The sequence below is a fragment of the Micromys minutus genome (genome assembly GCF_963924665.1).
Source record: "Micromys minutus genome assembly, chromosome: 4".
Taxonomy (NCBI): Eukaryota; Metazoa; Chordata; class Mammalia; order Rodentia; family Muridae; genus Micromys; species Micromys minutus.
In genome coordinates, this window is record NC_137973.1 from 9,861,767 (window position 1) to 9,933,855 (window position 72,089).

Consider the following 72,089-nt stretch of genomic DNA (forward strand, 5'->3'; position numbering starts at 1 on the left):
ACTATAAAATATAACAGATACAAGAACATTGAAATAATCTATGTATTCTAGCAGATCAACATGTACTAAGGCTGGTCTTCAATAAAACAAAAACAACAAAAAGCCCATATATACATGGAAGCTGAACAATGCTCTACTAATGATAGCTTAGTCAAGGTAGGATAAATACAGAAATTAGAGACTTTCAGAATTTAACAAAAATCAAGCCACAGCATACCCAAACTTAGGTGATACAACGAAAGCAGTGCTAAGAAGAAAACTCAGCTCTGAGCACATCCAAAAGGTAACTGAAGAAAGCATACAGTAACAACTTGACAGAACACCTGAAATCTCAAGAACAAAAAGAAACAGACACACCCAAGAGGATTAGATGGCAGGAAATAATCAAACTCAGAACTGAAATCAACCAAATGGACACAAAAAGTTCTATACAAAGAAGCAACAAAACCAGGAGTTGGTTCTATGAGAAAATCAACTAGATTAGTAAACACTTAGTCAGACTAACAGGAAGGCACACAGGGAGTATACAAATTAAGAAAATCAGAAATGAGAGGGGAGACAAATCTGAAACAGAAGTAATTCAGGAAGACATCAGATCCTACTACAAAAACCTATACTCAACAAAACTGGAAAACATAGATGAAGTAGACACTTCTCTAGACAGATATCAAGTACCAAATTTAAATCAGGATCAGATGAACCACCTAAATAGCCCCAAAATTCCTAAAAAAAATAGAAGCAGTCATCAAAACCCTCCCAGGCATAACAAGCCCAGCACCAGAAGGGATAGTGCAGAATTCCATCATAACTTCATGGAAGACTTGATACCAATACTCTCCAAACTGTTCCACAAAATAGAGACAGGAAACACTTTGCCACTCATTTTTCAAAGCCAAAATTATGCTAGTTGCTAAAGTACACAAAGACCCTACAAAGAAAGAAAACTTCAGACTGATTTCCCTCATGAACATTGATGTAAAATACTCAATGAAATTTTTTCAGACTGAATTCAAGTCTATATCAAAATGATCATTCACCATTATCAAGTAAGCTTCATTCCACGGATGCAAGGATGGTTCAATATACAGAAATCTGTCAAAATAATCTATTCTATAAACAAACTCATGCATAAAAACAACACGGTCATCTCTTAAGATGCTGGAAAAACATTTGACAAAATTCAACACCCCTTTATGTTAAATGTTGTGGAAAAATCAGAAACTCATTGCCTATGCTTAAACATAGTAAAAGAAATATACGGCAAACCAATACCCATTATTAAACTAAATGATGATAAACTAGAAGCAAACCACTAAATTTAGGAACTAGATGATGCTTCCCACTCTCCCTATCAATTCAATATAGTACAGGAAATACCAGTCAGAGCAGTAAGACAATGGCTTCATAAAATTGTGAGCTAAATGGCTGAAATTTGTAGGCATCATGCTGAGTGAGTTAATCCAGTCACAAAAGAACACTCATGGTGTGTATTCACTTATAAGAGGATACTAGCCCTAAAGCCTCAGAATACCCATGAAGCAATTCACAGAAATTACAAAGCTCAAAGTGAAGAAATGCCAGAATGTGGATGCCGCAGTCTCTCTTAAAAGGAAGAACAAAACACTCATCGGAGGAAATAGGAAATAGTGGGACAAATAGAGGAGCAGAGATTGGAGAAAAGATCATTCAGAGACTGCCTCATCTGGGAATCTGTCCCATATGCAGCCACTAAAGCCACACACTATTGCTGATGTCAAGTAGTGCTTACTGGCAAAAATCTAATTTTTGATGCCTCCTCAGAGGCCCTGCCAGAACTATACTGGTACAGAGATGGATGCTTTCAGATAGCCATTGGAATGAACATAGGGACAACAATGAAGGAGCTAGAGGAAGGACTGAAAGAGCTGAACAGTCTGAAACCCCCATGGAAAGAACAAAATTATCAACTAACCAAGCCCACCACAGCTCCCAGGGAGTAAAACACTAACCAATGAGTTTGCATGGAGAGACACATGTCTGCAGGTATATATAAAGCACAAGATAGCATTCTCTGGCATTGGTGGGAGGAGAGGACTTTGGTCCAGTGAAGTCCTGTTTCCCCAGTGGAGGATAATACCAAGGAATTGAGAGGGGAGAGAGTGGTTAGGAGATAGAGAACCTTCATGGGGGTAATGGGAGGGAATAGGAGAAGGAATTGAGGAAAGGGGATAACATCTGAAATGTGAATACTGAGAATATCCAATAAAAATTCTTTCAGTTTACAAAACTTTTTCAATTGTTATTACCCAATATTAACTCTCACAAACATGTTTGTGAAAGTTAGAGTACACCCCAAACATCACTGGCCAAGATTTTCAAACAAACTCAATCTAAAGAGATTTACGGATATAAAAATTTAAAGTTATGTAACTATCTCTTTATAGCTGGAAGTTATGATAAATACTAGTAAATTATATTGTAACAGTTACCCTAGCATTGTGGAAACTCAAAAAAAAAATTGTAAATTAGAAATCAGCATCATCTTTAGTGAGCTCTTATTTGAAACACAAAAAGGCAAATCCACAGAATAAAATCATTATTTTTGGTAAAACTCATTATAACAAACAATAAACTTTTGAGCCACATGCCAGATCTATTATGAATGAATTACTGATTTCTTGGTTATAAATAACCACCTTCATTCAGGTAGATGGCTATGTATATTGTGTTAATCATTTTGAACTACTGCTTGGCACACACTGAAAGAGGCATTAAACAATTCCATTGCTTAGGCCAATATTCTGTACTTTTATTTATGACAACTTTATTCTATATTTTCATAAATATTGTTGCATTTCTCATATTTCTTATATCTCTCTTTAAACTCATTGTATTTTACTGTGTGCAGAAAGATTAATTTGTTGTTCTTAGAGGATTTTTTTAAATTTTTCCCCAAACACAGTAATACTTATGAACTCACCACAATTTTTATGGCTTAGCTAAGTTACTTCAAATTGTTTCCTATTAATAGCTTCTAAGTGATTTAAATTTTTGTTTTTATTACTAGAATGACAATTTTGTTTCTTAGCAGCTTCAATTTCTGGGCTACTTTTTATTCTCTTCTCTTGCATCCCCTACATTTATTGAGTTTCTACATTTTACTCATTAAATTTATATTTTATTTCCTTTCTATGTTTACCATAATTTCATTTCACCCTTCTAGTTTATAGCTCATAACTACATTTAGATAGACAACATGTTTATCTTCTCTGCTCTCTGCATCAATTATTTATGACTACCAGATTATCAGATTAATATTTCAACAAGAAATTTAGCTACAATGGTCCCAGTCTCACCCAAGACCTAGAACAAAGCAAATGTATTCTGAATGAGAGGATTGTATAGAAATATTTTTATTTTCTAATGTTTAATGTTTTAACATGTTGTTAATGAAGCAAAGAATATGCCCATCTTAAGTTGTGTAGTCTTGTGTTCCTGAAAAAGACTCAGCCCAAAATATACTAGGGTGAAGTAAAACTATAACATAAAAGTTGGGCATGTGGACTCAACAGAAGGAAATGATTGTTAATAGGCTAATAAGCATAGGCTAAGGAGACAGTGACCCATTTATTCTGCAAATAAACAGTCCCTGAAATACTAAACTACTAGCTATAATGTATATGCAGAGGACTTGGTGTAGAGCCATGTGTGCCCTATGTCTGATGCTTCAATCCTTATGTGTGTGTGGCTTGTGCCTTATTCCCCTGGTATCTTTCACTTCTTCTGGTTCCTAAAATCTTTTCATCTCCTCTTACAAGCTATTCCCTGAGCACTGAGAGGGGCGATTTGATGGAGACCTCCTATTTATACACTCTTTCCCTGTAATATCTGGCGTGGGTTTATGTGTCTGTTTTTATGTGCTGCAGGAGGAAGCCTCTCTGATGAGGATGGAATAAGCACTGATCTCCAAACTCCAAATATAAAAGAATATCATTAGGAGTCATTTTATAGTTGTTGTTGTTGTTGTTTTTCTTTTTGGCTGGTGGCTTTTGTGGTTCTTGTTGTTTATTATTTTATAGACAACTAGTGTTTTGTTTTACCTTAGGATATCTGGGCTTACTAGAGTCTGGTTATTGGTTGCAAAAACAGTGTTAAATGTGTGTTTTGATTTGTTTTGTTTCTCTGTTTTGTTTTGTTCTGTGTTGACTTGGCCTTAAATCAAATCAGACATTTAATTGACTATAAACGTAAGTTCTGTACCACTATTGCCCTAACATATTTTACAACCAGGACAGATTGCAGATTTAAGGTTTTGATGGTGGATTAGCTTTTATATTTCTCTTTCATTAGCTGCACAGTACCATATCTCACCAAAGAGAATAGGATGTAGTTGTAAAGGCTCCACGTAAGCATCAGGTCAACTTCTTCATATTTAAAGGCTTGTTTGGGTGTGGTTGGATTTTGTCTTAATTTGATGTTTATTTCATTACAGCTTTTGCTTTATAGTAGACGTAATTCGTGATATGCTACATGATTCTCTCCAATCAGAGTTTTTATATGGTACTATATCACCCCAGTATATATGCTAGGTTATAAGGGCTAAGACTACTCTAGTTTATGTACACATGTAGGCTTTTACACCACTAACTTTAAATTAAATTATGAGTAGATAATACAAAGCTAATTTGCTGTTTTACTAGTTTTATGTCCAAATCAATTTTCTGAATGTTGAATGTCCTGAAAAATTATTATTTTATGTCCTATAACATAAAAATATTCTAAAATATTGATCAAAGCCACATTTTATAATCATTCCTTATATAGAATGGGTCTATATTGAAGCTTTACATCACCACCAGGGCAGAGAGAATATATGATAAAGAGCAAAAACAAGTGAGAGGGGAGAGGAAAGGGAGGAAAAGGGGGGTAGGAGGAAGAGCAGGAGGAGAAGAAGAAGAAGAAGAAGAAGAAGAAGAAGAAGAAGAAGAAGAAGAAGAAGAAGAAGAAGAAGAAGAAGAAGAAGAAGAGGAAGAAGAAGAAGAAGAAGAAGAAGAAGAAGAAGAAGAAGAAGAAGAAGAAGAAGAAGAAGAAGAAGAAGAAGAAGAAGAAGAAGAAGAAGAACCATTAGGATCATTGGTAGGTTTGAAATATCAAATAGTGAATTGGGCTGTAACAGGTGTTATTTAAGATGTAGCAAAGGAGTGCCAAGACTGTCAAAAAAATGAGGATATCTGAGAGTTATAAGGATACCAAATTACTTATTATTTAATATGGACATATATCTATTTGTATATAATTTTTTATTTATAAGTTTCTCACCTATCATTTAACTCTATATCTAATAATCATGTATTCATCTAGATATGTAGAGAGATATATTTTTCTGTTCTTCTAAACCTTTCGTCATTGATATATCTATATATCATATATATATGTATAGATATAGATATTTATTAAGCTATTGCTATATCTGCATACACACAAACAGAGACACACATAGATACACATTTAGAAAGACAGAGAATCTCATATAGTTAAGTGTGGGTTTTATTTCACTCTATGTATGATATTGAATTGAACTTCTGACCTTCATGTTCCTACCTCTAAAGTTTTACAATTGTAGAATTTCCCACTATGTTGGGATTCCTTTTAAGACTGAATTTTGCTACTGAAAATAATGCTTTTTTTATACTAATAAAAAAACACTGACTTGGGGCTTTTAAAGGATTAAAACAATAAAAGAAATTTTTATTAAATAATGAATTATTATATTAGACAAGTATGGAAGGTCAAGGTAATATGGTACCTAAAGAAAAGAGCAATAAGACAAAAATTTCAAGGAATTGAATGAGTCAGCAACTGGAGAGATGATATTATTCTAAAGCGTTCTTACATATTGCACATTCTCATTTGCTTTATACAAATGGGGTTGGGGAATAGAAAGTACATGGCTGTCCTGTATTATCTCAAAATCAGCAAAAAGATTTGTCATTTCTTACTCCAATTACAGGAACTGCATAAAATGCATAAAATGCCCATAACTGAAGCACATTTTCCCTCTCTGAGTCACATTTATCATTATCTCTTCTTTCTACATTAGAACAAAAAGAAATACAGACTTTTGTAAGGGAAACACACATCACAAAAATATCTTCCCATACCTCTGTTTCCTGAAAATGAAGTGAAGGGAAGCCAGTGGTTGCTTTCATAAATAATGTGTACATTTGTATCTACCTTAATGTTAGTCATAGTCTGATACAGTGAATCAAAGAGGTAGTGAAGAAATTTCCATTTATTTTTTCCTATGACTTTTAAATTTTGAATCAAAATTATACAATCTTGTGTTTGCTACAGGACTGCTTTTATACTTTTTATTTTTGTTTTCCAAATTTATTATTTTTATTTTATTTTATTTTATTTTATTTTTTAACAACTTTATTTTACAAAACAAAGATAAATGTACAGATATTAAGCATTTTTGCATAAAATTATACAATACATTTTTGTCAGTACTTTTTATTTTAAAAGATTGATGGTATGATAAAGATTCCACCAGTAACAATGAACATAAAGTACATGTAAAACAGGATGCAACCTGAAAATTGTCAAAGTTTTCTCGGTGTGTAAAGATTTTTTTTTTTTTTTTTTTTTTTTACAATGAGCAGACAGTACATGTAATACAGGGTACAACCAGGAATTTTTCAATGTGTTCTTGGTGGGTAAGAATTGAGCATGACTATTTTGTTTTGTTTTGTTTTCTTTATTTCTTGGACTTTATAGAGTCTGTGAGTTGTTTCTGGGGCAGTGTGAGTCTCTGGGGTTAGCATCCCACTATCAGTGACTGCATATTATGTCTGTTCTTTTGTGACTGGGTTATCTCACTCAGAATGATATTCTCTAAATGCAGCCATTTTCTTAAGAATTTGGTCAAGTCATTGTTTCTGGTGGCTGAGTAGTATTCCATTGTGTAAATGTACCGCAATTTTTGTATCCATTCATCTTCTGAAGGACATCTCGGTTCTTTCCAGCTTCTGGCTATTATAAATAGAGCTGCTATGAACATTGTGGTGCATATATCTTTGTTGTGTACTAAAGTGTCTTTGGGGTATATGCTCAGAAGTGGAATAGCTGGGTCTTCAGGTAGTATTATGTCCAATTTTCTGAGATATTGTCAGACTGATTTCCAGAGTGGTTGTATTAGTTTGCAACCCCACCAACAGTGGAGAAGTGTTCCTCTTTCTCCACAACCTCACCAGCATGTGTTGTCATCTGAGTTTTGGATCTTGGCCAATCTGACTGGTGTGAGGTGGAATCTCAGGGTTGTTTTGATTTGCATTTCCCTGATGGCTAAGGATGTTGAGCACTTCCTCAGATATTTCTCAGCCATTCAATATTCCTCAACTGAGAACGTTTTGTATAGCTCTGTACCCCATTTTTAATAGGGTTATTTGATTCTCTGGTGTGTAGCTTTTTGAGTTCATTGTATAGCTTGGATATTAGGCCTCTATCTTATGTGGAGTTGGTAAAGATCTTTTCCCATTCTGTTGGTTGCTGTTTTGTTTTCCTGACAATGTCCTTAGCCTTACAGAAACTTTGAAATCTCATTAAGTACCATTTGTTAATCTTTGAAATTAGAGATTGAGCCATTGGTGTTTTGTTCAGAAATTTTCTCCTGTACCTATGTGTTCTATGGTTTTCCTTATTTCTCATCTAATAGTTTTAGTGTACCTGGTTTAATGTGGAGATTTTTGATTCACTTGCACTTGAGCTTTGTACAAGGAGATAATAAAGGGTCTAGTTTCATTCTTCTGCATGCTGAGTGCCAGTTGGACCAGCACCATTTGTTGAATAGGCTGTCCTTTTTCCATTGAATGTTTACAGCTCCTTTGTCAAATATCAGGTGACCATATACATGAGGGCTCATTTCTGGATCTTCTATTCTATTCCATTGATCCACATGCCTATTTTTGTACCAGTACCAAGCAGTTTTCAGCACAATTGCCTTGTAATATAGCTTGAGGACAGGGATAGTGACTCCCGCAGAATTTTTTTTGTTGTTGAGGATGGATTTCGCTATTCTAGGTCTTTTGTTATTCCATATGAAATTGCACATTGATCTTTCCAATTCCATGAAGAACTGGGTTGGAATTTTGATGGGGATTGCATTGAATCTGTAGATTGCTTTTGGTAAGATGGCCATTTTTAAAATGTTGATCTTTACAATCCATGAGCATGGGAGATCTTTCCATTTTCCGAGATCCTCATCAATTTCCTTCTTTAGAGGTTTGAAGTTCTTGTCGTGTAGGTCCTTCACTTGCTTAGTTAGAGTCACACCAAGGTATTTCATAGTTTTTGTGATGATTGTGATGGGTACCTTTTCCCTAATTTCTTTCTCCACATGTTTGTCCTTTGAGTATAGGAAGGCTACTGATTTGTTAGAGTTAATTTTGTATCCAGCCACTTTGCTGAACTTGTTTATCAGCTGTAGGAGTTCTCTGGTGGAATTTTTGGGGTTACTTAATTACACTATCATGTCATCGGAAAAGAGTGATGTTTTTATCTCTTCCTTTCTGATTTGTATCCCCTTGATCTCCTTTTGCTGTGTAATTGCTCCAACCAGGACTTCCAGTACTATGTTGAATAGGTAGGGGCAGAGTGGGCAGCCTTGTGGAGTCCCTGATTTTAGTGGGATTGCTTCAAGTTTCTCGCCATTAAGTTTGATGTTGGCTCTTGGTTTGCTGTATAATGCTTTTATTATGTTTAAGTATGGACCTTGAATTTCTGTTCTTTCCAGGACTTTTAACATGAAAGGGTGTTGAATGTTATCAAATGCTTTCTCAGCATCTAGTGAGATGACCATGTGATTTTGGTCTTTGAGTTTGTTTATATGGTGGATTACGTTGATGGATTTCCTTATATTAAACCATCCCTGCATCCCAGAGATGAAGCCTACTTGGTCATGATGAATGATCTGCTCTTATACTCTTTACTGAAAGGTTGTAGCATGCCTTGCCAAGTTTCGGTGTATAAGGCTGAGAGGTTCCTCAGACTCCATTAATTTTTGGGTGAAATGGAGTGAATTAGAAATGGTTTCTAAATTTTGATTGCATTAAATATGTCAAATAGCACATGTTAATATCAGTGAAGAGATAATTGGATGGAAATAATTTATGCAGAACATATAGAAATCCAGTCCTCTCTATTCTTGTGATAAGGTAGGTGAGAATATCTAAATTTTCTTTTTTAAATACAATTGTATATGTAAACTATACCTAAAGTTTCACTGTGGCATTTTTGTTTATGTACATTTTTATTGTATTTATCAACCTTTTATGTCTTACTTCCAGTGACTCATTTTGATCATTTCTTCTTTTTTTTTTTTTTTTTTTTGAACAATGTTATTTTAAAAAACAAAGATAAATGCACAAATTTTAAGCCCTTTTGCATTAAAGTATACGAATATATTTTTTTCAGTTCTTGGGTTTTTTTTAAAGGTTTGATAGTGCGCATTAAGGTCTTACTAGTTACAATGTGCATAAAGTATATGTAAAACATGATCATTTCAATGTCTATCTCTTCTGCTTCCTGTTCTTTTGCTCATTTGGGGAAGTGTTACTGGTTAATAGGACAGTTATTTACCTGATTATAAGTGAAATATTATAACTGAAGATGAAGATCTATTAGTGATTATAGCACTGAAGTAAACAAACTTCGTAAAACTATGACCTGCACTGCTACCTGGGAAGCATTTGAAATAAAATATTCAATGAATTTCTTTCAAAAAAATTCTATGAATTTTTTTCAAGCAAAATGTGGCCATAGTTAGGCCAAAATTTGGAATATTTATTCTTAATTTTATTTTGATATTCATGATCATCAATATTTTAGTGAAATGGAAGAGTGCTTTTCTAATGTGTATCAAGCTTTGAACTTGATATTTGGGTATTCTCTAATATTATCACCAAAAATGTTATATATATTTTCAAGTCACTGAGATTATTTCTCTCATGTAGTGATCTTGTTTCTGTCTCTGAGCTTTTGCAGTGTGAAGAAATGACGGCACATAAGTTCAGCACATAAACTGGACTGCCCTGGAATGAAGCTTCAAGAGTTTCTTGTTTCTGTCTCCCCAATACTATGAGATTACAAAATTATACCTTTATGTCCAGATATTTATCCCTGAGTTCTATGTCCTTATACTTGTAAGGGAAACACACTAATAATTATTTTGTTGTCCCTCTAATTATTAATTTGGGTGGAGAATATACAATTTATTTTCCCATTCTCATTATTTTTAAGACAGACCTTCATTTCCCATTAAATATCAAAACTCATCACTGGTTTTTGTTTCATTTCACTTTTTATTGTGTTATCTTTTCTGGTCCCCTGTACTGCTTTCTCCTTCAGAATGTTCAGATTCTGCTGCACACCAATGTAAAAGAATGAATTGGAGCCTGTAATGGGTGCGGTCTGGAACAGTTTGGGAGTGTGGGTGCAGGCAAGGATGGATTTCTCAGAGAACTTTAGTGTTACATCTCCTTTAGACAGTACTCAGTGAAACAGCTCTCTTAGATTAGCTTCAGTAAAAGAGCTTGTGTGCATACACATTATTGCAGTGATGAAGGGCTATAGATGAACTTTGGAGAATGGAAGGCATTTTCAGAGAAAGTAAATTATTGGTTGGAGATTACAGTACTGGGCATTCGTAATTTGCATGTAGAAGTATTCCAGGACACCAAGTACTTGCTTTGCAGCTTCTTATCAGAATAAAGGAAAATGAGATTTAAGGTTCGCAAAGACTATGCGACCTTCCTTGAGTACCTTGGTATGGTGGTCAGGCTCCCCTAGATAAGGTCAGTTAGAGAAGAAGCTCTGCTAGAACAGGGAGTCCAACATTTTGCACAGAGCTCAGAGAAGCTATCTGGACCTAACAGACTGTGACCTTAAATAGGTGAGTTCTTCCAGAGTCTTCATGTTTGATTTAAGGAAATCCATTTTCTTCTTATGATTCTCCTTCCTACCTAGGTTCTCTGATGACCTGTAATTCGCTACTCTTGCTTTATATCTCTGTTCCATATTTAGATCCTGCGGAATGCATTAAGATTTCTTAGATATTATGTTAGTAAGATTTGCATTAATGTAACCATGCTAACAGAGGAAACATTAATGGCAGAGAATGCACAACAAGGCTGCCAAGCACCTGGTAGGGTCTGGTCATGCCATGCAAAAACAAGAATCAGAAAACAAAAAAAAACTACTAGTACTGGGTTGTCCCTTTCTAAAGACTATTTTGTGAGAACTTCTGCTGGACCAATTCTGCCTTCTAAAGGTCCCATATCTTACCCCTCCACATGTCTCCAGGAAGGTATATGCTCTTCCAATCACCCTCTCCACCTCACTGCCTAGGCATTCCCCTACATTGGGGAAACCTCTCTCACTGGACCAATGTCCTCTTCTCACGTGGATACTAGACATTGCTATCTTCTGCTAAATATGCAACTGAAGCCAGGGTTCTCTTCATGTGTGCTCAATGATTGGTGTTTTAGCCCATGGGAGTTGTGGAGGGGTTGATTAGTTGATAATCTTGTTCTTCCCATGAGGTTGCAAAGTCATTGGGCACTTTCAGTCCTTTCTTTAGCATGTTCATCAGGGTCCCCATGTTCAGTCTGATAGTTAGCCGCAACCATCCTCAACTGTATCTGTATGACTCTGGCAGAACTCCTGAGGAGGCATCCATATATGATTCCTGACAGTTAGTTCTTGGTATCAGCAATATTGGAGTTTTCTAAATTTTTTTTTTATTATTCTTGGAATTAAGAAAAGTCCAAATTTATTTTTCTACAGTGTTCAAACATAAGATTTATTTTATCTGTTCTTACAAAGGTTTTAAAACAAAAAAAACATAAAACTTCATTTTACATACTGTTAAAAATCTTCTATAAATTTACAATATTTTTGCTTTAAATGTTCTGAAAAGATTTCTGGTATCCCCATAAATCTTCTTCTCAGTTATCATCTTGGAATCCCATTGTGAGTTGAATATCAGGCATTAATATCCCCTAATAGTTTCTTCATGTTTTCATATATTACTTATCATAAAAACTTCTAATTTTACGTTTATTTTGCCAACAAAATTTCCATCTTTAAGAATTTTCAATGATTGTTACTAGACCAGTTTGAGACTCATACCATTGGGAAACACCAATCCCATACACTATTAATGATACTCTATTATGCTTTTGACAGAAGCATGCTGTCCTCTGAGAGGCTGCATGTATCAGTTGAATATGACATATACAGTCACCCACAGGCAACCAGCACCAAGATATTAGCCCCTTTTATGCAATATAATGGAGGATTATAGGCCCCAAAGGGAATAGGAACTCCACTGAAGACCAACAGAATCACCTAACATGGACCCTTAGGGCTCTCAGAGTCTGATCCATCAACCAAAGAACATATATGGGTTGGATCTAGACCTTTCTAGAGGTCTGTACGTATGTAGCAGATGTGCAGCTTGGTCTTCATGTGGTTCCAGAACAATTGGAATTGGAGCTATCCCCAAAGCTGTTGCTTATTCATGGCATGCTCTTCTAGCTGGGCTGCCTATTCTGGCCTTAGTAGAAGAAAAAAATTCCTATCCTTACAAATATTGGTGTGCCAGAATCGGGAATACCCAGTGGGGCCCCACCCTCTCAGAGGAGAAGGGGATGGGGGAATGAGGGAAGGATTATGGGGTGGGAAGATGACTGGGAAAAGAGCAGTGAGCAGAATGTAAAGTGAATAAGTGAAAAATTAAGTTAAGATGCTTCTGTGATTAGTGATTTTATTTTTTATTTCAATTGTCCCATTCTAATATTCTCCTTTTTTCTGTTCATGTTCCACAGAACAATTATAAACCACACAAACGTGATCCACAGGTTTCAGTAAGTGAGGCAAAGGCTACCAGAAGTCTTGATGTTCAAAACTTAGTAGGGAAGAAGAAATCACTGGCACTTGGATTAAATATTTTAACATAGAGTATATGATATAAAATTGTATCTATTCTTCCCCTCTTCTCTTTTTCCTCTTTCTATAACCCTGGCAGCTCTTACTAGCCCCAATCAACATTTTTTCTATAGCTTTATAGATCTATTGTAATGATACCATGAATTCATATACTTTTCTATTCCTAAAATTCCTGTAGGGATGATATATAATTAAGCACATTTTAATGAGATATTATGTATTTTTTGCTCTTTAATAAGATTTGTAACTACTGTTGGCTGCAACAAATTTGAGTTGCTAGTGAAGAATTTTATAGATTTGAATAGGACAGAAACCGCTGGCTCCTGTGGTTGAATTAGTTAAAAGATGGAAGAAACTGAGGAAGAGGGGCACACTGTAGGATGACCATCATTCTCACATAACCTGGATCCCCAAGATCTCTCAGCACAGGACCACCAACCAGGCAGCATACACTAGCTGACATGAGTCGACCTACACATATACAGGAGAGGACTGCAAGGGGGCTGGGTTTAGTTGGAGAAGATACATCTAAACCAAGAGACTGGAGGCCCCAGGGAATGGAGAGTTCTGGTGGAAGCTGGGGGATTCTAATTACTAGTGGAAAAGGGGTCAGGAAGAGAAGAAACAGGATATGGAACAGTCCAAAAGTGGACCAGGACCAGAAGAGGGATAAAATCTGAAATATATATATATATATGATTAACTAAAAAAATACTTTGAATTGTTTTTTTTTTTTTTTTTTAATACACAGCCTTTTGGGATGTAAACAAATGGTAGGTGTACCCTTTACAAGAGTCAAGTGACATACAAGGCAGCATGATAGTTCACAGAAATTCACTAATGTGTGACTGTTAATTAATTCAGCTCATTGTCTAGATTCCAGAAACTAATTAACTCCACCATGAGGGAGTGTTTAGGAAAATGTGTCAAGTCCCATTTCTCAATGCTCAGAAACCCACCAATAAATACACTGAAATTTATTTTGTAAGACTGTCATTTAGTTGGAGAAGAAAAAGATTCTTCTCTGCAATTTACAACTTACTTTTAAGTTGTGAATGCACTGCAAGTCTCGAACCAAAAATTAAGATGTTCCACTAAGAAAATTTCTGTTTTCCATTGTAAAACATTATGAGTTATATTAACTTTTCAAAGATAATGAAGAAAACATTTCTGTGCTTCATTTAAATTAAGTTAATATATTATAATATAATCCTGATAGGTTATTTCTCTGCTGATGGTGAAATGAGCAAATTGAAGCCATATTATATTATGTTAAAGGCAGGTTTATTGGGAAACTGCTCAATGGCAAGTTGACCGATCCCAAGGATGGAGGCCCGGAGATTCCCCATAGTATTGTGGAGAAAGAAGAGGAAAAGAGAAGTGGCAGCCTCACAGAGAGAAGAGGAAAAGATGGAGAGATCAAAATTTCTGGATTATATAGGGAAGAAGTTCTGGGGAAAGGGTAGCTTAGTCCTTGAGCTGGAAAGTTCAAGGGTGAAGAGAGAATAAGACAAGTAGGTACTGAAAGAGGGTGTGAGAACCAGGAGGACAGTTCTGCTTTGAATATGTAAAATATCCGTCTCAACACTTGCCTTCATCCAAAACCAAACATATCCTATCATTTATAGGGTAAGTTAAATACTCCTGAAAAATAAAATATGTTGTAATCGCTCTGACAAAATGCATAACCAAAGCAATGAATGGATGGGATTTTGTCGTGGCTTTTGGCTGGGTAATGCATCATGAGCAGGAAACACAGCTGTGAGACTGGCTGTCTGTCTCAGCAATAACAAAGGAGAGGACTGCACTGTGTCTATAGTCAAGGAGCAGGGGGTGGTGGAGGGTGCTCAGCCTTCTTCTTTCCTTTCTCATTTAGTTAGGAGCTCTAATCTTTTGGGTGATAACATAAAAATTGATCGTTCTAAAATCTGTAGGTTAACCTTATAGGAAATGATCTCAAGGAGTATTCCAGAGGCATAACTCCTGGACAATCTAAATCTAGTTAAAGGGCAGTAATAATAATTCATTATATTAATTATAACAGACTATGAAAAAAAGTCATAGAATACTTCTATGTTTTTGATATGAAATTCTATAAGAGGTAGTTACAAAATTCTTGTACTTTAAGTAATTGCTATATTTTAGAGAAAATAAGTTTGCTTTATTAGTTAGTAACCAACAATATAATTACTATATTAAACTTTCATATAAGAGAAGTATATATTTATCAGCTTGTATATTCCCTGTTTCCTTTTATTGAATATTTTCTGCATTGACTTTTCAAATGTTATCCCCTTTCCCTCCACACCCATCTCCTCTCCCCCTCCAATTACTTCCATGAAGTTGTGTGTCCTCTCCCAAACACCCTCTCCACCTCATTGCTTTGGCATTCTCATACACTGAGAAAACACATCTTCACTGTACCAAAAGCCCATTCTCCTACTGATGGTAGACAATGCTATTTTCTGCTACAAATGCAACTGGAGCCATAGATCTCTCCATGTGTACTCTTGGTTGGTGTTATAGTCCCTGGGAGCTCTGGAGGGTTTGGTTGGTTGATCATGTTGTTCTTCCCATCCGGTTGAAAACCACTTAGAGCTCCTTCAGTCCTTTCTCTAGCTCTTTCACTGGAGTTTCCCATTCAGTCTGATGGTTAGCTGCAAGCATCCTCAACTGTATCTGTATAAATATGACAGATCCTCTGCAGGGGCATGTAGGTTGTCTTGCAGCTTGTATTTTGATATTAATTCTACTTCCCTAAGAAGAGCTGCCTAGTCACATACTCAGGTGACTTCATCAAAGCCTTCCCATTTTAATTAGTAGAATAAATGTGACAACCAGTGATTGGGTAAGAGAAGGGAAGAGAGAATCAGAGTTGCAATTACTCCATTTCTATTGTGAGGTCCCACTTTTCATTTTTTATTTTGTTAATTTGGATACACTCTATTCACTCTAGTTAGTGTGGCTAAGGGCTTACCAAACTTGTGGATTTTCTCAAAGAATCAGCTCCTGGTTATGTTGATACTTTGTAGAGATTTTTTTTTTCCTGTTTCTACTTGGTTGCTTTCAGCTCTGTGTTTGATTATTTCCTACAGTCTACCCCTTTTGGGTATATTTGCTCATTTAAGTTCTAGAGTGTTCAGGTATGCTATGAAGCTATTAAGTATGCTAGCTCCAGTTTTCTACTGGAAGCAATCAGACCTATGAACTTTTCTCTTAGTACTGCTTACATTGTATCCCATAAGTTTGAGTATGTTGTTCTTTCACTTTTGGTAAATTCTATAAATTCTCTAATGTATTTATTTATTTGTTTCTTGACCAAGTTATCATTGAATATAGCATTGTTTATCTTCCATGTTTATGGGGGCTTATTGTTGTTTTTGTTTTTATTAAAGAACAGCCTTAGTGCATGGTGATTTGATGTGATGCATGGGACTACTTTGATGTTCTTATATCTTTTGTGGCCTGTTTTGTGACCAACTATATAATCAATTATAAAAAAGGTGCCATGAGTTGCTGAGAAGATGGTATAATCTATTGGGTTTTTGGATAAATATTCTATAGAGGTTTATTAAATCCATTTAGTGCAAAACTTGTGTTAGTTCCCTGTGTCTCTGCACAGTTTCTACTTCCATGATGAGAGTGGACTGTAGAATTCTCCCATTTTTATTGTGTATGGTGCAATATATTCTTTTATTTTTTACACTTTCTTTTAGGAATGTGGTTGCCCTTGTATTTGGAGCATAGATGTTCAGAGTTGAGAGTTTATCTTGATATTTTTTTTCTTTGATGAGTAAAAAGTGTCCTTGCTTATTTTTGATAACTTTTAGTTAAAATTTAATTTTATTCGAGATTAGAATGGCTACTCCCACTTATTTCTGAGGACCATTTACTAAAATCAATTTTCCAGCCTTTTACTCCGAGTTAGCATCTGTCATTGTCACTGAGATGTGTCTCCTGTATGCAGCAAAAATCTAGATCCTGTTTACATATCCAGTCTGATATTTTATTTGTTTTTATGGGAGAAATTGAGTCCATTAATGTTTAAAAATATTAGGGAATAATGATTGTTGTGTCCTATTATTTTTGTAGTGAGAAGTGTAATTGTGTTTGTGTGCCTTTCTTCTTCTAGTTTTGATGGAAAATAATTATTCTCTTGTTTCTCTTAGGGTATACTTTACCTCCTGGTATTGGAGTTCTCCATATGTTATCCTTTGTATGATTGGGTTTGTGGACAAATATTCTGTAAATTTAGATTGTACTGGAATATCTTGGATTCTCTATCTATGGTAATTGAGCATTTTTGCTGGAAATAGTAACCTGGCTGGCATTTGTTTTCCATTGGGTTCTATATAATGTCTGTCTACTATTTTCGAGCTTTCATAGTCTCTGTTGAGAAGTCTGTCTGATCATTCTGCCTTTATATGTTACTTGTCCTTTTCCCCTTACTGCTTTTAGTATATATTTTATTTTGAACATTTGGTCTTTTGACTAATAAGTTTCGGGAAGAATTTCTCTTTTCCTGTCCAATTTATTTCTAATTCTATAGGTTTCTTGTATGTTTATCGCCATTTCTTTCTTAAGGTTATAGAAGGTTTTGCTTATAATTTTGTTGAAGATATTTACTGGGCCTTTTATTTGGGAGTCTTCACTCTCTTCTACACCTATTATCCTTATGTTTGGTCTTTTGTATTGAGTTCTGGATGTTTTGGCTTAGAAATTTTTTTACTTTTTTTCATTTTCTCTAACTGTTGGGTCAATGTTTTCTATTGTATCTCTTCCCTGATATTTTTTCTTCTACCTCTTACATTTTGTTGCTTATGCTTACATCTATAAATCCTAATCTTTTCCTTAAGTTTTCTATCTCCAGGGTTGTCTCTCTTTAAGTGTTTCTACTAGTTTATGTCTCTTTTGTTATATTTTCAAGTTAATTATTCATGTGATTCTCAAGGTCCTCTACCATCAACACAAAGTATGATTTTAAATCCAAATCTTATTTTTCTCTGACGTTAGGATATCCACTACTTGCTCTGGTGGGAGAACTAAATTTGATGTTGCCAGGTTTTGTTTTTTTCTTTCTTTCTTTCTTTCTTTCTTTCTTTCTTTCTTTCTTTCTTTCTTTTTCTTTTCTTTTTTTTTTTTTTTTTTTTTTTTTTTTTTTTTTTTTTTTTTTTTTTTTTTTGAGTATCTTGCTCCTGCCTTTTGCTAACTTGTAATCTCTAATGCTCCATGATCTTGTTGTTTCTGACTGGAGCTTGTCTCTCCTGTGGGTCTGTGAGCCTATGGGCTCAGCAGGCTGTTTGCTACTAGGTGTTTATCTCTCTATTTGCTGGATGTAATTTCTGAGGGCATTGCTCTGGCTCTGGTTCTAGCTCTACCTCTGGCTCTGGCTCTGGCTCTGGCCACAGATGTTGTCCAGGCATCCCATTGTCATGCAGCACTGTGCTACCTGTGGTCTGAGAGTTTCTAGTGGTCTCTCCCTGGACATTCAGTAGAGAGAAAGTGAGGCCTCACCCATGGGCTCAGGAGGGAAATCTCTCCTGTGGATTCTCTGGGTGTTCAGCAACCTGCAGGCAGGCTGTGAGTCCTGATAGCAGTGGGCCAGCTTTTGGACTATTTTTCTGAGAGGATCACTTTTACAAAAACATGATTTTTTATGCTTGCCATAATATATTCATGTAAAATTTGATTTCATATTAGTCACTGAAAATACCACTGTGTCTCACACTTGGTAAAATGTTTATGTAATTGATTAATTGTCACTATAATAAAAACAAAATACTTGTAGAGTTCATGATAGTTATTAAAATAATAAAACCTATTTTACCTTTTAAAGCCATTGTAACATATAGACGTTAAGGGATAGATCAGTAAGATTTAGAATTTAAAATCTGGCAGACGAATACAAATATAAACTGAAACAAATGAGTATATATTGTCCATGGAGGTATAAAATGTGGGTGACATAATAATTAAACATTTAGAATTTCTGTAAAATATCTTCTTGAAGATTGTATAAATAACTCATATTGAAAATTAAACCAATAGAAGCTTAAATATTTCCCGATTCATTAAGATACTTACTTGTTAAGGGATTTTTTTTTAATCAGAGAAATTATAATGAGGTGCTTTGGGCTAAAGTACATTTCTAGGTATGTAGGCTCTGGTTTGACATCATATGTGTTCTATCAATGCCCCTTCTTTACAAATTTATCCTACAAACATTCAGTGGAAAAAGGAGAGCCACTTCAACAAATGTTGTTGGTTCAAATGGAAGTCAGTATGTGGAGGAATGCAAATCAATTCTTTGTTATCTCCTGTTACAAAGATCAAGTCCAAGTGGATCGAAGATTTTCACATAAAACCAGGTATGCTGAAACTAATAGAACAAAAGGTGGAGAAGAGCTTAGAACACATATGCACAGGGGAAATTTTCTGAATAGAACACCAGTGTCTTATACTCTAAAATCAAGAATCTACAAATGGGACCTCATGAAATTTCAAAGCTTCTGTGAGGCAAAGGACACTGTCAAAAGGACAAAATGGTAACCAAAATATTGGGAAAAGATACTTAAATTCTACATCTGATAGAGGACTAATATCTAATACATACAAAGAACTCAAGTAGTTAGACTCCAGAGATCAAATAATAATATTAAAATATGGGATAAGAGCTAAACAAAGAATTCTCATCTGATAAATATCAAATGGCTTAGAAACACCTAAAAAAATATTCAACATCCTTAGCCATTAGAGAAATGTAAATCAAAACAACCCTAAGAGTCCACTTCACACAAATCAGAATGGCTAAGATAAAAAAATCTCAGGTGAAATGAGATGCTGGCAAGAATGCAGAGAAAGAGGAACACTCCTCCATTGTTGGTGGGACTGTAAACTGTTACAACCACTCTGGAAATCAGTCTGGTGGTTCCTCAGAAAATTAGACATAGTACTACTCGAGGACCCAGATATACCACTCCTGGGCGTATACCCTAGACGAACTCCAACATCTAACAAAAACACATGTATAACCATGTTCATGGCAGCTTTATTTATAATAGCCAGGAGCTGGAAAGAAGCCAGATGTCCTTCAATAGAGAAATGGATATAGAAATTGTGGTACATATGTGCAATGGTGTACTACTCAGCTATCAAAAACAATGCCTTCCTGAAATTTCTAAGTAAATAGATAGAACTTCACGGTATCATCCTGAGTGAGGTAACCCAGTCACAAAAAACACTCATGGCATGCACTCACTTATTAGTGGATAGAAGCCCAAAAAGCTCGGTATGCATAGGAAACCATTCACAGAAATTATGAAGCTCGAACAGAAGGAAGGCCAGAAAGTAGATGCCTCAGTCTTTCTTAGAAGAAACTTTCATGGGAGGAAATAAAAAGATAAGAAGAGGAACAGGGATTGGAGAAAAAATCATCTAGAGGCTCCCTTACTTGGAGATCCATCTCATATGCAGTCACTAAACTCACGCACTATTGCTGATGCCATGTAGTGTTTACTGGCAGGAATCTGTTATGGATGACTGTGAGTAGCCTGTGCCAGAATCATACTGATACAGAGGAGGATGCTTGCAGCTAACCATGGAACTGAACACAGCAACCCCAGTGAAGGCACTAGAAAAAGGACCAAAGGAGTTTTGAAAAGTCTGCAACCTTATGGTAAGAATAAATTTTTCAACCAAGCAAACACACCACAGCTTCCAAGGATTAAAACACCAAATAATGAGTTCACATGGAAAAACCCATGGGTCCAGGTGCATAAGCAGCAGAGGACTGCATTTCCTCACATCAATGTGAGGAGAGGCCTTTGGTCCAGCAAAGGCTCATTTTCCCAGCGTAGGGCAATGCCAAGGAGCTGAGGTGCCAGAGGGTGGTTGGAATAGGGAGAACCTCAATGGATTCAATGTGAGGGGGAGAGGAGATGGAATTGTGGGAAAGGAATAACATCTGAAATATAAATGCAGAGAATTTCCAAAAAAAAAAAAAAATGGGGAGAAGATACAGTGTAAATTAGGACAGATATATTGCTCAAAATTTTCTAAGTATTGGGAGTCAGTAGGAAAAACTGGCAAAAACAGTTGTAGAAAAGTATAAGCTTCAACTAGGGCATTTGTTCTTGAAATGAAGACAATATCTGAGTGCTAGAGAGACTGGTTGTAAGACCACATCCTTCAAACAGAGGAGTGCATGGAGGTAGTCCAATGTATTTTGAGGTCTTAGGAATGCAGTTGTGTTTTGTTTTCTTTCTTTGTTCTGAAAATCCTGCTCCATTTCTAGTGGAGTATACTCAAGAGTATTTTGATTTTGATCTGTTCAATGAAGATTGATATTTATCAAATAGAGTTTGAATATGTAGAACTCTTTCATGGATTGTGTCAGCAAAGATATCTTCTTATGGCATACATATGCTATATATAAACTTAATGAAAAGAAGAAAAATGTACCTTCATGTTTGAGATTTTTTTTAAAGAATTATCTGATAAAAGGTATACTAGAAAGCATGACAATACATTCAGATGAAGGTTGGCAGAGCACCATAGTGTCCTTGCTTTAGGTCACCAGAGGAACTCTCTTAATAAAAGTAAAACAGAAAAAAAGTATTGTCACTGTAGAAAATTGTGTCTATTTGTATTATGAAACAGCTCAGAAGGAAACAAAGATTACAGCATCACGACAATTGTCAATTTTAGTAGAAAAAACAAGCTGAAAGATAAAATTCTGTTAGTGGTATCTAATGTCTAGTCTTCACTAAACAAAGAATAAATGCTTTAGATAGGAATACAGAACTCCAATTATCTATGCACCAATAAAAGCAAGCATATATTGTATCGCTGGAAGACTTCAGTAGGTTTTTATAGTCAGATGCACAGGTCATCCGACAGTGACTGTTTTTTGTTTACTTTGTTCTTCCCACTGTTTAGATCAGACTTTGAATGCTCTAAAGGATAACTAATTTGACATCCACTTACAGGAAAGCTAGAGAACTATGTGCTTTGACCGCAATACCTATAAGTTGATTGAATTTGAGCTGAAGCTAATATCAAAAGAGAGGACAAATATGCATTGCTAGGTACTTCTTATGATCTGAACTGGCCCTTTATAAAGACTGAATTATGACATGGTTGTCAAATCTTTGGATATTTGTTACCTGCTACACATTTTTATATGGCTCACAGGATATTGACTATGGAATACAAGCAGAATACCACAGATTGTTTGACTCCTGTTTTGTTAATGTTATTTTATTTGAAAATTATGTGTGCATGTTATGTTCATTATTCATAGAAGAAAACATGCCTTTTCCCCATTGTTCTCACATAGATGCCAGTGGTTTTTACAATAAGTATATCAACAATGAAGCAATTTCTAAATTAAAGCAGGGAAGAGACATCCACCACCAGGAAAGGTGGAGAACCAGACAACACATGACTGGCGAGAACTGGGTGAGAACAGATACGGACTAGCCAGGGGGCAGAGAGATCCCAGCAGAGCACAGGGAAAGTGTGTGCCTGCCCACCCAGCTTGATCCTGGGATCCAGGAACCCAGCATTATCAGGCCCTCAGTTCCCAGCCAGCGGCTTCCAGGGTGCACAAAAGGCACTCAGAACATCTGCCACCAGGAACAGCAGAGATCCAGGGACACATGCCAGGTACAAGGGAAAGGTGAGAACCAATCACTGACAACAAGATGGCAAAAGAAAAGCAAAAGAACGTACCTCAGGGAAACCAAGACAACCTAGTAACACTAGAACCCAGCTTTACTTTCACAAAAAAAAAAAAAAAAAAAAAAAAAAAAAAAAAAAAAAAAACAGCAGAATGCCAAACACTCCAGAAAAAGAAGACTCAGAAACAAAATTCTACCTCAAGAGGATGACAGAGATCCTGAAACAAGAACTGGAGGAAAGAATAAAGAATTAGAAGCTTTTAAAGAAGAAACAAGAAAAACACTCAAAGAACTAGAAGAAAACAGAATCAAAGAGATGAAGGAATGGAAGAAGGAATTTAAAATGGAAATAGACACAATAAAGAAAACACGAAAAGAGACAAACCTAGAGGTAGAAATCTTACAAAAGAAATCAGGACTCAAAGATGCAAGCATTTCCAACAGACTACAAGAGATGGAAAGACAATCTAGGGGGCCGAAGACAACATTGAAAACATAGACAAAACAGTAAGAGAAGATGCAAAAACCAAAATGCTCCTAACCCAAAATGTGCAGGAGATCCAGGACACAATGAGAAGACCAAACCTAAGGATAATAGGAATAGAAGAGGGTGAAGAATATAAACTAAGAGGTACAGTAAATATCTTCAACAAAATCGTAGAAGAAAACTTTCCTATCCTTAAAAATGAGATGACCTCGAGCATAAAAGGAGCCTACAAAACTCCAAATAGGTTGGACCAGAAAAGAAATTTCTCCTGACACATAATAGTCAAAACACCAAGTGCCCAAAGCAAAGAAAGAATACTAAAAGTAGTAAGGAAAAAAGGTCTTGTAACATATAAAGGCAGACCAATCAGAATCACACCAGATTTCTCAACAGAGTCTATTAAAGCTAGAAGAGCCAGGACAGACATCACGCAGACCCTGAGAGAGCGAAAGTGCTAACCCAAGCTGCGATACCCAGCAAAACTATGAATCACCATAGATGGCAAGACGAAGATATTCTAAGACAAAACTAAATTCACACAATATATGACCACCAAACCAGCACTACAACGAACTATAGGTGAAAAACCCAATACAATGAGGTGAACCACCTCATAATAAAAACAAGAAAATATATAAGCAAGAAAACCAAAAGAAGAAAGACACACAGGCCCAATTCAACCTACCAGAGCAACAATAGCAGGAAACAGCAACAACTATTCCTTGATATCTATTAACATAAGTGTACTCAACTCCCCATAAAAAGATATAGGTTATCAGACTGGATTCATAAAGAAAATCCAGCATTTTGCTGCATAGAGGAAACTTATCTCAGAGACAAAGACAAACACTATCTCAGAATAAAAGGTAGGGAACAAAACCTTCCAAGCAAATAGCCCCAAGAAGCAAGCTGGAGTGGCGATTCTAATATTTAATAAAGTAGATTTTCAACCAAAAGTTATCAGAAAAGATAAGGAAGGACACTTTTTACTCATTAGAGGGGAAATCTCTCAGGAGGAACTCTCAATACTTAACATATATGCTCCAAATAAAAAAGCACCCACATTCATAAAAGAAACCCTACTAAAGCTCAAAAAATACATTTTACCCCACACAATAATAGTGGGAGACTTTAATACCCCACTCTCACCAATGGACAGATCATGGAAAAAGAAACTGAACAAGGACACCGTAAAACTAACAGAGACTATGAACCAACTGAAATTAACGGATATCTATAGAACATATAATCCTAAAACTAAAGAAAACACCTTCTTATCAGCATCTCATGGCACCTTCTTGAAAATTTTCCACATAATTGGACACAGAATGAGCCTCAATAGATAGTAGAAGATTAAAATACTCCCATGCATCTTTTCAGATCAACATTGTGTAAATCTGGTTTTTAATAACAACAAAGAAAACAAAAAACCCAAATATAAATAGAAACTAAAGAATGCTCTATTAAACCATAGCGGGGTCAAAGAAGAAAGAAAGAAAGAAATAAGTGATTTTCTAGAATTCAATAAAAATTAAAACACAACATACCAAAACCTAAGGGATGCAATTAAAGAAGTACTGAGAGAAAAACTCATAGCTCTGATTGCTTCCAAAAGAAATTGAAGAGAGCATACACTAGCATTCTGACAGCACAGTTGAAAGCTCTAGAACAAAAGGACGAAGATACATCCAAAAGGAGTAGAAAGCAAGAAATAATCAAAATTAGGGCAGAAATAGACCAAATAGAAACAGAAAGAACCATTGAAAGAATAAACAAAACCAACAGATGGGTTTTTGAAAAAATACACAAGACAGATAAACACTTAGCCAGACTAACTGGAGGGCAAAAAGAGATTATCCAAATTAACAAAATCAGAAAGGAAAGTGGAGAAATAATGACTGAAACTGAGGAAATTTAAGAAATCATCAGATCCTACTACAAATGCCTATACTCAACAATGCTGGAAAATCTGGAGGAAATGGATGAATTCATAGGCAGATAGAAGATACAAAAATTAAACCAGGACCAAGTGAACCATCTAAATAATCCCATAGCACCTAAAGAAATAGAAGCAGTCATCAAAAGCCTCCCAACCAAAAAAAGCCCAGGTACAGATCGGTTCAATGCTGAGTTTTATCAGACATTTATTGATGACATAATAGCAATACTCTCCAAACTATTCCACAAAATATTACCCAAAGGAACACTACCTAACTCATTTTTTGAAGCATCAATAACCCTTGTTACTAAACCATATAAAGACCCTACAAGGATAATGAATTTCAGACCAATCTCACTTATGAACATTGATGCAAAAATACTCAACAAAATCATGGCAAACCAAATAAAAGAACACATCAAAATGATCATTCTCAATGATCAAGTAGGCTTCATTCCTGCAATGCAGGTATGGTTTAATATAAAGACATCCATCAATGTAAACCACCATATAAAAACTCAAAGAGAAAAAAAAAACAAAAACACATGGTTATCTCACTAGTGCTGAGAAAGTATTTGACAAATCCAACACCACTTCATGTTAAAAGACTAGGAAAGAACAGGAATGCAACTCCATACCTAAACATAATAAAAGCAATATACAGCAAACTAACAGCCAACATCAAAATTAACAATGGGAAACATGAAGCAATCCCATTAAAATCAGGGACTGAACAAGGCTGCCCACTGTCCCCCTACCTATTCAGCATAGTGCTGAAAATCCTGGCTGGAGCAATTATAAAACAAGTGGAAATCAAAGGGATACAAATTGGAAAAGAAGTAGTAAAAACATCACTATTTGCAGATGATATGATAGTGTACTTAAGCGACCCCAAAAATTCCACCAGAAAACTGGTACACCTGATAAACAAGTTCAGCAATGTGGTTGGATATAAAATTAACTCAATCAAATCAGTAGCCTTCCTATATTCAAAAGCCAAACATGTAGAGAAAAAATTAGGGAAAAGATACCCTTCACAATAGTCACAAAATCTATGAAATATCTTGGTGTGTCGCTAACTAAGCAAGTGAAGTACCTCTATGACAAGAACTTTAAACGTCTAAAGAAGGAAATGGTGGAAGATCTTAGAAAATGGAAAGATCTCCCATGCTCATGAATTGGAAGCATCAACATCTAAAAATGGCCATCTAATCAAAGCAATCTACAGATTCAATGCAATCCCCATCAAAATTCCAACCCAATTTTTCATTGAGTTGGAAAGAGCAATGTGCAATATCATCTGGAATAATAAAAGACCTAGAATAGTGAAATCAATCCTCAACAACAAGAAAACATCTGAGGGAATCACTATCCCTGACCTCAAGCTATATTATAAGGCAATTGTGCTGAAAACTGCATGGAACTGGTACAGAAATAGGCACGTTGGTCTATGGAATAGAATAGAAGATCCAGAAATGAGCCCTCCTGTATATGGTCACCTGATATTTGACAAAGGAGCCGTAAACATTCAATGGAAAGAGGACAGCCTATTCAACAAATGGTGTTAGTCCACCTGGCACTCAGCATGAAGAAGAATGAAAATAGACCCTTTCTTATCTCCTTATACAAAGCTGAAGTGTAGTGGATCAAAGATCTCCACATTAAACCAGGTACACTGATACTATTAGATGAGAATGTAGGGAAAACCTTAGATCTCATCAGCACAGTAGAAAATTTCCTGAACAGAACACCAATGGCTTGACCTCTAAGGTCAAAGATTAACAAATGGGACTTAATGAGATTGAAAAGTTTCTGTTAGGCTAAAGACACTGTCAAAAAAACAAAATGTCAGCCAACAGAGTGGGAAAAGATCTTTACCAACCACACATCAGATAGAGGCCTAATATCCAAGGTGTACAAAGAACTCAAAAAGCTATACACCAGAGAATTAAACCCTATTAAAATGTGATACAGAGTTAAACAAAAATTTCTCAATCGAGGAATATTGAATGGCTGAGAAACATCTAAGGATGTGCTCAACATCCTTAGCCAACAGGGAAATGCAAATCAAAACAACCCTGAGATTCTACCTCACACCAGTAAAATTGGCCACGATCCAAAACTCAGATGAAAACTGATGCTGGCAAGAATGTGGAGAAAGAGAAACACTTCTCCACTGCTATTGGGGTTCTAAACTGATATAACCACTCTGGAAATCAGTCTGGCAGTTCTTCAGATAAATGGACAAAGTACTACCTTAAGACCAGTTATTCCACTTCTGGGCATTTACCCCAGAGATATTCCAACATACAACAAAGATACATGCACCACAATGTTCATTACAGCTTTATTTATAATAGCCAGAAGCTGGAAAGAACCCAGATGTCCTTCAGTAGATTAATGGATACAAAACTTGTGGTACATTTACACAATCGAGTACTACTCAGCTATCAGAAACAATGGTTTTATGAAATTATTAAGAAAATGGTTGCATCTAGAGAATATCATCCTGAGTGAGATAACCCAGTCACAAAAGAACAGACATAATATGCAGTCACTGACAATTGAATACTAACCCCTAAAAGCTCTGAACACCCCAGAAACAATTCACATACTGTGTGAAGTTAAACAAAAAAAGAATATATTTTAATTAAAATTGAACTGTATCACATCCCCCTTTCTTCCCTTCTTCCCCTCCTAGTCTCTCTTCTATCCCCTCAAATTAATAGCCTTTTTCTCCTATATTATTGTTACATATATACATATGTGTATGTATGTGTACCTACAAATACTTAATCACAACCTTTAAAAATGTATTCGATAAAATAAATAAATAAATAAATAAATAAATAAATAAATAAATAAGATGCAGGAAAGAAATTTGCTCTTCAAATAACAATATGTGCAGCAGATAGTCTGGTGTGTAATAATGAAAGAGCTCTACCAAAGTAACATTTAGTTGTGGATACATTTTATCTGAAAAGCAATTATTATTATGTTATTATTAAAAAGACTAGTGTTCCTTTCCAAGTATTTCAGATTTATTTGCTTAGCAAATAATAGTAAAACTGAGTAATAATTCATGAACAAATTTAACAAAAAAACAATAATTTTGTAAATTATATCATAAAATTTACTATAATGGTTGGAAAACATGCACTTTCAATGATAAGAGTTAAATAAATATTCAGGTATGTGAATAAAATATTGAAGCACTAAAAGTACCTAAAGGAATTAAAAGAGTTTATTTCAGGAACATTGGATTTACAAAAGCATTCTGTAGAATCACTGTTTTATTGTTAATAATTTTTCCAATCTAGCCATAAAATAATGTCAAATCACAGGCACGCTGCAAAGTAGATAAAAATGTTAACTAAATATTATTGTTATATTTTAATAATTAAACTGCTGCAAACTAAGCTTGAAACTCCATGTAATAAAATATATTAATGTTATTAGAGTTTTGACTGACTTTCTTATGTTTATAAGGATGTGGCATACTATTTCAGTTGTTTAAAGTCTAGATTGTGTTTAAAACAAAGTAACAGGTTGTGCTGTATAAATGAACTATTTTTAGCAAAGGTAACCTACAAGAAACGTGAAAAACATTATGCTATATAATGTATTATATTTTCTGTAATATGAGTTAGAAATGAAAGAAATTTTATGAGAGACAATTCCCTCTTCTTATATTAAATTACTTAGCAGACTTTTAAATTTGTTTCGTGTAATCTTATCATTTGTATGTGTGTTTGCATGAGAAGGGTCAAGGGTTTTTTGTAATATTTTTGTTACATTTTCATTATTGTAATTGTGTTACATATTTAAATTTAATGTTATATCCACACCCATTATTATAGGCCTCAGTATTGTATTAAATATATTTAACACTGTATAAACAAACAATGTAGGTTCAAGTGATGGTCCCTACAATTAATATTTAAATATTTATTTCAACTGCAATATAGAAAATGAATAAAATTTTGCTGTCCAATGTTAAAATGAAAAAAAAAAACACATGAAAAACTAGAAATGCATTGTGTTAAAAATTCAGAAACCTGATGGTACAATGAAAATACATTGTTTGATATTCTTTGTTTGAAATTGAATCATTGAAGTTATATGAATATGGGCAGAGCTACAGCCAGTGAAGGCACAGTGCCATTAGGACTCACAGCTTGTCCACAGAGAAATGAGCATCCAGAGGAGACACAGTAGTGCTCTTCCTATTGAGCCCACACTCTTTCTCCACTGATTATCAGAGAAGAGAACTCCAGGAATGTTCAGGGCACAGGGATCGCAGTGCCATCTGGGATCAGACTGATCCAGCATCTACCTCTGCCAAGAGCCAAGGGCAGAGCAGGCACACTGCCATCAGGACTCACGGTCTGCCCTCAGAAAACTGAGCACCCTAAGCATAATAGGTGTAGAAGAGGGCAAAGAATCCCAAATGAAAAGTTCAATAAATAACTTCAACAAAATTTTAGAAAAAAAAAAAAAAGAACTTTCCCAAACTAAAGAATGAGGTAACCATGAACATACAAGAAGCATACAAAACTCCAAATAGGAGGGAACAAAAAATAAATTTCTCCCAACACATAATAGTCAAAACACCAAATGTTCAAAACAAAATGTATACTAAAAGCAGTAAAGGAAAAAGGAAAGTTAACATATGAAGGCAGACCGATCAGAATTACACCAGACTTTTCAACAGAAACTATGAAAGCTAGAAGATCCTGAACAGATGTCATACAGATGCTAAGAGAACACAAATGCCAGTTCAGGTTACTATATCCAGCAAAAATCTTAGGTATTATAGATGGAGAAACCAAGATATTCCAGGACAAGACCAAATTTACACAATATCTGCCCACAAGTCCAGCCCTAGAAAGAATAAGAGGTGGAAAACTCCAATACAAGAAAAAAAGTCACTCTAAGAAAAGCAAGAAAATAATACCCTTGCAATATAACCAAAACAAGAAAGGCACACAAACATATTTCTACCTCTAACAACAAAAATAACAGAAAACAACAATCATTATTCTTCAATATCTCATAACATCAATTCTACAAAAAAAAAAAAAAAAAAAAAAAAAAAAAGACATAGACTATCAGACTGACTATGTAAACAGGACCAAGCATTTTACTGCATACAGGAAACTCATCTCAGCAACAAAGACAGGCACTACCTCAGAGTAAAAGGTTGGGAAAAAAAAAAAAAAAAACATTTCAAGCAAATGGCCCGAAGAAACAAGCTGGTGTAGGGAAACTAATATTGAATAACAAGGATTTTCAACCAAAACTAACCAGAAAAGTATTTTTACTCATCAAAGAAAAAAAATCTATTCAGATGAACTCTCAATCTTGAAAATCCATGCTCCAAATACATGGGCACACTCATTCATAAAAGCAAATCAACAAAAACTCAAAGCATATATTGAATCATAAACAATAATACTAGGAGACTTCAACACCATAGTCTATCAATGGAAAGAACATGGAAGCAGAAACTGAATGGAGACACAGTGAAACTAACAGAAGTTATGAACCAAATGGATGTAACAGACATTTATTGAATATTTCTTCATTAAACAAAAGAATATACATTCTTCTCTGCACATCACAATACCTTCTCCAAGACTGAACATATATTTAGCATTCATATGTGTGATTGCATGTGAAGGGTCAAGTGTTTTTTGTAATATTATTTATCGTTGTTATATTTACTTTCTTTATGAGACTGATAACAAAACAGGTCTCAACAGAAACAAAAGTATCCAAATAATCCCATGATTCTCATCAGATTACCAGGGACTAAAGCTGGTCTTCCATGACAGCAACAACAACAACAACAAATCCCAAAACACACATGGAAGATAAACAATGTTCCACTCAACAATAACTCAGTGAAGAAAGAAATAAAAAAAGAAATAAAATACTTTTTAGATTTTAATGAAAATAAAGGCAGAGCATACCCAAAATTATAGGATGCAAATGAAAGCAGTACTGAGAGGAAAACTCATAGGTCTGAGTGCTTCTAAAAAGAAACTGGAGAGAGCATACAAAAACAGCTTGACCAAAAACCTGAAAGCTCTAGAACAAAAAGAAGCGGATACACCTAAGAAGAGTAATCAGAACTCAAATCAACCAAATAGAAATAACAAGAACCTAGATGTCCTTCAGTAGATGAATGGATACAAAAATTGTGGTATATTTACACTAGTGGAGTACTACTCAGCTATCAGAAACAATGGCTTTATAAAATTCTTAAGAAAATGGATGCATCTAGAGAATATCATCCTGAGTGAGATAACCCAGTCACAAAAGAACAGACATGATATGCAGTTACTGGTAATTAGATACTAACCCCAGAAAGCTCTGAACACTCCAGAAACAACTCACAGACTATATGAAGTTCAAGAAAAAGCAAAGGCCAAAAAAAGAGAAAATTAAAAACCATTATGCTTAATCTTTACACACAAAGAAAACCTTGACTAATTCCAGGTTACATCTTGTTTTACATGTACTTTATGCTCATTGTAACTAGTAAGATTTTAATGCACACTAACAAACCCTTAAATAAAACCAAGTACTGACAAAAATATATTCTTATACTTTTATGCAAAAATTCTTAAAATCTGTATATTTATCTTTGTCTTTTAAAATTAAGTTGTTCAATTAAAAAAATTAACAAAACCCAAATAACCCAAAAAATAACAACAAAAAAAGAAATAACTATATTTAAAAAAGAAAGCACTATACAAAGAATAAACACAACCAAGAGCAGGTTCTTTGAGAAACACAAGATTGAGAAACCCTTAGACAGTGTAAGGTGAGGGCACAGAGAGAGTATACAAATTAACAAAATCAGAATTTAAACGGAAGACATAACAACAGCAACTGAAGAAATTCAAAAATTCCTCAGATCCTACTACAAAAGTTTATACTCAACAAAACTTGAAAATCTAGAGGAAATGAATAAATTTCTAGAGTACCAGGTGCCAAAGTTAACTCAGGATCAGATAAACAATCTAAAAAGCCTCATAACCCCTAAAGATACAGAAACCGTCATCAAAAGCTTCCCTACCAAAAAAAAAAAAAAAAAAAAAAAAAAAAAAAAAAAAAAAAAAAAAAAGCCCAGGACCAGAGGATTTAAGGCAGAATTCTATCCGACCTTCATAGAAGACCTGATACCAATACTATACAAACTATTCCACAAAGTAGAAACAGCTGGAACTCTACAGAACTCATTCTTCAAAGCCATAATTATGGTCATTCCTAAACAATACAAACATCCTACAAAAACAAGAACTTCAGTCTAATATTCTTTATGATGTTGATGCAAAAATAATCAATAAAATTCTTGCAAAAATAATCCAAAAACACATCAAAATGATAATTCATCATGATCAAGTAAGCTCCAATGTTGGAATACAAAGATGGTTCAATATATTAAAATCTATCACGTGACCCACTATAAAAACAAACTCAAATAATAAAACAGCACAATCATCTCTTTAGATGCTTAGAAAGCATTTGACAAAGTTCCATACCCCACATGTTAAAAGTCTCAGAAATATCAGGAATTCAAGTCCAATACTTAAACCTAGTTAAAGCAACATATAGCAAAACAGTAGCCAACATCAAACTAAATGGTGAAAAAATTGAAACAATCCCAATAAATGAGGGAATAGACAAGGCTTCCCACTCTCTCCCTACCCACGCAGTATAGTAGTGGGAGTACTAGACAAAGCAATCAGGCAGCAAAAAGAGGTAAACCAATATGAATTGGGAAGGAAGAAGTCAAAATATCAAGATTTGAAGAAGATATAATAGTATACTTAAGTGACCCCAAAAATTCCACCAGAAAAGTTTTACAGCTGATAAATAACTTCAGAAAAGTGGGTAGATATACAATTAATTTTAAAAACATCAGTAACTTTCCTCAACTCAAAGGATAAAAGGCAGAGACTAAAATTAGAGAATCTACACCCTTCACAATAGTCACAAAGAATGTAAAATACCTTCAAGGAAAGAAAACTATTTTGGGAATCAGCATTTCTGACCTCAAGGTCTATTACAGAACAATTGTGATAAATTCTGCATGGTATTTGTACTGAGACAGGTATGTGGATCAATGGAGCAGAATTGAACATCTGAAAATGAACCCATACACCTATGGTCACTTGATCTTTGACAAAGGAGAAAAAAACATTCAATGGGAAAAGGACAACCTCTTCAACCAATCATGCTGGTTCAACTGGCAGTCAGCATCCAGAAAAATATAAATTAATCCTTTCTTATATGCTTGTACAAAGCTCAAGTCTAAGTGGATCAATGATTGCCACATAAAGCCAGGTACAGTAAAACTATTAGAAGAGAAAATGGAGAAGAGCTTAGAGCACATAGGCACAAGAATGAATATTCTGACTAAAACACCAATGGCTTATGCTCTACAAATGGGACATCATGAAATTTCAAAGCTTCTGTAAGAGAGATAACACTGCCAAAAGGACAAAATACCAACCAACAGATTGTGAAAAGATATTTTCTAATTCTACAACTGATAGAGGGCTAATATCTTATATATACAAAGAACTCAAGGAGTTAGATTCTAGAAATAAAATGATCCTACAAAAAATGGGGTACAAAGCTAAGGAAAGAATTCTCAACTGAGGAATATTGAATGACTGAGAAGCACCTAAAGAAATGCTTACCATTTATAGTCATTAAGGAAATACAATTCAAAATAATCCTGAGATTTGCCTCACACCAGTCAGAATGGTTAAGATCAAGAACTCAGGTCACAGCTGATGCTGGCAAGGATGTGAAGAAAGAGGAACATTCCACACTGTTGGTAGGTTTCTAATCTGGTTCAACCAGTCTGGAAATTAATATGGTGTTTCCTCAGAAAATTGGATGTAGTACTACCTGAGAACACAGTATTACCACTGGTGGGCTTATACCCAAAAGAAACTCCAACATCTAACAAGGACACAAGTTTCCCCCATGTTCATAGCAGCCTTATTTATAATAGCCAGAAGCTGAAAAGTACCCAGATGTTTCAACAGAGGAATGGATACAGAAATTGTAGTACATTTACACAATAAAGTACTATTTACCTATTAAAAACAATGATATCATGAAATTCATAGGCAAATGGATGGAACTTGAAGCTATCATGCTGGATGAGCTAACTCAGTCACAAAAGAACACTCATGGTAGGTACTTACTGATAAGCAGATACTAGTCCCAAAAGCTTGGAATACTCAAGAAATCAATTCCCACAAATTATGAAACTCAAAGTAAAGGAAGGCCAGAAAGTGGATATATCAGTTCTTAGAAGAGAGAACAAAACACACATGGGGCAAAGAAATGGAATAAATAAATGTTCAGGAACTGAAGGATAGATCATCCAGAGACTGCCTTACCTGGAGATCCATTCCATATAGTGCCATTAATCCCATGCAGAGTTGCTGATGCCAAGTAGTGGCAGGAACCAGACAGGGATGCCTTCTCAGAGGCTTTGCCAGATCCATACTGATACAGAGAAGGATGCTTGCAGCTCACCATCGGAGTGAACATGTGGACCCCAATGAAGTAAGTACATTAGGATTGAAGGAGCTGAAAGTGTCTGAAACCTTATGGAAAGAAAAACTTTTCAACTAATCAAACCCACCACAGCTTCCAGTGACTAAAACACCAACTAATGAGTTTGCTTGGAAAGATCCATGGCTCCAGGTACATATGCAGCAGAGGATATCATCCCTTGGCATCAGTGATAGGAGAGGACTTTGGTCCAGTGAAGGCTCGTTTTCCTAGTGTGGGCGAAAGCCAAATTGTTGAGGTGAGAGAGGAAGTTTTGGAGAGAGCACCTTCATTGAGGCAATGTAAGGGTGAGGGGGGGATAGGAGAAGGGGATAGGGGATAACACATGAAAAACAAATACAGAGATTATCCCATTAAAAAAAAAGCAAAACAGAATAGGAATATGCAGCCTACAATATTTTGACATACAAACTAATCCTAATATTTGAGAATTTGATGTACAAATATTAGAAGTATAATCATTATACAGGGTGTTCAAGCCCAGTCAGGCTACATAAGGAACTACTGCTTTTTAATTTTTTTAAATATAAGATTAATGTCCACTTAGTTTTCTTTTCTGATAATTAGCATAGCATAATTTCCTGTAGTAGCATAACATGAATGTATAGCACTAACTTTTTAATGGGTAAGTAACTGATTAAGGCAATGAAGGCCAGGCAGATAGAGAGTTAAATCAGTACAGTCCGGCTGCCTAAGAATAGGCACATGAGTTATGATCGCTAACACTCCCTTAGGAAAAAAATTACAAACAAGAAACAAAAGCAAATATAAAAACACCAAACAAATAATAACAGCAAAAACAAAAAAGCTCAGCACCTCACTTATAAAGCTAGAACTGAAAAGAAAGAGCTAGAAGAACCCCTGGTCTTACTGCTCAGCCAGTCAGTTCAACTTCTAAATTCATTGGGATAAACTGTCTCACAAAATACAGCAAAAAGTCAATGGATGAAACACAGAATGTAGGGCTTTGGTTTACACACACACACACACACACACACACAGAGAGAAGAGAGAGAGAGAGAGAGAGAGAGAGAGAGAGAGAGAGAGAGAGAGAGAGAGAGAGAGCATGAATCTGTCTAAATATGCGTACCAAAAACACAGGCATGTAAATAATATTAACTAGTTAAATATATATACTTCTTTTAACCATATTATTTTATCTATTTATTTTCTTTTCTTTATTCATTTACTTTCAAAAGATTCTCTTTCTTAGATCGTCAAAAAGACAGAAAAATCATTATAAAATTAAAAATGATAAAAAGATTATTCTCTTCTTTGTAACCATAAATGGAAGCATTTGATGTTATTTTTCCTGTAAAAATCAGATGTAAATTATGTTTTTTTTTCATAGTGGATATACACACCCTTTTTTTACTATCATCCTTCAAAATGTGTAATTGAATGTCTTCATTCAGGATGATTGATCTCAATGCAATTACTTGTACAATTAAATATACATTTGTTTGATAGAACACATTCAATTATATAATAGCACTAATATGTTCCTTAATTTTAAGTTTAATTTAAATATGGATGATTTGTTTCCTAAGGCATTAAGGCTTGTATTCCAAGTGTGGTTAAATCAATATGAATTATTTTTTCTATGTTTAAGCACATTGATACCAAATATGATTTATTAAAAAAATTGTATTATAATATACTATAACACGTGTATATCCCTTACCTTGATGATACTTGTAAGTATAAATAATAATATTTCATAAATTAGTATTTTTACATGAACATGTTATATATTGAGTATTCTTTACTGATATGTATTTTTGTATTCTTCATGAGAGCAAGCAGAAAGACTAAGTTGTTATACCTCATGTGACTATTTTAAATAATACCTGACAATTTATATATTTCCTTATATTTCCTAATAAATTGATAATTAAAAGAAATCATGCCATGGTCAATTATAATTTCATTTTTTAAATTTAATTTATTACTGGATATTCTCTGTATTTACATTTTAAATGTTAACCCATTTTCCAAAATTTCCTTCCTCCCTTCTTCTCCACTGGCTTCCATGAAGATGGTCCCTCTCCCAACCACCCCCTCCACCTCAGTCCCTTGGCATTCTCCAACACTGGGAAAAATACACCTTCACTGGACCAAAGGCCTCTTCTCCCACTGATGTCAGAAAATGCTATCCTCTGCTACAAATTCAACTGGAACCATGTGTGATCGATGCTTCTGGAGGGTTTGGTTCATTGATAAGATTCCTCTTTTCATAAGGTTGCAAACCATTTCATCTCTTTCAGTCCTTTCACTAGCTCTTTCATTGGGGTCCTCCTTTTCAGTTCAATGGTTAGCTGCAAGCATCCTCAGTTGTATCTGTACGACTCTGGCAGAGCCTCTGAGGAAGCATCCATATCTCATTCCTGCCAGTAAGCAGTTCTTGGCATCAGCAATAGTGCTTGGCTTAGGTGGCTGCATATGGGGTAGATCCCCAGGTGAGGCAATCTCTGAGTGATCTTTTTTAAATTACCTATTCCTCGATTTTTCCCTGTATTTTCTAATAGCAGAGTTGTGCTCCATTGTTTAATTGTATCACAATTTCTGTATTCATTCCTCTGTTGAAGGACATCTGGGTTCTTTTCAATTTCTGGCTATTATAAATAAGGTGGCTATGAACATTGTGAAACATGTGTTTTTATTACACGTTGGAGCGTCTTTTGGGTATATGCCCAGGAATAGTATAACTGGGTCTTTAGGTAGTAATTTTAATTTTTAACTTGATTGGATTGAGAATCACTTTAACCCAAAATTCTGGGCTATTAATGGGGTTTCTATATAGGAAGATCCACCATAATTGTGCATAGGAACATTCAAATGGCTAGAGTCTTGCTGTGAATAACAAGGAAAGGAACTTCACACCAGGATTCATTTCTAACTGCACTTTAACCTCAAATTCAATGTGCTAAGGTGCCTTTAAGGTCCTTTAAGAATGACTTCTCTGCCATAGTGGATTGTTTCATCAAAGTATATGCCAAAAGATTTTGAACAAGTGTTTCTACTGTGTTTTAGAAACAAATGTCTTCTGTAGGCTCACCCATTTGAACACCTTGTCCTTACAAGGTGGTATTCTATTGTCATTCGACTCCATGAAGTTCAGCCAGTGTTGCATGTAAGTTCTAAAACATAAAATACCCTTTGGGTTCTGGAGTTGGAAATTGTCTCAATATACATTTGTGTTTCCATAGTACACCTATTGGTCACTGTGAATAATGTAGTAATTCCCACTGAGTCAAAGCATTCTATTTTAGAATAAATTTCTTAAGACACAGGATGTTCTAAAAAGAGAATATTCCATCCTTCAGAGAAGCTCTCTGATACTTAGGGAAGAAAACAACTCAAAGCTTCAGAAAGTTCCTCACACTAATAAGATAGACATTAGAGTTCTCTCTCCTGAAGCTGGTATAAGCAGGAAGGTCTGCTGAGAGATACTTTCAAATACATTGTGAAGTCTGTAAACTGTGCAATAGGCACAGAGTTTTCAGGATTCATGAGCTATCACCCATGACAGGGTGGATATTTGATGATCTGGGAGTCTTTAAATATTTTTGGGTCTATAATTAATCCCTCAGTGGCAGTCCAGTAAGTAACCCAAATAAAACTTACTTATTCACCACAATGTGTTTTGGTGAAATCCCTGCTTTTCTCCGTTATTGTTTTCATATTTTGGATGAATCAGTATTTATTCATGTCTCTTGTATATGTTTTTCACATCATACAACAAACAGTAAGAGGTAAATAAACCTTGCTTCACTGGCTTTTATAATGATAACATTATGTGTATTACCTGTAAAAAACAAGTTATGTCAAAAGAAACTCATCTACTAAGAAACCTGTTTATATAATGCCTTGAATATTGCACATTTTTGACAATAAGAACAAAAAATGCAGAGATGTGATTATGATAAACAAATGTAGGACAAAGACTGAATGGTATCAATTCTTCTATGTTTATTTATGTGCAACTATTTAAAAGGAATGGACTGATGCATATCATTAATATGTGTCAAAATGTTATTAGATAACTGGTATTCTTATTTAGAAACAAATACATGCATTCATACATACATACATACATATGCATGCATACAAACACACACACACACACGTGTGTGTGTGTGTGTGTGTGTGTGTGTGTGTGTGTGTGTGTACTCAGCCCAGCACAAAAAGATTCTGTCCATGTATTTTTTTTTACCTTCAAATCACATATCAGAAATTAAACATAAATTTTTTTCTGGGTTAATAACTAGATTTGAGTGGAAACTATTAAATTAGTGAAATTACTGCAATTTATTCTGTGCGTTTTTAAAGACTTAAAAACTAGTAGCTATGTTTGAAACAATACTCTAATCTTGTGCATGCTGCCCCATTTTCTGTGAGTTTTTCCATGTAATCCTTCTGTGTCTAAAAATAATTTTCACTCCAGACAGGTACCCCTCATTGTGATTATATTATTCCATTCACTCTTCTAGTTTAATCCTTGAGCCTTGTTGAGCAGGGTCTGTGTCACGGATGTTCTGTTTTTGCCAATGTACTACACGGTCCCTCATTTGTTTCACACTGACCAGAACGGGTGTCTGTAATGATCACTTTCTACTGGAAAACATAAAATATTTTTTCTGCTGAAGGTTATGATATGCACTCATTTAACTGTATAAAGATAAGAATAGGACAAAATGTTAGCCCACAATGGAAAGCAACCTCACCAACACAATACAGGGGGTAATATCCAAAATCTATAAAGGACTCAAGAAATTAGACACCACCAATTGAAACAACCCAATTTAAAAAATAGGGTACAGAGCTAAACAAAGAATTCTCAACAGAGGGATCTCAAATGGCCAAAAACCATATAAAGAAATGTTTAACATCCTTAGTCATCAGAGAAATACAAATTAAAAGAACCTTGAAATTCCATCTTATCCCCATCAGTGTGGCTGAGACCAAATCTCACATGATAGCAAATGCTGTTGAGGATGGAAATTGTGTGGAGAGCAACTTTGTTGACTAGCTCAAGGAGGCCTGGGATGGCAGAGAATATGGTGGAGACTCTAGATTACCTTACTACCAGAAAGGGATGTAGAGACTGAAGTGGTTACCTCCTTTATCCAACCAAGACTTTGAGAGTAGGGAAGGGGACATCAAACTACACACAAAACCTTCAATACATAATTTGTCTTGCCTACAATATGTGGAGGAATAAACATGGAGTGGAAACTAAGGAAACAGCCATACAATGACTGCTCCAACTTAAGAACCATGCCATGTACCAGAGTCAAATCCTGACACTCTTACTGGTACTATGCTACACTTGCAAACAAAAACCTACATCTCTCCAAAAAGATTTCCTCCAGCAGTTGATGCAGGCAGATTCTAAATATCCAGCTCATCTCAGGGAATCTTGTGGAGAGGGGGAAAAGAAGTGAGAGAGTTGGAGGTGTCCCAAGGATACCACAAAAAGAACCAAAGTCAACTAACCTGGGCCCTTGTGGTCTCACAGAGCCTAGCCACTCACAAGGGAGCATGTTAGAGCTGGATGTAGACCATCTACAAATTTGTAGCAAAAATTCAACTTGGTTTTCATGTGGATCCTCCTAACAAGTAGAGCAGGTTCTGTTTCAGTCTCTCTTCCCTCCCATTGGATGAACTTTCTCACTTCTTGGACTGCCTGGTTGGGTCTCAGTGGAAGAGCAGGTGCCTAGACCTGCTAGGACCAGATGCACTAGGGTGGGTGATACACAAAGAGGCTTCTCCAATTCTAATGAGAAGAGTGTGTTCAATGGGAAAATGGCTTTGTAAGGGTGGGACTGGCAGGGGAGGAGATGGTTGTGATTTATATGTGAAGAGAATAAAAATAAATGTAAAAACATTCCAGAATAATGCCAAATTGACATTTTAAAACAATGATACTGAAACACTTATACACAATATATATATATATATATATATATATATATATATATATGTACACATAAATATATACATATATATATACATATATATGCATCAATTTATATATAATATACTGCAAACATTAATGAATCTTTACTATACAGAACTTTCAGTAACCCTTTGTGGAATTGAAACATTAATTTAGTTTTACTTCATCTCTGTTTGGTTCTATGTTTTTATACCATGGCTATGAAATATGATTGTATGTACATGCATGTGTATAAGGATATCATTCCAAAACTCCTGATGTTAAAATTGCTATCATCTGTTTTCCCTTCTGGATCCCAATCTAATTTGCATAAACACTGTGTTATGTAGGTGTGTGTATATCTCTCTATCTATCTATCTAGCTAGCTATCTAGATATCTAGATATCTAGATAGAGAGATATACATGATATCCAGGCTGAAGGAGGCAAAAAAGGAAGAAGTATAATAATTGTATTTTGGTTTAACATTTAAAGAACAATTTTGCTTTCCTATATTGAATATTATAATTGCCACATTTTCCTAGTGAATCATTAAGTGTGTGCATTTTAATTTAACATTAATTGAAAAATAAACTGGTCTTTTGCCAGTAATACCAAATGTCTGGATTTAATGTATATGAGCTTGACATTTGACAGTGTAGCTTTGGGATGGGAATTAGGGCAGCTGTTTCCATATGGTGTTTCAGTGAAGCCACTGTAAACTCTAAAATCTGGCAAGATGTATTTGACTAAGGGCATCAAATTGATGAAATTAGTTTTGAAAAGCGGGGCAGCTCTCTCACAAGACAAGAAGAGTATACTCCTATTCACAAACTCTGATATAGTGAAACAGTATCAGACTGTATTATATATTTCATGGTCTAGGTCAAATTAACTTATATAAAATGTACTTACAATAATATTCAGAGATATAACAAGGTTTATTATTATAATGTTATTTAAAGTATGTATTTTCAATTTTGTGAAAACAAAGTTACATATAACTTTGATATTAATATCTGAGTGTGTGTATGCCTGTATTTACTTTTCCAGCTGTGAGTGATCATATGAGGATTATCACACAGGAAAGGAACACATATACTTTTCTATTGAAACCATTAACTGTTACTGAAGCCCTAAAAGTTTAATGACATAGTATGATGGATGAAGCATTATAAAAATGTGATGACTTCAGTACTCCTAATTGATGTTCAAAATTTGTTTCAGCTGTTGTCTATATGTGAGATAGGTAAATGTTTATTTTAGTTTAGTGTACATATGCTTGTGTGTATGTGTGTGGATGTGCTCCCAGAGACATAAATTTGTTACTGTTTCTAGTACTTAGACCTAATATGTTGGAATCTGTTCTCCACCCACGTGAACCTCCAAGATGAAACTTACATCCTCAGGGCTGAGGTACTGAAACTTTATCCAAAAGACAGCTCACTTGCACCATGTTTTATTTAACCAATATATTTTATACTATCTAATAATGGCTAATCAGTGTATCTAGAAACCTTGATTTTTAATGACTTGAAGATAATGCATAGTATTTACCAGACCCAACTTTAACACTCTTTATTTTTAAATAAATTCTCATCATTTTTTGTCTTTCTATTAATCTTACTTCATTAGTAGTTTCTTAAAAATAAATTACGCCATTCTTTGATCAGTTTCTGTTTAATTTCTTCTCATTATGTGTCTTGTTTTTGCCTTTTTGTATTGTAACTTTTTTAATCTTGCAAATTATAGAAGTTATTTCAAAGCTGTTTTAGGTGAATTTTAAAATATTGTTGGTTTTCTCTTTTCTTTCTTTGCTTTTAACTTTTTCCTGATATCTCTTTTCACTTGGATATAATTTGGCCCCTTCTGTGCTTCTTTCAGTCTGAAGTCTTTTCAAACTGGAGCTCTGACCACTGAGAACACTGGTGAGTAGCTACCTTGTATGCTCTCTGGTCTCCAGTCATTGCTATCTCTTCCTTTCCATTGATGCTTCTCTTGCCTTGATATGGTGTCTCATAAGAATGTGCAGAACCTGCTGAAGACATGGGTGGGTATAATCTTGAGATCTGTAGGGTCTTCCCTTTAAGATATATCTACATGTAATTTCCTTATTACCCCTTCTCATTTGTTCATGATCTCTGTATTCCAAGTGCTCAAATCAGGAAACTTAGTGAGCTCTAAGTTCTCATCATGTGCCTGAGTCGCTGAACAACATTTTCTCCAAGACTTGGACCAACACTGTCTTTTCTGTTACCTCATTTGTCTTGCTTCTCACAAGGCTCAGTGATCACATATACACATGAGCCATAAAAAAACTAAATCTTATTAACATTTTATTAATTTTCAGTTGCTTTCAGGTAAACTCAGTATAATTCATTTTATGACACCTAAAATCATTTATTTATATATTTATATATAATCGACATTTTTTTCATTTCAAACTCATAATCTTGAATTTTAGCGTATTTCTGGATTTAGAGTCCTTATAAAGAAAATAAGCAAATTTTAATTTTGTTTTCATCAGTGTTAGTATTAATTTTTATCTATTAGTGCTTTCCTCTCCTTTGTGAGCTTCTTCCCTGGATTTGTAATTGGATGACTAGTTAATAGGATTTTCTATTTCATCTTCTCTAAGATTAATAATGGTTCCTTCATCTCAATAGACTTCAGAGAAACATCCAGCTTAGCTGTTTGGATTCCTTTCTCATGACTGAATTGCATTTAATCCTCACACTAGTACAGTGATTGGCACTTCCTATTCCCTCATGCATTGCTTATTGAGATTCTTTTTTCCCCTTTGCTAAGACTTGGAATTCTGGGTTGGCAATGAAATGTTTGGACATCTATGGAAGCAAAGTGAAGCAATGATAGTTATCTTGCTTTAGAAACTTCAAAATCTTTGAAAACTATATTAAAATGGATTGAGTACCAAACTTAATATAATCCAATAAATGGAGTCATTCATCTTTCAGAGTCACACCTGTGAATGTTTCACAATTGCGTCCCATAACGAGGTTTTCTTAACTAACAAGATCTGTGTTATCAAAGCTTAATTTTCTGTTCCTACTGTTGGTATCAGATGTGGACTGCACCCTCCAAATCCAGTGATGATGTCACCCCCAGGCAACGAAGACCTATGAATCTATTGGATGGCAACTACCACACGATCCCAGAGTTCCCTTCACCTGCCTGCCGCCTTACCTATGATCTGTAATACATGTGATTATGTCTCAGCCCAAATAAAAGGCTGAGACCCCGACCCCTCGCCCCTTCTCTATCTTCATCACTCCCTTTAGTCTCCACTTCTCTGCACCCCTGAATAAACACTCTCCTCATGTTGCTGTGCTAGCCTGGTGTGATCTGTCCAGATAGAAGCTGCCTTCTAACCTAACACCTACAGTGCAAAACTGCAGCCACTTCAGTTTGATTCCTTTTAATTATCAAGGACAATAAGAACTTCCAAGACACTCATTGTATCCAGTAAGATTTCTGCTATAAGTTTACCACACATGGATTTGTCCTTTGTCACAATCTTGCTTTGCCCTACCTCCACAGATGTCTGAAAAAAAGTAAGGTTTATATTTCTGCATCTGTAATTCAATTGGATTGTCTTTATATGTTTTTCCAAATGAAGCTGTTACTTATATTTTATACCAAATAAGTCATGCACAAAATTTCTCACTAGTAGTTCTTGCACATATTAATCAGCCTAGTGATATAGCCATTACTTTTGATTTAAAGTGATATCTGTTATTTTAAAAATTTATTTTAATAATATCTTTATTTTTAATTAATATAATCTGAAACCAGACATTTGTGCCAAGGTTCCCAAAGAATGTAAGCGAATTATCTCTCAGTTACCTTAACTTTTTATGTGCTTTCACATGAGCACTTTTTGAAAACCTCCTCATTGTTTTTGTTACCATTTTAGGCCATTTATTCCTTTCACAGTCAAACTTGTCAAAAAGTAATTTGCACGTCGATTTCCCGCAATTTAATTTTCACACACACCTATCACTCAAATGATCAGTCAAAGCAATTGGCAAGAAACTGTTTGCTAAAATTACTATTTTAAGTATGTACTATGTATAAGTTATTTATGGCCAAAATAGTGCACATTTCCCTGATCTTGGGAATTCTTTTCTCCTGTGATTCCTATGACATTTTTACTCGTTGATCGCTGTATCACAAGATTCTTAATGGGTTTTTCCATTCCAAATCTATAAATACTAGGAACCATTCCAAAGTATTTTAAGAACGGAGCATTACCTTGAATCTTAAAGCTTATGAATGTGTCTTACAAGGTCTTCTCATCTTATTTGCCTGCTTCTTCACCTCCTGGGACCATAGCCAGACAGTTATAATCACAGCTCGGGTTCCAGTCTTTGAGCTGTTAGATTATGGAAAAAAGGGAAGTTCACAGGTCAGTGGTTGGATATTTCAAGTCATCATGAAGTCTTTCGTAGAGAATGACCCATAATGTAGAGATTACCATATTTGTCCTAAGATGGGCTATTTCCCTATGACCCTGACAGAGCCAAACTGTTCTTTCTGAGGAGGTCAGAAGAATTTGGAAGCCATTAAGCAAACATTGAGTGTATGCTTCAGGCCATTATCACCACTGCTCATCTTGAAGTCACAATTATTTTGTGCCAAAAGGTACTTTTCTTCCATCCAGGTCACTTCCTAGAAAAAGTAGTGATTTTTTTTTTCTTTCAACACTCTTATATCTGCTTTGTGTTCACTTTTTTTTTCTGTATAGAACACTGTATCTAGTCAATGTAAGCAAAATATTCAGTTCCAGTGAATACACCTATCTGTTAAATATTTTGATATTTGATTTTAGTGGTATCAAATAATAATAGAATTTGTGATGATGATGATGATGATAATTTAATTTTGTTTGAATTACTTAGAAAATCATAAAGTAACAACCTAGTAATACCATGACGAATCAAGCAAAGCCTGGCAAGAAAGGAAAGTGGTCTATTTTTAACCTCCACACCGCTTGCTACTTGCCTCGAAGTAAGCCCAGATGCTGTCACCTTACACTGACCTTCTGTTGCTCCCAGAGAGGAAAGTAAGTGCTCTTAACAAGATTCTTCAAAAGGAAAGACTAACATTTTGGGAAATCCAACACTTTTGCCTAAATTATACAGAAAAAAATGGAGCTATCCAAAATGGAAACAGGTAGATAGCATTACGAAGCCTTGGTTGCTGTCCTGCAGGGCAGCCTATTTCACCATGTCTGGGCGTGTGGAAAGATGATAGCAGTGAGAGAAGCAATGGGATGGGGATGGTGCCCCCTCATTACTGCTGTTCCTGGATTAGTAATGGTGGTAGTGCATGTAATACAGTGTTTCAGGCATTAGTTTGAAAGCTCTACTTATATGGCTTCATTAATTGTCAGCTACTTTGGGAAGATGCTATTATTATCATCTCTAATTTATAGAACATTTTTTAAAGCAAGAAACTTGAAATGGCCAAGAATCAGGTAATTGGAAGAGCCAAATTTGAGAAAGGATAGATTCTTAAAAATATTCTGCATTCTTCAGATGAAAGAATATATATATATATATATATATATATATATATATATATATATATATGTGTGTGTGTGTGTGTGTGTGTGTGTGTGTGTGTGTGTGTATGTGTGTATGTTCTTTATGTTTATGTTTATGAATATATATATATATACAATAATTAAGGATGTCTTTTTATATGTAGATTATTGATATTACTAATGACAATATATTATGTGCATTTACACTATTTATTTAAATTAAATTTCCTGATATATTGGTAGCTGTGCATATTCTTAGACTGTCATTTTGTGCCATAAACACTTACATGAAATTGCCAGATAGTCACTTTTCTCAATGGAAAAAATATGAGACAATGTTACCTCCTTTAAAATTAATAATAATAATAATAATAATAATAATAATAATAATAATAATAATAATTTATTTACATTCCAGCCATTGCTCCCTTACAGGTGTACCCTCTCACAGATCCTCATCACATTCCAACTCTTCCTTGCCTCCAAGAGGGTAGTCATCCTCCAAGTCCTCCCTCTTTCCTTGGGCCTCAAGTTTCTTCAGGATTAAGCACATCTCACAATGAGGCCGGACCAGGCAACCCTCTTCTATATGTGTGGCAACTCAAACCAGCAGGTATATACTGCCTCGTTGGTGACTCAGTGTCTGGGACCTCCCTGAGGTCTAAATTAGCTGAGACTGCCGGTCTTCCTGTAAAGTCACCCTTCCTTTCAGCTTCTTCAATCCTTAGCCTAATTCAACCCTAGGTGTCCATGACATCTGTTCAGTGTTTAAGTGTGGGTGTATGCGTTTGTTTGAATCAGCCTCTGGTATGGCCTCTCAGAGGACAGTCATGTCAGAATACTGTCTGTAAGCACATTATAGAATCAGTAATACTGTCAGACCTTGGATGGCTATGATGAGATGCATCTCCTGTTGGGACAGTCATTGGATCACCTTTCTTTCTGTCTCTTTTCTGTTTTGTCCCTGCAGTTCTTTTAGAGAGAAACAAACAATTCACGGTCAGAAATTTGATTGTCGGTTAGTAACCCCATCCTTCCACTTGAGAACCTGGCTATCTACTGGAAGTAAACTGTTCAATTTCATTCTCCCCATTGTGGGACATTTTGACTAAGGTCCTGAGTTCCAAGAGTGTCTCACTTCTTTTGGCTTTGGTACTTTTTTGTAGAGTGTCCCTCTATCTTCCTTACCCTAAGGCTGCATATTTCCATTCATTCTTCTAGTACTCTGGGCTTCTCCCCTGTTCCTACACTCCCCAAACCTGATCGCCTTTTTTTTTACAACTTTATTTTTTTAAAAATAAACAGAGATACATATACAGATTTTTCAAATCATTTTGGCATAAAACTATATGAATATCTTTTTGTCAGTACTTGATTTTTTTAAAAGGTTTGATAATATACTTGAAATCTTACTAGTTACTCAAACCTGATCTTGCTCTCCTTTTCCTTCCCCTTCACCTCTCACAATTAGGTTTCTCCTTCCCTTTGCCTTCCATAATTGTTTTCTTTCCCCTTCAAAGTGGGATTGAAGCACCCTCATTTTTGAAGCATGTTTTCTGTTTATTACAATTCTTATAGTCTGTGGATTGTATCTAAGGTTTTCTGTAATTTTTGGCTAGTATCCACTTAGCAGCGAGTACATACCATGCATCTTCTTTTGTGTCTGGCTTACCTCACTCAGAGTAATGTCTTATAGTTCCATCCATTTACCTACAACATTCAGGATGTCTTTGATTTTTAATAGCTGAATACTACTCTCTGTGTAAATGAACAATATTTACTGTATCCATTGAGGTTGCTTCTAGCTTCTAGCTGTTACAAATAAGATTGCTATGAACATAATGGAGCACATGCCCTTATGGTATGGTGAGGTACCTTTGCATATAGCTGGGTCTTCAGGTAGAAATATTTCCATATTTCTGAGGAACTACCAGATTGATTTACACAATACTGGGTAGGTTTATTTTATTTCTCAAAGTAGAAACTGTAGCCATGCCCTGAGAAAGTACATTTAGATGCTTTCATAGATTATTTCTTCTGACAGTGGTGAGTGGAGGCAAACAGGTATTCCAATATTTTTTCTTATAATTTTAGGACCCTCAGATCTAGGTATCCACATGTTCAAATCTCTTGTTTATCCCCCAGTGCCTGTGGTACTTAATATTTGAAAGCACCTCCAGGCCCAGTATATCTGCAACTTGGTCTTTAAAGCCCCAAATTTCTACTAATCCATCCAGCAACTATTTATCTGCCTCTTACCATTATTGCATCTGTCACCAGTAAAATGCCTGCTGCCACTGCTGTTTCCCAACTGTTTTTGCCATCCCTGGCTCCATTACTGCTTTCTGTAAAGCTGATGCTGTCACCACTGCCACAATTAACAGAGGCGCATGGATATTGACTGCTGTGGCTTCCAAGTCTGCTCAGCAAATGTGCAAAATGATGTAGAGAAGGGGCTTTACTCCAGTAATCGCTGACCTTCAAGGAGACAGAAGGCTGTGTCTCACTGATCCTGTCACTTTTCCCTTGCACCAGTCAGAACTTAATCCCTGCTGCTCCACCAACAGAATTCCTGAATGTAAACAGCAGGAACAACAGTTTTAGCTGTGGCTAATTTTATTTACTTTTTTAACATTCATTTTTTATGAAATACTCTCTGTATTATATTTGAAAAGTTATCCCCTTCCCAGTTCCTGCTCGCATTCCCTCTTTCTTTCCAATTATCATCACAAAGTGAAGTAGTGCATTCTCCTACATTGGGAAAACCGACCCTCATGGACCAAAGGCCTCTTCTCACATTGATTCCAGACAATGTCAACCTCTTTTACATATGCAACTGGAGCCAGAAGACTCTCAATGTGTGTTCAATGGTAAGTGTTTTAGTCCATGGGCATTGTGGAGGGTTTGGATGGTTGATAATATTCTTCCCATACCATTGCAACCCCTTCCAGCTCCTTCAGTCCTTTCTTTAGCACCTTCATTTGGGTCTCCGTGTTCAGTCTGATGATTAGCTTCAACCATGCTCAGGTATACTTGTATGACTCTGCCATAGCCCCTGAGGAGGCATATCTATCTGGTTCCTGCCAGTAAGTAGTTCTTGGCATCAGGAATTGTTATTGGATTTGGTGGCTGAATATGGGGTGGATCCTCAGGGGCCGGAGCCTCTGAATGATCTTTTCTTCAATCCCTGTTCCGCTATTTGACTTCTATTCTCTCCAGGGAGTGTTTTATTCTTTCTTCCAAGAAGAACAGAGGCATCCACAGTCTGGCCTTCATTGTTTGTTAGCTTCATAATGTCTTTGAATTGTTTCTTAGGTATTCAGAGCTTTGTGGGGTTAGTATCTGATCATACATAACTGCATACCATGTGTGTTCTATTGTGACTGGGTTATATCACTCAGGATAATAGTCTCTAGGTCCATCTGTTTGCCTACAAATTTTATGAAGATATTGTTTCTAATAGCTGACTAGTACTCTATTAAATAAATGTACCACATTTTCTGTTTCCATTTCTTTGTTGAAGAACATCTGGGTTCTTTCCAGGTACTGGCTATTATAAGTGAGGCTGCTGTGAACATGGTGCATCATGTACCCTGGATATATGTTAGAGCATCTTTGGGGTATATGTCCAGAAGTGGAATAGCTGAGTCTTTAGGTAGTACTATGTCCAATTTTCTGATGAACCAACAAGACTGATTTACAGAGTGATTGTACCAGCTTACAAATCCACAAACAATGGAGGAGTGTTCGACTTTCTCCACATCCTCACCATCATCTGCTGTCATCTGAGTTTTGATCTTAGTCATTCTGACTGTTGTGAGGTCAAATCTCAGGGTTGTTTTGATCAGCATTTTCCTGATTACTAAGGATGTGAAGCATATCTTAAGGTGCTTCTCAGCCATTTAGTATTTCTCAGTTGAGAATTCTTTTTTTTAGCTCTGTACCTCATTTTTAATAAGAGTGATTGATTCTTTGGAGTCTAATTTATTTTTTACTATATATTTGATACTAGCCATCAATCATATGTAGGATTGGTAAAGATCTTTTCCTAATTTGTTGGTTGCTGACTTGTCTGTTTTTTCAGTGTCCTTAGCCTTTCAGAAACATTCCAATTTCATGAGATACCATCTGTCCATTTTGATGTTGGAGCATAAACCATTGGTGTTCTGTTCAAGTGTCCACTGACTCAGAGAAGAGAACTGTTAAAAGATGTATTTCATTAGTTTTGGCGCTTAATTTTTTTTTATCTATCTGGTCATACAATTTATTTTAAAATCAAAATAGACACATAGAATATAAAGCAAAAGAGGTAAGCATTCTAAAAACACAAAAGAACTAAGAACAGAGGCAGATTAAATTGTCAGAGACTGTTTCATTATAAGAAACAGTAAATATAATACTTGTCAATTCTCTAACAAATATACCCTTAAACAAGCTCTGAACACCTGAAAAGAAAAGGGACAAATGAGTAAGAGACGTTCAACTGGCTAAAGCTAATTATCTGCGAAGATCTAACCTATGCATTCCACCAGTAACTATCTATTCAAACCACAATCTCTAAAACAATGTACATTTTGATGACAGTCTATTAGAATTAAAAGCTAAAAGTAATAACAAAAATGTAGTACAAGTTTTATAATACTCAAGTTAATTAACCTGGAAAACCAAATTCCATCTTAATCCTGATTTTTCTGCCATCCAGTCTCAGTACCAAATTTATTCTAGGGAATAAAAATGACCATTAATAGCAAAGTCAATTTTGAAAAAGAATAGAAAAAGAAAAAAAAAAACTTATAACTTTGAGAAGCTTAATTTTCTTAATCACCATCTTCCTCCTCCTCTTCTCTCTTTGTCTTCTTCATCTTCTACATGCCTTTCTTCTCATCTTCCTCTTTATAAAATTCTTCTCCTTGTCTTTTTTCCTTTTTCCCTCCTCATACTTTTCTTTCTCTCTTCAACATCTTACTCAAATTTCTTTTCTTTCTACTCTTTTTTAATTCTTCTTATTATTATCCTCCTCCTTTTCCTCCTCTTCTTTCTTCTCCTCCTCCTTCTATTACTCCTGCTCCTTCTGTTTCTTCTCCTTCTTGTTCTTCATGCTCTCCCTCTTCCTTTGCTTCCTCTTCTTCCCCATCCTCCTCTTCTTCTTTCTAGTAAATTTATAGAAAAATTAAATTCATCATAGAAAATGATTGAAAAAACTCCTTTATAGATAACTGGAGAAAGTCCTAACACATACTCATAGCTGTTCCCTTTTTAGCACAAACTTCACAGGACTTCTAAGCTCCTGTCATTATACATGAGGATTTGCTTGATACATTTTTTTGCCTAAGTTTATGCTTATATGAGATTTGTAAACAATTTCTATCAAAAACTAAATTATGCAATGTTATCTCTAAACAATATGTCAGATAACTTAAAGAACTTTCTGTAACTTTCAGATCAATATTGGACTGTAAACGAGAATACTCATGGTTTGTAACTTGATACTGTTTGGTAGTAGTAAAATTATATCAGAAGATTTTAAAATATAAGGAGGGTATCATCCTATAGACTTTACTAGATGCCAATTTTTATTTTTTGCTTGAGTCTTGTGACACTCAGACCAACTAATCCCTCACTATATCCTGAAAATAAATGTGATATGTTCTTGTATTGTCTTTATCAGATAGTATATAAAGGACTATTTTACTTTCTTTCATGGGTAAGTTTGACAGTTTCACTTTTGTCAGGTTTATTCATTTTTCCTAATAGAAAATATAGATTTTATACAATATATATTTGTAGGATATATATTCATATAATAAGTATAGTTACTATAGAGAATGAGTGGAAAGGAGTAGTGAGCAGGATATGAAATAAATCAATAAAATAATATAATAAATTTAAAATAAAATTTAAAAATTCTGACTCTAAATTATTTTGAACACAAGGACCCTGAAATGGAATGGTTACATCATGTTGGTGATTTGATATTTATTTTGTGAGTACATACATATTACATGTGTTTAATGTAGGGAATATAATATTTTTAACCAAGAGTATTCAAGTGTAAATTGTTATATTTACATAACAAAAAGAAAACGTCCATGAGCTATGTGTAGAGGTGATGTATTATAAGACAGGGATGGTGATGATTCATCATTTCATAGTTAATAGCTGTGACTTGCACATAAAGCTATCTAATCTATAAATTGGTTTCTGTTATTAAAAACTTATGATGATATTTTGGTATAAATTTAATCCCATTACAAAATCATTAAGTTATTTTGCAAGTATAATTCTGAAAAAAAATTATAAATAAATATTAAGAGTATTTGGATTATTTTGGAGCTAATCTGTAATAATGTTAGAATCTGTTATTTTTTAACAATAACATTAATTATAATTAGAATATGTAACAACCTTAAACCACGTGTGAAATATTGATACCATGATGAGTCAGTGGATAATAAAATTATGAGGCCCTTTGTAAATGACCTTGGGTTAACAATATCAAATAATTATAACACAATTGATTGTTCTATGAAGTTTCTTGCAACTAATCTTTAAGCTTTTGAGTTGAGTATGTTTTCATCATCTGATAGAATATAGTACTGCTGGAGAAATGCAAACACTTACCCACTAAGACTGACAAGATCAATGATTCTCCTTCTACAAAAACAATTAGAATTTGTATGAATAATCCCAGGCCCTTTTCCCAGCATAAGAATGTTACAGAAAGTTTTAGACTTTATGGACCATATCATAAACAATTTAAATACCCTTGCTTGGAAATCATAAGCTTACAGAAGATTTGTTATAAAAAGATAATGGATACAGTCTCTGGCATTTTCAATTATCTTTAAGAAATCATTTTATCAGTGCATTGTGAAAAATTAAGCATATCAACGTTTGTTTTGGAGAACAGCAAGATCTTATCTATTTACATGATCATTGAACATTTTCACTTAAAGTGGTAATCACTTTATATTCTCAGTGTTTAAACACCTTCTGCTGATACCACCAACAGGAATTTTAATAAGGTAAATATTCTTGAGTACATTCATTTCTAGACAATCTCAACAATGTTGAGATATACTACAGTTCAGTTACATACTACAATAATTAATCGATATCTGAAAACACTTAGTTTACATTGGTCTAAGCTTTCTAAGGAAAATCTTGTTAAAATAATGAAATCAATGATGAAACTTTTCAAAAAATGACATTGATAAATAGTCATAATTTATGTAGAATGAATTTTTTTAACGACTTTATTTTACAAAACAAAAATAAATGTACAGATTTTAAATATTTTTTGCTTAAAATTATACATTTTTGTCAGTACTGTTTTTTCAGACATTGAAATGATTTTTACATAAAACCATGTGAATATATTTTTTTAGTCAGTACTTGATTTTTTTCAAGGGCTTGACAGTATGCATTGAAAACCTAATAGTTACAATAAGCGTAAAGTACATGCAAAACAAAACGCAACATGGAAATAGTCAAAGTCTTCTTGTTTTGTAAATATATGTATATTTTTTGTTTTCTTTATTTCTTGGACTTCATACAGTCTGTGAGTTGTTTCTGGGGGAGTGCAAGCCTCTGAGGTTAGCATCCCATTATCAGTGACTGCATATTAGGTCTATTATTTTGTGACTGGGTTATCTCACTCAGGATGATATTCTCTAGATGCAGCCATTTTCTTAAGAATTTGGTTAAGTCATTGTTTCTGGTGGCTGAGTAGTATTCCACTGTGTAAATGTACCACAATTTTTGTATCCATTCATCTTCTGAAGGACATCTGGGTTCTTTCCAGCTTCTGGCTATTATAAATAGAGCTGCTATGAACATTGTGGTGCATATATCTTTGTTGTGTATTAAAGTGTCTCTGGGGTATATGCCCAGAAGTGGAATAGCTGGGTCTTCAGGTAGTACTATATCCAATTTTCTGATGTATCACCAGACAGATTTCCAGAGTGGTTGTATTAGCTTGCAACCCCACTTACAGTGGAGAAGTGTTCCTATTTCTCCGCAGCCTCGCCAGCATCTGCTGTCATCTGAGTTTTGGATCTTGGCCAATCTGACTGGTGTGAGGTGCATAGAATGAATTTTAAAACATGAAATATTTTCATTAATGTTGATTATTTTAGAAATATATATAATTAATTGCTTTAAAGATATTGAAAGGTGGAAATTTTAATATTAATGTTCTCTAACATGTTTTGAGAGAACTTAACTGTGTTATGATGGGAGAGAGAACTGTCAGGCCTCTCTGCTACCTCAGCCTGAAATTTTTCTGCTTTCTTTTAAGATTCCTGCTAGATTATCCTGGATGGCGAAGTTTATACTAGATCATTTCCATATTATCATGGTTGTAAGAATGATATGCAAGAATGTAGATCTGAAATGAATCACTGAACTATGAATACTTCAGGAAAAATCTTCACAGCTCATTTAAATGAAAAAAAAAACCATGATAAGATTTTGAGCAGGGATTTCATATCAATAACATGTTATATTCAACAAAAAAAATCACATAATGAGGTAAATGAACTGAAAGGAGAATACGTGTTCATTAGAGAGCATACTTGTTAGAGAAGATTAGCAAATTGTGATAGACATGTCATTCTGATGGATAACAGGTCAAAATGTTTCAGAGATATTTGAAAATAGAACATATTGAATTTACAAATAACTGGTCACATATTAAATGTACAGTTATTTGAACATTTTTAATCATTTAATTTAAATCATTTTTTCACTGTAAGAAATAATATTTTACAATGTTTGATAATGTTTAATCTTATCTAAAATACAAAAAACGTAAGTGACAATTAATCAAATTACTTACAGATGATCACATAATATGGGAAAACATGTTGGTTAATATTCCTATTATTCTTGAATTGATGTTGCAATACATATTAAATTATTTTTATTTATTATTAAAATAAAAAATATTAATAAATATTAAATATATATGTGTGTGTGTTTGTGTTTGACCTTATTTTGACCTTTAATGCAAAGATGAAATCATCAAATACAGAAAAATAACTATAGACTGTGCAAGTAGAACAAATAAGGTATCACGGATAAAGTACTGTTTTCCTGTTTCATTTGACAACTACCACAGAAAACACTTGCTATTTTTGTATCTTCAAAGAAAGTTGAGATGATAATTTCAAATACATACACACTTATTAGTGTTTATTTCTTATCTAGATCAAATAAGATACCATAAATATTCTAATCCTGTTGCATTATTTAGTACTTCATTAAAGCTTTAATCACACTTAGAAAACTTTATAGATGTTAACATAAACAACAGCAAGAAAAATATCTACTAAATTCTTTAAAAGGATCACTATAAAAAGTAGAGAAAAATCTTTTTACCATCTTACGAAATAAGTGTAGAAAAAGGTAAGGCCACAAAACTACATATGCAAGAGATTATACCAGGAACAGAATCCTCTAGAACAACACAAGATGGGGAACCTTTCTCAGAACTGAAGAGATTGTGGAAGTACACAGAATCATGTAATCATGACAGGGTTTTATTCTCTTTTCCTTGGTATAACCACTCTGTTAGTAAAATTCACTATTCATGATTATTTCTTTTGTTACTTAATTTTACAATGAGACTGAAAAGTACAATAAATTTATCTCAGGGGAAGCATTGATCCCAGAGAATAGTATTATTTTTTAGTTCATTACAGCATGTGGAATGTACCCTGAGTCAAAGTTAAATTCTGTGTATAAATTTGTTTCCTAAGCATAGCATGGAATCCAAGTTCTTTCACATATTATTCATGTGCTCCATCTTTGAATTACATCTCCAATCTTAGAAAACCAAATTCGCAATGTGCCATCTTTCTTTTTCTTTCTACTACAATTCTGTATGAATCAAAATAGTTTATATACATTGGAGAATAATTTATTCTTAATTTTATATTATTTTCTAAGTATTAATTTATAGTCAGAAACAAGTACCCTGCTTTTGTAAAATGTGCCATTTGATTAAATTTGAATAATTTATTTTATCTTCAGGAGTACCATTATACTGTAACTTTGTACTTTTAAGTATTCAGAGAATGAACTATTGTTAGTAAAAAAAAAAAAAAAATACCAGTAAACATCAATACTCAAAAAAAAGGTTATATTAATTTTATAAGCTTTCTTTAGTCCCTATTTAAAATTCTCAAAATATGATGTTTAATATTATAAGACTTCTCTAAAAGGATGTTAAAATGCCTTCAGTATGGTGTGAGTATCTATATACTTTCTGAAAAAAATCCATATTCTCCACCTAGCTCTCTGCTTCTGCCTACTAGTATGCAATTGCATTAAATATTGCACTCAAACTCAGATAACAAAAATAGATCTTACAGTATATCACAAATCCTATTGTCAATAGATGGCAATAAAACTCTCTGCAGTGATTTCTTCCCTCCCTTTAGATACTACTTCCAGATAAAATTGTTGTAAAACAGTAAGGTTATTTATATCTGAAAAGTTCTGTATTTCTCCCAGTATAATTTTTCATGTCAATGTAGGTCAACGAAGAGGACAGTATAGCCTGGTATTGCTTTATTAACTTTGACACCTTCCCTGTGGATTGAAGAAGTTTTTCTCCAGTGGGCAAAGACAGACATGTCATTAGTATTCACATAACATTCCTCCATCAACTAATCTACTTCAAAATATTTGCATGAGATCAAATTTGCTTACCAGTCAGCTACATATAAAATATAATTTACAGTCTTTGGTTCACATTACTGATGCGAAGTTATTTAAAGCACAGAAGAATTATCAGGCATTCTCATTACCGATGCAAGACAGACACAGATCCACAGGCACTGTCACTCTGCCTTTACTGAGCTGATTCATGCAATGTTTATTTCAAAAGTTCAAATATAGAGAGAACTCTTACTGATAAAGTTGTTAACCCGAAACTAGAAATATGTCATTTAGACAACTTTCTGAAGTGACAATCTTTTTCCTGTATGAAATTTACAGAGTAGGCTTTAGACTTAATAAGTTTGAGGGTAGCTCATCGTTCCATAACATTTGTTCAATTACTTCCAAAGCACACATCCTGAAGTACGTTGGGGAAGATGGGTCAGTGGCTAATGGTGCTCGCTCTCAGGCCTGATGATCTGAGATCTGAGTGTCACCTCATAGAACTCGAATGACAGAAGGAGCACCAACTTTCACAAGTTGTATTCTGCCCTTCGTGCGTGCATTGTTCCCCATACACTGTGGTATGCTGAAATAAAAAGGTGAGGTTGGTACATTTAATTTACCTTCATATTTGCATTTTCAAAATAAATAATTATTAGCTTAACCGGTTGAGAAGCAGCAGTGCTCACAAAATGATCTACATTATTATTAGGGTGTATTAGCACAGTTCTTAGTTCTTCAGAGGCATGAGTTTACATATTTTTAAATAAATTTTGGATGTAAATACTTTAATTCTGATAATCAGATTACTAAACTGAATCAAAAATATTAGTTAGACAAGATTATTAAGGAGATGGAGTATTGGCTTGTTTGGCTGTCAGAATAATCTTGTGTTGTTTTGACATAAGGCTAAGATGCAAAAGGACAGATAGCTCCAGAGCTTTTGTAAATATAGAAGGACAGATTAGGGTCTGGAGCTCTACTTCTCAATCGTTGAATAATGACCCCTTTGGTAAAGTAGATGAGATATCCAGAATATGAGATATTTACATTATAATTCATAACAGTAGCAAAGTTACTATTATGAAATAGCAATGAGATAGTATTATAGTTGGAGTAACAACATGACTCAATATGTGAAATGTTCAGGGCATTAGGAAGACTGAGAACCTTCCAATCCTCTGGAGATTGAACATTAACAATGTTTTGATGCCATAATTATAACTCAGATATATTCACTATAGATAGTAAATATGTCAAATATTATGTTTTTATATTCACATAGAAAACAAAGAGTCCATAAAACCAAACTAAAATTTTGTATAGCTTGTATGCAATCAATAAAGGCAGACACCAACATTACTTAGAGAACATGTTGCAATGAACCTGTGCATTGGTAGCCATCTAATTGGGAGACTTGTAGCTATAAGATCTTAGAGCTAGAACGTTTTCAGCTTTACTTTGGGTACTGAAATGTAAGACAGAATTCAATTAACAGTTTTGACTAGACTTTGCTTATCCAGGTCAAGACAGAAATAATTGTGACATCTTAAATATATCTTGCTGAGATTTCCCAAGCAGGAAATTATTATTAATATTCCTCAAAATAATGTTTGAAATAAAATAAAATCTAATGTATACAATTTTTATTTTCTATGTTGATATAGGTCTAGTAAAATTGTAGGTAAGCTTAATTTATGATTTGGTTTTAGAAAAATAAATCATAAAAACTGACTTGGACTACAAAAGATTATTAGATTAAACAAAATATAAGTATAATCAGTAAATTATAAATGAGAATTTGTTTCTTCTAGAAGAAATTGAAAGGCAAATATTTGAAGCTGCAAATGTAATAACATAAATTTAACTCATTTATTTTTGTTTATGTTTATATGTATATATATACATATATAAACATATATATGTATATATATGTTATTGATGTTTTATAAAAGAAAATTTCAGATTCTCAAATTATAGGATGAATTTCCTAATTATACAATAAAAATAAATCAATGCATTTTACCCGCAAAAGAAAAATCACTGGCTGTTCATATGTTGAATCTCATATATATATATATATATATATATATATGAAATTTTATTTCTGAATAGTAAAAAATAAGTTTGCCCATGTGTATAATTGTCCTTTCATTAGAAATAAGCTCCTAATGTTTAGATAAAGCTAATATCAAACTACTGATTTTCTTATTTCAACTGCTACACAGGTTAATAACCAGTATAAACCTGCCTATGATCATCATAATGCTCTTAAGGTGAAAATTAAAAAGTTATTATAGCATCTTATTTTATCATTATTATGTATTTAATTATTATTATCAATGTAAGATGAAACAATACTTGTTAGTGAATATATATTTATATGTATATATGTAGATTTGCATATATATGTATGTGTTTGTGTGTGTATGTGTGTGTGAAGTTGTACAATATTCCATTTCAAAACTATTTACATAATACTGATAGCATACCCCAAATTAAGACTACTACCCTTCGTATTTTTAAAAAACATCAGTTTCCTCAACTGTAATACATCATATATGCAAAAGCTTTTCCAAAATATTATTAGTTACTGTTTAACTGTAACCCTAATCTGTGAAGACTTTACAACGTAATTTGATTTAAGTATGTGCTTTCCAATTTTGTTTCAGGAATAACAGTTTATGGATTGTTCCAATCACAGTTAAGCAGATACAAAATGAAAAAAACACTTTGATGGAAGCTCATTAATTGGGAAAAAAATATAAGTCATAGTTGAACTGAACATAATCCTCAGGTACCTACTATGTCTAATTTTATGAGGAACCACCAGAATGATTTCCAGAATGGTTCTGTCAGCTTGCAATCTGAATGACAGTGAAAGAGTATTACTCTTTTCCACATCTTTGCCAGCATCTGATATCACCTGAGTTTTAGATCTTAGACATTCCGACTAGTTTGATGTAGGACCTCATGGTTATTTTGATTTGTAATTTTCTGATGACTAGAAATGAAGAAAGTTTCTTTAGGTGGTTCTCAACCATTCAATATTCTTTGTTTAGCTTTGTTCCCTATTTTGAATAGGGTTATTTGATTGTTTGGTGTCTAAACTACTTGAGTTCTTTGTACAGATTGGATATTAGCCCTCTATCAGATATAGAATTGGTTACCATCTTTGCCCCAGTCTATTGATTGCTGTTTTGTCTGATTGACAATGTCCTTTGCCTTATAGAAGCTTTGCAATTTTATGAGATTCCATTTGTTGATTCTTGATCTTAGAGCATAAGCCATTCGTGTTCTGCTCAGGAAATTTCCTCTCTGCCTATGTGTTCTAAGCTCTTCCCCACTTTCTGTTCTTTTAGTTCCAGTGTACCTGGTTATATGTGGAGGCCTTTGATGCAGCATGGACTTGAGTTTTGTACAAGAAGATGATAAAGAATCATTTTGCATTCTTCTGCATGTTGACTACTAGTTGAACCAGCATGATTTCTTGAAGAAGCTATCCTTTTTCCATTGAATTTTTTCAGCTTCTTTCTTAAAGATTAAAGGACTATAGATGTGTAGGTTCCTGGACTTAAATGCTATTCTACTGGTCTACTTGCCTGTCTCTGTACCAGAACCATGCATTTTTTTATGATAAATGATCTGTAATACAACTTGAGGTTAGAGATGGTGATTTCCCTGGAATTGTTTTTATTGTTGAGAATGTTTTTTTATCCTGGGTTTTTTAATATTCCAAATGAATTTTAAAATTTCACTTTTTACCTCCATGAAGAATTGAGTTGGAATTTTGATGGGGATTGCATTGAATTTGTAGATTGGCCTAGGAAAGGTGGCCATTTTTACAATGTTGACCCTTACAATTCATGAGCATAGACATTATATCTACCTTCTGAGTTCTTCTTCAATTACTCTTTTTAGAACTGTGAAGTTTTGTGTGTTTTTTTAAATTGAGTATTCTCTGTATTATATTTCACATATTATTTTTCCTCCTACTCCCTTCTCCTCTACCCCTCTCCTTGCCTTCATGTAGGTTCTTTCTTCCCAACCACTCTCCCCCGTCTCAGCCCCTTGTCATTTTGCTATACTAGAAAAATGAGCCTTCAGTTGTTTCTCTGACTCCTTCATTGTGGTCACCATGCTTAGGCTGATGAACATATAGAACTGTCAGCTCCTCCGACACCATGCCTTCCTGGGTGCTACCATATTCCTGCATAAGGATACATGCTGAACCTTTGAATCTGTTACTTTCTTTACTTTTTCCAATTAAATGATGTTCTATATAAGATGTGTTTTGGTCATGGTTTCTGTTTATAGCAATAAAACCCTAACTAAGGCAGTATACATATACATTCCACTCATAAAACCTTCAGAATGTTTGATTTTACACACACACACACATTTGTATAAATTATATTTGTATAAATTACAAATATATATGTGTGTGTGTGTATGTATATATACTTGAATCTATTTTGTACTGGACTACCAAATGATATACCATGATGAATTTTATTCCAATGTCTACCATTTTTAGTTACCTATAGTTTTTTATGTATTGTTTCTGCCTTGTGCCCCCCACTCACTTTGTTGTAGAAAATTAAAATGTGTTTGATCTTTAAGTTTTGACTTAATTTTCCTTAGGATTTTTAAAAAATATTTTAGTTATCTATGAATATCATTTTATAGATATGCATGACAAACCTAACCCATCAATAAGTTGGCTTGTTTCTTTTATTTGGACTCAATATTTCTGGGCCTCTGCTTATATCAAACTGAGAAGATATTTTAGAACTTCAGCTACTAATTATTAAGAACATTAAAACTTTTAAAAGTTCTGAAAATTTGTAAATTGTTAGAAAAATCAGATTTCGAAAAAGTGGGAGGTTTATGGGAAGTTGAATTGTCATGTAAAATTCTCTATTTTTTTTCTGTCTGTTCTTAGGAGAGTTAAGAATCTACTCAATGTTCAATGTTTGCTTAGCAGACTCAACTGAATATAACAATGACTTCAAAATGTAGCATAAATATATGAGAATATTACACACACACACACACACACACACACACACACACACACACACACACACACACATATATATATATATATATATATATATATATATATATATATATATATATATACAAATTCACTAAGAGAAATGCATTTGCCACATCCATCTATTAAATAATGTACTTACAATATACAATATAAATTTTTAAAGTATGAAAACTATGCATAAGACTTTAAGGTATTTAATACACATTAATCATATATGTTTGCTAAGGTATATTATCATTAAATTAAATATAGTGAAACTGAGACTAAAAGTAATAAACATATTTATATTAAAAGAAATATGGGGAAATAAGTAACTTTTAATCCACTTTATTTTTATTCTTCATTTTTTCTACTCTATTATAATCAGCATTTTAATTAAATAATGTGAATAGAAACCCTGAATTTTCTCATTTTTTACCAACAGGAAACCAGTGTGCAATATATTCTAATTTTAGATTTGAGAAAATCTTCATAATCTGTAAGCAAACAAGGTCTGTATACTGTGAAGTCAGGCTTGGTTAAATCTTTAATTAAATAAAAATTTGTTGTTTCAGCTGAGAGCAACAACATGCTGTTGAACTTCCTAAGATCATAATGGTAGAAACGAAAGGTTGTGATTTTAAATCACAGTAATGCATGTGCCCACACATGTGCACGAACATACATACACATATACACATACTCACATGACACAGATTTTGAGCATGAGATATTTACCATGTAGAATAATTTTATGCAAAAAATGTTTGAAATCTGTACATTTATCTTTGTTTTGTAAAATAAAGATGTTAAAAAAAACATAAATAAAGTATATGTAGGTTCCCCCACCCAAAAAAAAAAAAAAAAAACCTGGGTGGAAGAGAAAGAAAATGGGGAAGGGAATGTAGGAGGTCAGAACAGAATGGGGTGTAATAGGAGAAATGGATGGCCATGAGGATTAATGAAAACCTGCAGCTGACAGGGTATGGAGGTAGCGAGAACCTGCAGGATGAGGAAGAGATCTGAGATAAGGAAAGCGCCCAAGAATCAGTAGGGTGACCTTCTCTATGACTCAAAGCATAGGGCATATAAAACCTGAAGAGGCCACCCCCTTTAGACAAGTTTGAACCTCAATGGAGCATTGGGATGACCATTCACATAGTTTTTAACTCCAAATTTATCTTGTCTACAAGAAATACAGGCACAGAAGTTGGAGCACTGACTGAGAGAATGGCCAACCAATAACCAGACCAGCTTGAGACTCATCCCCCTGGAGAGCAACAATCCCTTATACTATTAATGATACTCTGTCATGCTTGCAGACAGAACTCCAGCATGGTTGTCCTCTTAGAGGCTCTACCCACAAACTGATGCAGAGAGTAAACACCCACAATCAATAATGGATGGAGCTTGGGAATTTAATGAAAGAAAAGGAAGTAGTATTCTGCTTCGAAGGAGACAGGAATTCCAATGGAATCTAACAGAATAAACTAACCTGAACCCTTCAGTCTCTCAGAGACTTAACCACCAAACTAAAATGCATGTGCTGGACTTCAGCCTCCTGACACGTATGTAGAAGATGTGCAGCTTGTCTTTCTTGTGGTTCTCCAACAGGTGGAGAGCGGGATATCCCAAAACCTGTAGGATATGTTTCTTGCTGTGATGCCTTCTCTGGCCTCAGTGTGAGAGGATATGCCTAGCATCATAGAGACTTGGTGTGCCAGGGTGAAGGGATACCCAGCACCACTCTCAAAGAAAAAAATATGAGTACAAGTGGGGGAGAAGGGTTGTGTTATGGGGTGACTGGAAGAATTACAGTGAGATGAATATATAGTGAATAATTAAAATAATAAAAAATGATTCCAAGAAAGAAAGATTTCCACAGATAGAAGAATGATAACAGATCTATGCACAAAAAGCAAGGCAGACAGAATTAAAATTGTTTGTTGTATTTAGTACCACAAACTCTACAACCGCTAAAAAAAAAAATTGTTAAATTTAGCACACTGGAATAGACAAGGACTTTGTGAAAATGACACCCAGAGCAAAGAAAGTAGCACCAGGTATTGACAAATAAGATTAAATGAATTTTGAAAATGTCAGCATATCCATTGAAGCAGTGACTAGAGAAGCAGGAATGTGCAGGAAGGGGCAGACAGCAAAAAGTCTGTGGGATGAGACAGTCATAGGAGAAACAGACTGCCTGAAGGACACTAGACAACAGAGAATACCTGCTAGTAAGAAGCACTCCTTCCCTACTGCTTACCCAACAAAATGGAGTATCTTCCAACCATTACACATTCCAGGAATTAAGCAATCTCAAATTATACAAAATAATGAATCAGTAACCTCAGTGGAAAGGTCATCAAAAGGAGATAAAATCACCAATTAGAAAATCTACCCAACCAAAGAGTAGACTGTATCCAGCATTGTTGGGACTGATGACAGGCAGGCCTTACCCCAAAAATGTGTTGACAGTAGACAGTTGACTGTGGAAAGATAATCATTAAATTATTTATTGGTGATAATGGTAAGTAGTAGGTTGTTCATGTTTCCGGGGGTAAGGCCTGATGGTAGGATTATATGGAAGTTAAATGGGGTCCTTGGGGATAGAAATGATCATAATTCAAGGTTTATATATAAAATTAACAAAATTTATTAAACATATAATTTCAACAAAGAAAATGACAATTCATATGCTTAAAAGACTTATTACCGATGAACCGAAAATTGAAGCATCTTTTAAATTCTCTGAGCTATCAGAATGGCTATCCTCAAACCAATAAATGATTATAAATGCTGTAAAAGTTGTCATTAAAGAAGAAAAATTATTCATTCTTGGAGAATATGTATATTTGTAAAGCCACCATGGAAGTCAGTATAATTATGTCCAAGTCAAATGAAACCTAACAGAAAAACAAAAACAAAACAAAACAAAACAAAACATAATGAAGTACCTAAATAGAATACTTTGTTTTCTGAAGAACTTGCATTCAACAGATCAGAAGAATATGTTCAGACCTGAATATATACTGGTCATAATAGCCAAGAAAATGGGCAAGCATAAATTCCCATTACCATAAGAATGGAAAGCAAAATGTAAGTGTGTGTGTGTGTGTGTGTGTGTGTGTGTGTGTGTGTGTGTGTGTGTGTGTGTTTGTAATTTTTCACCACAATGTGTAAAGGATAGTAAAATACTGACTTTGCCAGAAAACTGTATGGAACTCAACTTGATGTTGAATGAAACAAGTTCAGTAGAAAAGGTTAATGCATGCTTTCTATTATATTCAGAATCTATATTTGAGTGTTCATGGTCAGGTGATGCAGTGACAGAAGTAGATAGGAAATGTTAAAAAAAATTAAACAGAACTTCAGTGAGGATGAAGCAAAGAAAGAAAGGGAATGTGACTCCAGATAAATAGTAAAGAGAGCACTGTTGGAGAGGAAGTGGAACCAAAAGAGAAAATAGTAGATTAGAAATATGCGTAAGAAAAACCATTTATTGATGCATATAAATGTATAGGCATTCATAAACATTATATATTATCATATATATTATATATATATTCATATAAAATGCCATTGCAAAAGTTCATAACATGAATAAATTTCTAAATGTTGCTTAGTAGTGTAAAAATTAATTATTCTGTATTTTTCTTAGAATTAATTATGGCTTGAATTTGACCTTATCAGTATCACTGTTGTCTAAGGAAAGCAGAACCAACACAAGACAAATATTCTGAGGACAGAGTGATGGTCTTCCATTTGTCGTTCAACTCACCACATAAAGAAGAGGGAAGCATATTTGCAGAAAGTGGGAAAAAAGGTGAAAAATCATTCATTTCTTGTGTGCTTTGTTTCAAGTCAAATTGGAAGAAAAGGAAATGTTTAGATATGAGGCTATGACTCAATTTTCAGGTCTAATTATCTTGTTTCTAAGAGCAGCAGGAATAGTGCCAGATTCATCATTAACTTTGTAAAGGAGATCGTCATAGAAAAAAAATTGACATAGGACAGATGAAGCAATGAGACAGGTGAACCATAAATATCCCCCAACAACCTATTTTCCATATTGACACAGTATATCTATGATGGGGAAACTTTAATGAAGTTGAAGATGATGGCAACGTGTCTTACCTGACATATGAAGCAATAAACTTATTCCCTCTGTGCAACTAAAAGCTTAAAATTACCCATCTGTCATCTCTCTAGTCGGTGGAGACTATAATTGATGCCAGAATGCCATCTTAATTACACAATTATTTCTGTTACTATTGTATTTCATGAAGAGTTCAAAACATATTATCTATTTACAATAAAAAATCATAGAACAATGACTTTATCCATCTACAATCCTGACATTTTTATTTTCCCATAACAATTTTGTGTTAACATGTAATATTAAGAAACACCATTCATTACAGTTTTAAATTTTTTAAATGTTAAAAATTTAAATTTGTAATTATTATTCATTGATAAATCTTTTTGCCGGTTTTGCTGCCACCATGCTTCATTTACATTGAGAATAAAGAGTGCTTTAATTTTGATTCAAGTAATGAACTCTACATTTTATGAAGTACTTGTTATAAAATAACAAGATATTCGATGGACTATATTTCTTCTCTATGGAAGTTGGAGAAAATAGCTTATGGTTTGGTACAGTAATCTTGAATTATACAGAAGAATGGACACAGAAAACTCAAACTTTACTTTTGTTTACTTTACACTCAGTAAATAATATTACTGAAATATTACTTATCCAGCTAAGCATGCAACACTAATGTACAGAGAAATAGAATGAACATGACTAAAACAGATCAACTTTCTAAAATACATATGCAAGAAACTATCTAGACAGGACACTAGTTATGGTTAGCATTGTGTTATTTCAAAGAGAGGAGAAACATAGAGCACTTAATATTTTTCTAAAAGTTTACAATCTTTTGTAAAAGAAGTGTTTCAAGGAATTGTTAATGAGAAAAAAAGGAATGCTATCATCAATAGTAAAATAGCCATCAACAATGGGATCTCACTGTCCGTAGTTTTGTTGAGTTGACCACTTTGTCTCTTTTTGCTACCTTGTTAAAAGCGAAATTCTTATCATTTGAAAAAACAATTCAGATGAGTGGACGTTTCAGTTGAAGTTTGTTTAGCAGCGAAAGTTGATGGTACATTCCAGAGACTGGAATAGGTGGATCCACAGTAAGCAGATTATTTGATTTTGTATTGTGAATTGTTAAAGATTTTTATTAAAAAATATAAGTTCAGTAGAATATTTATGAAGAATAGAGTTCTAAGATGTATGTCCCTTTAAGGTACTTATTTACAATTTTAAGGCGAGCCCCCCAGGATGAGTGTATATGTGTGTGTGAGTGTGTGTGTGCATGATTGTGTGTGTGTGTCTGTGTACATGAGTATGTGTGAATGTGTGAGTGTGTGAACATGAATGTGTGTGCATGTGGGTATCTGTGGGTGAAGTACAATGCTAATGTTATAATGACTTCTACGTCTTTTGCACACATGGAAGTTTTATTGGTATGCATATGTAACAACTGGCAATTTCCCCAGGTTGCCTTGATTTTAAGTTTAACTAAAAAAGTAAAACTATCCCATTTGCATATTCAAATACATTTAGAGCTAAAAAGGAATTTTCAATGTCAGGAGATGTAGCTAACAAAGTGTAAATACTATTGTATAGATACTGTCACACCGACAAGTATTTAAAACAAGTTTTACTTTAATTATCCTATGAAAATAATGTAGTTAGGAAAAGTATTGCTAAGGTTTCCACTGATGTGATCAAATTACTTGAGAGAAACAACTATGTTAGCTTGATTACTGTGATAACTAAAATACACCAATGATCTCTGAAATACTTCTTGAGTTCTTTGAATGTATTGGATATTAGAGCTCTGTCAGATGTAGGATTGGTAAAGATTCTTTCCCAGTGTGTTGGCTGCTGTTCTGTTTTCTTGACAGTGTCCTTACCTTTAAAGAAACTTTGCAGTCTCATGAAGCCCTGTTTAATTGACCCTTGATCTTAGAGCATAAGCCATTGGTGTTTCCTTCAGGAAAATTTCCCCTGTGCCTATGTGTCCTAAGCTTTTCATAACTTCTCTTCTAATAGTTTCAGTGTACCTTGTTTTATGTGGAAATCTTTGATCCACTTGCACTTGAGCTTTACATGAAGATAAGGAAGGACCAATGTGCATTCTTCAACATGCTCACTACCAGTTGAACCAACATTTGCTGAAGAAGTTGTCCTTTATCTATGGAATGTTTTCAACTGCTTTGACAAAGATCAAGTTACCATGTGTGCGAGAGTTTATTTCTGGATGTCCTATTCTTTTCCATTAATCTACCTGCCTATCTCTGTGCCAGTACCATTGCTTAATGTCAAGTATAGTGATTCCCCTAAAAGTTTTGTTGTTGTTGAAGATAAATTTCGATAGTCTATGTTTTTTGTTATTTCAGATGAATTTTCAAATTGTTCTTTCCAACTCTAAGAAGAATTGGGTTGGAATTTTGATGGGGATTGCAATGAATCTGTAGATTGCTTTTGGTAAGATGGCTATTTTTACAATGTTGATCCTTCCAATCCATGGAGATTTTTCCATCTTCTGATATCTTCTTAAATTTCCTTCTTCAGAAATTTGAAATTCTGGTCATACAGGTCTTTTACTTGTCTAGTTAGAGTCACACCGAGGTATCTCATATTGTTTCTGCCTATTGTGAAGAATATATTTTCCTTATCTTCTTTCTTAGCATGTTTTTCGTTTGAGTAGAGGAAGGCTACTGATTTCTTTGGATTAATTTTATATCCAGCCACTTTGTTGAAGTTGTTTATTGATTGGAAATGTGTTCAGGTGGAATTTTGAGGGTCATATAATATACTATTATGTCATCGGCAAATAGGAATAGTTTGACTTTTTCCTTACTTATATGTATCAGTTTGACTTCCTTTTGTATTCTATTTGCCTGGGTCAGGATTTCCAGTACTATATAGAATAAGTAGGGGGAGAGTGAGCAGCCTTGTCTAGTTCCTGGTTTTAGTGGGATTGCTTTCAGTTTCTCACTGTTTAGTTTTATCTATCCTACTGGTTTGCTGTATATTGATTTTATTATGTTTATGTATGATTCTTGGATTCCTGCTCTTTCCAAGACTTTTAAAATTAAAGAGTGTGGAATTTTGTCAAATTCTTTCTCAACATCTAGGAAAATGATTATGTACTTTCTTTTCCATTTGAGTTTGTTTATATGGTGGATTATGTTGATGAATTTCCTTATAATGAACAATCCCTGCATCTCAGGGATAAAGACTACTTTATCATGCTGAATGATCATTTTGATGTGTTCAGTTTGCAAGAATTTTATTGAGTATTTTTGCATCAATTTTCAGGAGGTAAATTGGCCTGAAGTTTTCCTTCTTTGTAGTGTCGTTGTGTGGTTTAGTTATGAGAGTAATTGTGGCTTCCTAGAATAAGTTGGGTAGTGTTGTCTCTGTCTCTGTTTTGTGAAATAGTTAGAAGAGTATTGTTATTAGGTCTTCTACAGAGGTCTGATAGAATTCTGCACTGAGCCCATGTGGTCCTGGGCTGTTTTCTTTGGGAGGCTTTTGGTGACTTCTTCTATTTCTTTAGGAATTTTGGGATTGTTTAGATGTTTTAGCTGACCCTAAGGTAACCTTGGTATCTGGTATGTGTCTAGAAATTTGTACATTTTTTCCAGATTTTCCAGTTTTGTTGAATATAGCTTTTGTGGTAGGATCTGAAGCTTTCTTGAATTTCCTCAGTTTCTGTTGTAATGTCTCCCCTTTTACTTTTGATTTTGTTAATTTGGATACTCTTCCTGTACCTGCTAGTAATCATGGTTAAGGGTTTATCAATCTTGTTGATTTTTCTCAAAGAATAAACACCAAAAAACCAAAGCAAAAATACCCAAAACAAAAAAAAAGAAACAAAACAAAAAGCAAAAAATAAATAAATACAAAACAGGTCTTGATTTTGTTGATTCTTTGTATAGTTCTTTTTGTTTCTATTTGGTTGATTTCAGCTATGTTTCCTGCCAACTACATGATAGTATACTTAAGTAACCCCACAAATTTCACCAAAGTTATTTTATAGCTGATAATTTCAGCAAAGTGTATGGTTATAAAATTAACTCAAATAAACCAGTAGCTTTTCTCTACTCAAAGGATAAACATGCTGAGAAAAAAATTTGGAAAAAATGATACCCTTCACTATAGTCACAAACAATTTTCAACTGAGCAATATTGAATGGCCAAGAATCCCTTAAGGAAATGCTCTACATTCTTAGTAATCAAGGAAATGCAAGACCAAATAACCCTGAGATTCTACCTCATACCAGTCAGAATGGCTAAGATGAAAAACTCAGATGATAGCAGATGCATATGAGGATGTAGAGAAAGAGGAACACTCCACTGCAGTTGATAGGATTGTAAGCTGGAACAACCAATCTCAAAATCAGTCTGTCAGTTCCTCAGAAAATTGGACATAGTACTACCTTAAGATCCAGTTATTCCACTTCTGGGAATATACCCCAAAGATGCTACAACATATAACAAGGACACATGCTTCACTATTTTCATAACAGCCTTATTCATAATAGCCAGTAGATAGAAAGAATTCAGATGTCCTTCAACAGAGGAATGGATACAGATAATGTGGTACATTTACACAATGAAGTACTACTCAGCTATTGGAAACAATGACTTTATGAAATTCTTAGGCGAATGGATGGAACTAGAAGCTATCACAATGACTAAGGTAACCCTGTCACAAAAGAATACACATGATATTCACTCGCTGATAAGCAGGTACTAGTTCAAAAAAAAAAAATACCCAAGAAACAATTCACAGACCTTATGAAGCTCAAAAAGAAGGAAGACCTGAACATGGATACCTCAGTCCTTCTTGGAAGAGAAACAAAATACTCACAGGAGGAAATACAGAGACAAATAGAAGAGCAGAGATTGAAGAAAGAATAATCCGGAGACTGCCTCACCTGGGAATCCATACCATATGCAGCCTCCAAACTCATGCACTATAACTGATGCCACAAAGTTCTTACTGGCACGAGCCAGGTATGGGTGCCTCAGAGCCTCTGCCAGAGCCATACTGATACAGATAAGAATGCTTACAGCTAACCATCAGAAATAAAATGGGGATTTCAATCAAGGAGCTAGACTAAGAACTGAAGGAGATAAAAGGGTTTGCAACCCCGTGGGAAGAACAGCATCATCAATCAACCAAACCCTTCAGAGCTCCTAGGGACTAAAACACTAACCAATGAGTACACATGGAGATACTCATGGCTCCAGTTACATGTGTAGCAGAAGACAGTATTGTTTTGCATCAATGGGAGAAGAATCTTTTGGTCCAGTGAAGGCTTGTTTTCTCAGTGGAGGGGAATGTCAAGGTGCTGAGGTGGGAGAGGGTGTTTGAAAGTGGGAGCACCTTTATGAAATCAAGGGGAGTGTGTGCAAGGGTCTATGGGATTGGGGGAAAGGCAATAACATTTGTAATTTCAATACAGAAAACATCCAATAAATTAAAAAAAATCCAAAAATCAATACAAAACTAAAAGCCCAACAATGAAAAAAGAAAAACAATCTAATGTACATTCCTATAGGACAATCTGTTTTGATAAATTTCACAGTTGTAGTTCTTCTTCTCAGGATACTCTCATTTCCATCAAATTAACAATAACCTCTAAGGAAGATAGAAATTTATGGGAAGAAATATTTTCTTTTCATTGCTCCTCTTACTGCTTCACTCTCAGCATTTGTTTCCTGAGTAGTTTGAGTCTCTATGAACTCAGTCTCTGACATTATAGTCAGTTAAAGTTGAGGTGCATAAGAAGCAAAGAATAACTCAAGAGTAAGGACTAGAGCAACAAAGGCAAAAGCCAATGAGCCTGCCTAAGTGACCAACATCCTCTAACATTTCCAAGCCAACCAAAATAGCACAAAGGTCTGGAGAACATGAATTTAAAACATAATCTTGTGGAAGATATTTCACATCCATAACCCCTGCAGCTAGCATTGTGATTTCAAATACAATTCACTATATAGCTTTTTAAATAGCCACAGTCCCTTCCCAGAGTTATACAAATCCAACTTTTATATCCACAAATTATTTTACAGTTTTTCA